We start from the raw sequence: 57,462 nt of genomic DNA on the forward strand, positions 1-57,462 counted from the left end.
TTTACGATTGCATAAATAGAGAAAAGTATTGTTTCGCAAAGCAATTGTAGGTTTAAGATACAACAAAAATAGAAAATAAAAGAGGGAAAATGAAAATAAAGTAAATTTCAAGATTGTTCTATAAAATTATGAAAGTAGAAATACTAATAATCATAAGTTTTGAAAAGATAAAAACAATATATTATAATGAACAGAAATTGGAAGGTACACAGTAAATTCTAAGTCATAAAAATCCTAGAGCTGAAAGATAAAATCTATATAATGTTTATATAAAGATATTATTTATTAACAGAAATGAATGAAACTGAAGATAGAAAAATTCTCGACGGACATAACAAAACGAGTGTTTTACAAAAATTATAAAGAGAGTGAAAAGAGTAATAAACAGTTTATAATATACAAGGTAATTGAAGTCAAAATAAGATAGAAATAAAAATCTGATAGAAGTTTTGGTATTTTTAATGAAATGTCATGTGACATATACATATTCATTACCTATCAGTTTTTCCTTTAGTTTCTTATTTTGAAATAATGGATATTTTATTTTAACATCTGCCGCTTTTATAGATCGTTCTCAATTTCTGCTTGCTGCGTTTAATCGCGCTTTTATAAAAACTTGTCATATAATGAAAATTCAAGCAAGCAACTAATATGTAATGACAGAAAAAATAAATCTGAAACAATTACAGAACTGGAAGTATGCAGGTAAATAAAGTTTTCCTAATGTTGCACAATAATAAATGAAAAATTTTAATTTAATAAAATACGAATAATTTACTAGTTATTGCAGCTGTATGCGGCAAATTATGGCAACAAGACACTTTTGAAGACAAGTATGTAAAATATATTACGACATAGCGCATCACAAATATTTCATAAAGAAATAAAATATATAGTTTAAACTCTTTAATTTAAATAATTTATCTAAATAGTTATAATTACAATTTGTAAATATTTGATTTTTAAATTCAAAATTATATTTAAAAAAGTACTTTAATTAAAAGTACTTTAATTAAAAAGTACTTAAATGAAGAATTAATTGTTCCTATTAAAATTTTTTTTTAAATTGTTTCTTTCTACAAACAGCATTATTTTTCTATTAGAAGAAACATTTCTCTTTCTATTTCTATAAATATTTATATCAATTAATGTTTCATAAAACCAAAACATCAAAAACTAATAATTAATCTAGTTTTATTTTAACGCTATGCTTTATATTCTTTTTGCCATGTCTACATATTATTTTTATGGTTACGCTTATTTGCTATTTTTTCTGTGTATTATACATACTATTTGTTTTATAAATTGTTATATTGTTGAAAGTATTACACACATTTTTCTTGGAATAGATTGAAGCAGTATTCAGACAAAACATGTGTCCTGAACTTTGTTAAGGAATTAGAGATATTTTAGTTTTTTATTTCAATTTTTATTTTTGTGACTAATTTGCATCGAAATATATCATGCATTTATTTTTATGCATATATAAAGAATCTATATAAATTATTTATGTTTGATTGCAGGTATCAGTCTGAAAGTAACTCGCCAAATTTAACTGTATCGGACAAATCATTAATTTTACAACAAAGTAATTATAACAATGAAGAAATAGGAAAACTGTTTGCTAGATTGTAGTAGTATTAATGATACTTCTTTTATAATGGATGAATTGATGCCTTTCAATAATACATATACATTAGAAAATTTTCCTGAAATTGAAGATATTACCCAAAGTTAGTTAATAAGTAAAATTTTGTCATAAAATTATATATAAGTTTTATTAAAATTTTATTTACACGTATTTACATCTTTACATATTTAATAAAGTGTTGTGCCCCCTTTTTGCGAGGGGTCACTTGGATTCTTTTGGTCCACGGAGGGTACGGGGTCGATGGAATTAACTAGCACTTTTTGAATAAAGGATAACGTTTAATAGTCACTCTGCGTTACAATCGTTATTCGCGTTTGATGCCCGTTACTGGTCTGCTCCCTGACTCACATTGCCCTCTCGTCTCCTTTGTCGCTTCCTTTTGTATCCTCGTCCTGTCCTTCGTTATCGCTGAGTTGCTCGATCGTATGTGGGCCGATCGCGCAACTCATCTCGTTCTGATTCGGCTTGCGTAATTCTGTCGGACTTTCGCGGTCGCGTTCCTTATTGTTATTCTCGGTCTTTCTTCTTTATTATTAAATTCTTTTCTTTAAACAGTATTCTTAATCTATTTCGTAATACTAATTGGGGCCGCAACATCCCTCCCCCTTTGAGAGAAGGAAACTACGGTCTGTAGTTTTCGTGACAATGTTTGTTGCTTATATCCTACTCCTCTTTCTATTAGGGTGGTTTATCTTCTTTATGGTTTACATTTTTCTTATTTTCTAGTATAATATCGCTGGGTCGCCCTGTATGTGCGGTTGGGCCCTTGCTCGTTTCTTGTTTCTTTTTATTATATAGATACTTATTCCTATTACGCTTAGTATTATTATTATCGTGAGTGTCGAGCCTACGGGGTATATGATGTAGGGATTTTTTATTAGGGTGTCTTGGGGTTTTTCCAACTCTTTATTTATGTCGCTTATGTCTAGGCTTAATTCCATTAATTCGTTCGGATTTCTGATTACAGGTTCTAATCTAATTTCTTTTTTCGCTTGTCCGTTAGTATTTTTATTTTCGTTTGTTAGTGTTAGGTTAAAATCTGCTAAGTGCATTTCTATTTGTTTCATAGTTTGTCTTTTTGTTTTTATAATAATGTCGGGTGTGGTTAGTTTACAATTTTCGTTTATAATTAGTTTTCCTGTTCGTTCGATTTCTACTTTCTGTTCCGCCTGATCGTTACATTGAATCGTTAGCTTTTGCTTTTTTGGCGTTGAGAATAGCCACGTTTGTGGTTCGCTTAATGTTATCCATAGGGTTACATTGGATAGTATCTGACGTTTCTCGCAGGTATTTACATATCCTGGCGTTTTTACATAAACTTGCACCTCGCATGGTGCGTCGGCTTTTATGAAGTATACCGGGTAGTTTCGGTTACATACATATTTCATTCCGTTTCGTTTACAATCATTTAACTCGCGTTCCCCTAGCGTTATATAATTATGATTCTCTCTATCTATCGCTAATATGTTATGAGTAATTCTTAGAAATGTAAAATATTCGCGTGGTTGTGGATAGGTAGTGGTGTCGTTTTTATTATTTCGTACACGGGGTATGCTACCACGGGAAATTTGATTATCGTATAAATGTTCGGGTTATCGTAATACGCGTTAATTTCTACGTAGTTTTGTATGTCGTTCCAATTCTCCAGTCTAACTTTAAATGGGAAATGAGATCCTCGCGTCAATTGTGACGTCGCCTCTTTTAATTCCGTTATTATTTTTTCTATCGGTAACAAGCGAGTGAGTATGATTCCTTCTCGCGAATATGTGAGGTAATCTATCGTGTCTTTCACGTCTTCTATTAGGTCTTCAGTAATTGTGGTTAGTACTAATAACTGTTCGTCTACTTTTTCTCTTTTGGCGTACAGTGCTGTGTCCACCTGTATCCGTGTCGTGACGTTCGTCAGCAGTTGCTCGTTATGATATAACGATTTTTCTAAGGCCTCCATGTGGCCTATTGTGGCATTTATCACCTTTAATTGATTTTTTGCGGTGTGCCGTAGAGTCTGTTGCTGATTTTGTATCAGTTCAAGCTGCTCCTGTATGTGCTTTGCGTCGTCGGCATCCATAGTGCCGAACAGCGTTTTGCTGATCGTGCCGATCGCATCTATTAAACCACGTTTATTATCGGTTGTTCTATATATTGACTGTAATCGCGTTAGTAATTGCGTTAATTTTTCATTATCTTTCTCTATCGTATGGAGAATATTTTTGCACCTCTGCTGCGTGTCCATTGCGAGTATCGTTTCGCACAATGCTTCGGTTTGCTGTAGGAACGCTTGTAGTTGGTGATATCTGTTTCCTAGGGCTGATATGTCTATTTTGATCGCTAATTTCCAGGTGGCTTCTACCTGTTGTAATTGTCCGGTTCTCTCGAAGTATATTCCCGGCTCGCTGCTGAATTGTCGTATCTCGTACGATGGTGCTGTCTCGGGTTTCGCTTTTTTCGCGAAGTGCTGGACGACGATCAGCGTCCTGTAAGATAAGGACTCATGTTACTTTTCTCTGAATTTTTCTCTTGGCTTTATTCTACTGTCTCCTTGCATTCTTTTTGTTGCGCGTTTAGTCGCTCTTGACGCTTAGATCTGAGCACATTATTCGTTGCGCTGATTTGTGGTACCATCTAAAATGAGGTGCATACGGTGTGACCTCTATTTTGCTCCATCAACGTGTGATGCGTGTTGGCGCACGTATTGGCTACGCGCCGCTCGTGCGGGCGCCGTGAGCGTGAGTGCCGCGCCTCGTGCGCCTAGTGCGCGGGTGGCTGCGAATTTAGGTTCGGGGCCGACGTCGCCCCCTCCCTCCTACGCGGAAGTGTTATTAACACCTCCGGGCACATGGGTGCCCATCATGCCCTTGGAAGTCTCGGTGGATGTGGCCACCGGTCGACGGGTGGTGCGGATGGTTCGCCGTGCTTGATGTTCGGTAAGTACTTATTATCTTATTTATCTTATTTTTTAATATCTTCTACTTTCTATCGCCTACTTTCTATTGCTTGCTCTTTTGCGCTTTTTACTGTTCTATAAAGGGCTTTAGTCGGTTTACGTGTACTCGCGTGGTTTTCCGTCCCTTTTTGATCGTGTAATTGACGTCTGAGTGTTTTTCAATTACTTCGTACGGTCCTATCCACGGGGATTCTAATTTTTTCGATCTCCCTCTACGCACCGTTTCGTCGTGCAAAGAACTTTGTCTCCCACTCGGAAATTGATTTCTTTTGTCTTCTTATCATACGTCTCCTTGGCCTTAGATTTTTCGTTCCGCAAATGTTCCTTTGCAACTCTTTGTGTCGCTCTTAATTTTTCTTTCAGCTCTTGCGCGTAATCGTCATAAGTGTACGTTGGTTTTGGTGGTTGCGACAGTGCCGTCGGTAGTGTCGCTCGGTGCCCGTATACCAATTCAAAGGGTGTAAACCCGGTCGCCGTGTGTGGCGTTGTGTTGTACGCGAACATTGCGTATGGCGTCCATTCGTCCCAGTCTGTCTGGTCCGCGTTAATATAATGTCTCAAGTATTCTGCTAACGTCCTATGAGATCGTTCTAATGCTCCTTTGCTCTCAGGATGGTACGCCGTTGTTTGAATTTTTTCGATCTTCAGTAATTTACACGTGCTTTTAAATATCTCGCTAAGGAAATTCGTTCCTCGGTCTGTCAGTACTTTGTCGGGGATACCGTATTCAAAGATGATCTTTGTGACAAATTCTTTCGCGATTGTATTCGCTTCTTGATTAGGTACGGGTATCGCTTTACTGAATTTTGATAAATTATCCTGAAACGTGAGGATATATTTATTTCCGTTTTCGGTCACCGTCAGTGGTCCTACTATATCTAGAGCACATTTTTCGAATGGTCTGTCTGCGGTGTCTGTGATTACTAAGGGTGCTTTATTTTTCCGCGATAATTTGTTCTTCTGACACAATTCGCATTTATTAATGTACTCTTCGACGTCTCGAGTTAATCCTCTCCAATTATGCGTCAACCTTATTCGGTTTATGGTGCGTTCCACACCTTGATGTCCTCCTACAGGTGCATCATGGTATTCGTATAATATACGTTGCTTCTCTTCTTCTGTGTATTTTCTTTCGCTCTCCTCTTCGTTGTTCTCTTCCTTCTCTATCTTGTTGATATCTGTCGGCACATGTCGACTCAGCGCATCGGCGTTTCTATTCTCTTGACCGGCCTTGTGTACGATAGTGTAGTCGTATTCCTCTAATTTTAACCTCCATCGGATTAATCGGGATCCGGGGTCTTTTACGTTAAATAGCCAAACCAATGATTTATGGTCTGTCACTATAGTAAATTTTGTTCCATAAACGTATGGTCGGAAGTGTTTCACCGCCCATACTATCGCTAATAATTCTTTCTCAGTAGTGTTGTAATTTTGCTCGGCCTTTGACAGTACTCTGCTCGCATACGCCACGGGTTGATCTTGACCTATCTTTCCCTGTGACAGTATGGCTCCGATTGCGTAGTCTGACGCGTCGGTCGTCACTACAAATTCTTGGGAGAAGTCCGGGTATTTTAATACCGGTGCTGTAGTTAATTTTTCTTTAAGTATTTTAAATGCGTTTTGTTGTTCTGCGTTCCACTCGAATTTGATATTCTTTCTGGTCATTTTTGTGAGTGGCTTGGCGATTGCTGAGAAATCTTTAATAAATCTTCGGTAATATCCGGCTAATCCTACGAAAGCCTGGATGTCTTTTACCTTTGTTGGTGTCGGGAAGCTTTTTACTGCTTCTAGTTTTGAAGGATCTGGCGAGATTCCGTTTTCTGTTATTACATGTCCGAGATACGTCACTTCTTTCCGAAGGAATTCGCATTTATCGGGCTGTAATTTCAAATTGTACTTTCTCAGTCTTTTTAGTACTTCTACTAACCTTTTATTGTGCTCTTGTAAACTTGCTCCGTATACTATTATATCGTCTAGATATACTAAGCATTGTAATCCTACTAGTCCTGCTAGAACGGCTATTATTGCTCGTTGAAATGTCGCTGGGGCATTTTTCAGTCCAAAAGGCATTCGATTATGCTCGTAATGTCCGTATTGTGTAGAGAACGCTGTTTTTTCTTTATCTTCTTCTTCCATCGGGATTTGATGATATCCCGAGGCGAGGTCTAGCGTGGTAAAATATTTTGCTTTTCCCAGTTGGTCAAGGATATCGGTTATGTTTGGCAACGGGAAGGAATCTCCCTCCGTTAGATCGTTTACAAACCGAAAATCTATTACCACTCTCAGTTTTAATTTTCCTGATGCGTCTCTTTTCTTCGGTACTACTAGCAACGGCGCATTCCACGGGCTCGTGCTAGGTCTAATTATTCCGTTTTTTAACATCTCTTTCACTTGTCTATTTACTTCTTCCTTGTGCTTTTCTGGCAAGCGGTACGGTCGGACGTTGACCGGTACGCTGCCCGCCTTCGTGGTAATCTTATGCGCGACGATATCAGTGCATGTCAGTGGCTCTCCTTCCACATGCAATACATCGCTGTAATCTCTGCAAATTTCCATAATGGCTTTCTTTTCTTCTTCATTTAAGTGTTGCGTGCGTATCAATTTTTCGACTCTTTCGCTACGCGGCACTGTTTCTTCTGCCTTGTTTACTTGGTTTACTTCTATCTCTTCTGCTTCTTCTTGCTCTAACTCCTCTAATGTCACTTGCGGCATTAGCATTTCGACTGTCTTCTCAGTCGTATTCAATATGCTTGCTGGACATAGAAAGTTTTCTGGCATCACTAGGCAATTTCCTATGAACACTCCTGGCATTGTCTCTTCTGCCTGTATTATTCCTAGTGAATTTTTATCGGTCGCGACTTGTACTATTGTCTCGCTTCGCGGTTTTAAAACCATTTTCTTATACGGATATAATTTTAATATGCTTTTCCCTATGCGTATTGAGCTTGACTCGTAACTATATGACGCTTGATGCTTCTTTATAAAATCTACGCCTAGTATCCCGTCGTATTCAATCGGAAAATCATCCTTGACGACATATATCGTGTGCTTGATCTTTCTATCTTTCAAATCTATGGTCGCTGTAAATTTTCCAATCGTATGGGCTTTGTGACCTGTTACTCCGGTAAGGGCCATTTTATCCTCTTCTATCATTGTTTCGCCTTTCAAATGTTTTACTTTTATTATTGATACGGCCGCTCCGGTATCAAACAGTAAATTTATTTTTTCGCGCTTCGCTTCTCGCATGGGCAGAGTGATTAAGTCCAGTCCTGCATGCTTCCGCGGCTTGTTCGTCATGTGTGACACCTGATACTCTAATGCCGGTCGGCGGTGCTTTGTGTCCTCTTTGTCTTCTTCATCGCTATTCGCGGCTGAATTGCTGTCTTTTTTTCTCGGTCCGTTCGTTTTCGGATGAAAGTTTTTGTTTTGTCCTCTCGGATTATTAGGTTTGTGGTGGTTTGTTCTTTCTTTATTTGGTCGACCATTTAACAGCCAACATTCTTCGCGCATGTGTCCTGCTTTCTTACAATAATTGCAGACTTTATCTATCGCGTTTACGCGGGGTGTCCTATCGGGTTTCGGTAAGGGGAAACGGTTCGCGTATCTACTGGTACGACATTCCCTTCCGTGATGCCCGTATTTTCCGCATTTTTGGCATTGTACTATCGCTCGGTTATCGCGCGGTTGCGGCGAGTACGCATAATTATTTTTGGGACGCGGCGGAATTCCGCTTGGCCCGTTTACTTTTTCTTCGGCGCTTGCTCCGGCAATCGCTTCTTGCAAGGTTGCGAAATGTTGAGCTCGGACAAGTAACTTGATCTCGTCTCTCAATCCTAATTGGAAATTCTGTAATGCCTGTTGTTGAATCGTTTCTAATATAGTTCGCTTGCTTTCTATCGTGTGATTTCTTCCCTCTATCATGGAGTCGTATAGCTCCATTGCTAGTTTATCTGCTCTTAATCCGAATGCTCTTGCATTTTCTCCGGGTTTTTGCTTGAGTGTATTGAACTCTAGTTGTAAGTGTGTTGTGCTTTTGCGGCTCAGATAGCAAACTTCTAATTCTTTCTTTAGTTGTGCGAAATCTCTTATTTCTCGCGTTTGAAAATCTATCATCGCTCTTCCTTTTAGCTTTGTGCATAATACTGCTTCTAATAGCGTTCCTTCTTCCATAGGATTTATGTTTTTTATTGCATATGACGCGGCGCTTAAGAATTCTTGTAACTTACTCGAGGATCCGTCGAACTCGGGTATCATATCTCGTGCCTCTTTTAAGCGTAGATATCCGATAGCGCGTTCCGCTTGGTTCCGGATATCGTATGACGTTCGTCCGTACGTTACTTCGAACGGGAGGTTACTTGGCTCGCGTCTCGCGACAAATTCGCGGCGTTCAGGATTCGCCGTTTCTAGTTGATTTACGCGGTCTTGTAAGTTGCGGATTCCATTTAATATCTCGTCGAGAATGGCATCTCTATCGTCCGGTTGTAATCCGGGAATTCGGTTACGATTATTCGCCGGTGTTCTCCTCTGAGATAACACTCTATTAAGGCGGTTGATTTCTGCGTCTACGTCTTCTGGAGTTATCGGCGCGTTGTCATTTACGTTATTCGCGTCGTGGTTGCTATTAGTTGCTTCCGCCATCTCGAGTACGTTCACGTTTCTCGAGGCAGAATAATACTCGTGCGGATTAAATACGCTGCTATCATACGAGGTTAATGAAAACTCTCGTCTGTGTGTTAGCCTACTGGTCGTACTGTCCGCGTCTTCGGATTGTGTGTGCGCGTGTGAGGGGTGGAGTCTATCTTCGTCGGGGCAGTTATTTTGTCCTATTACTCTCGCGTCTAAAATTACAACGGAATCGTCGAATTGTTCGCGTTCGATCACGCTGTTCGGGTGTAATTCCGGTTCCGATTCGCTTTCGCTTGAGTAGTACGCGTCTAAATTTCTACGCACGGTTTCGCGATTATCGCTTACGACTTCTTCGGTCGTTTGCACGGGGCTTAACGGTCTATTTCTACGCGCTCGTCGTGACGTCCCGCTATGGAGCCACGATTGGTTTAGTTCCGCAGGTGGATTTTCGTTTTCCGACATCTACGGTAATTGCGTTTTACATAATTTGCTTAATCGACTTACATTACGGTCGCTAGTCGCATGTTGCTGGTCGGTGCTCGTGCCGCTTTATCAGTCGGTGAGCCCTCGTTGAGGTAGGTCGGTGCCGTCTCGGGTTACGCTGCTTGCTTGTCCCTCGTCGGCCGCTACCGTGTTGTCCGCTGCTTTTGAATCTGGCTGCCGTGTCTCCGTTGAGGATGTTGCACTGCCTCACTGATTCACTTGTTTTTCTTTTTCAGCTGTCGTTCCCGTCTTCCTGCCAATGGATCCCACCGCTGCCACCATTTGTTGTGCCCCCTTTTTGCGAGGGGTCACTTGGATTCTTTTGGTCCACGGAGGGTACGGGGTCGATGGAATTAACTAGCACTTTTTGAATAAAGGATAACGTTTAATAGTCACTCTGCGTTACAATCGTTATTCGCGTTTGATGCCCGTTACTGGTCTGCTCCCTGACTCACATTGCCCTCTCGTCTCCTTTTGTCGCTTCCTTTTGTATCCTCGTCCTGTCCTTCGTTATCGCTGAGTTGCTCGATCGTATGTGGGCCGATCGCGCAACTCATCTCGTTCTGATTCGGCTTGCGTAATTCTGTCGGACTTTCGCGGTCGCGTTCCTTATTGTTATTCTCGGTCTTTCTTCTTTATTATTAAATTCTTTTCTTTAAACAGTATTTCTTAATCTATTTCGTAATACTAATTGGGGCCGCAACAAAAGTTATATATACAGTAATGTTTTATGTTTAGTGGAATTAGGAAATACTATAATAGAAGAACAAGTGGAGAATAATCTGGAGAAAAATAGTGAAAATATCGAAGGTGAGAACTACTTTGAAAATTTTCCTGAAATTGAAGATATTACCCAAAGTTAGTTAATAATAAGTAAAATTTTGTTATAAAAATTATATATAAGTTTTATTAAAATTTTATTTACACGTATTTACATCTTTACATATTTAATAAAGTTATATATACAGTAATGTTTTATGTTTAGTGGAATTAGGAAATACTATAATAGAAGAACAAGTGGAGAATAATCCGGAGAAAAATAGTGAAAATATCGAAGATGAGAACTACTTTGACAAAGATTATGAACCATCAGAAGATTCAGCTAGCTACACAGATTATGAAAGCAATGATGAACTTATAAACGAAAATGAAGCAAGTGCATGTAACAATAGCTTAAACGAATCGACTACTTTTAATTTATCAACAACCGCAAATGCATCGGGTGTATCAGGATGTGATGATGCACAACTTACAATTGATAATTCTCGTAGTGGCACAAAAAAATATTACTGTTTTTATTGTAAGTTACCAAAAGCAAAAATTGCAAGACATTTAGAAAGTGTACATCGTAATGAAGAAGATGTTAAGAAATTCGCTGCATTACCGAAAGGATGTCTTGAACGTAAAAAAATAATTGAAACAATACGTCGAAAAGGAGAATTTCAATTTAACACGAACAAAATGTTAAATGATGGCAAGTTACATGTTGTTAGAAGACCGAATATAAAGTTTGACAAAACAGCTAATGAATATGGAGTGTGTATCAAATGTCATGGATTTTTTTCTAAAAATACTTTACGAAATCATGTTCGAAAGTGTGTAAATGTAAAACATTCTAAAAATCGAATAATAACAGTCCTTGGACGAGCAATCCTCGGTAGAATTAATGAAATAGCTTCTCAAACTCTAAAAAAAGTGATCTTTCCAGTGTTAAGAGAAGATTCTATTACGCGTCTTATAAGATATGACGAATTAATTATTCGATATGGTAACAAACTTTGTATGAAATACAAACCGCAGCATCAACACGATATGGTGCGAAATCGATTACGAACACTTGGACGATTTTTAAAAGCATTAAAAGAAATAAACAATGAAATTACAGATTTTGCCTCACTATATGAACCAAAATATTACGATGACTGTATTAAAGCAGTATATCAAGTAGCTCGATATAATACAGAAACTCAGAAATTTGAGGCTGCTTATACAGCATTTCAGTTAGGTACATTATTAAAAGAAGTTGGAGAATTATGGCGCTCACAGTGTATTAAAAATCATGATCCTGTTAAAAAGGCTCTAGTTGAAGATTTTCTTTCTCTTCGTAAAGAAGATTTTAGCCATTCAGTTAACAAAACAGTAATGGAAACGAGAGCACATATGATACGACAAAAAAAAGAAGTAGCTCCAAGTATAAGCGATATAAAAAAGCTTTACAATTATGTAAACAGTAAGAGACATGAAGCATACAATATTTTGAAGGAAGAATTTTCATATAATGTATGGTTAACTCTGGGTCAATGTACATTAATTTCTATGCAAATATATAACAGAAAACGCGCTGGTGAAATGCAAAGAATACTATTAGAAGATTTTTATAACCATGAAAGTTTAAATGAACAAAGTGATCCAGATCTTTTTAAGTCTCTCTCAAATTCAGCAAAAGCAATTGCACGCAAATATGTACGATTTCAAATTAGAGGAAAATTAGGTCGTCCTGTTCCTGTCTTATTACATTTTGATCTATTAAATTGTATACAATTATTTATACAATGCCGAGATAAAGCTAATGTACATCCAAAAAACCCATACGTTTTTGGTGTAAAAGGTTTCCATAAACAGAGATTTAAATACTTAAGAGCATGCGATCATATGCGACAATTTGCTCATGAATGTGGAGCTGACCATCCTGAAAGATTGCGAGGTACTCTTCTTAGGAAACATATCGCAACCAATTGTCACAAATTAAAGTTAACAGAAGTAGAAGTATCCGAATTAGCAGATTTTATGGGACATAAAGAAAATATACATAAGCAATTCTATAGATTACCTCAAAAAGAGGCTGATATTCTCAATATCACCAAATATCTGGAAGCTGCACTAGGGACAGATATTAACACTCAAAGTGACAGCGATAATGATAGCAATAGTGATGAAAATGATGATTACGATAATGGTACCATTAGTTTAAACAATACTACTGATGATGATAACTTTACTAATAATAATACTAATAGTACTAATGTGCAAGGTACGAAATGATATTATCACTATTATATTTTCAAAACTCCATTTTATGTAAAGAGAAAAAAAGTTTATATTTTAATACAGATATATATTTGAAAAGATTATTTTATTTACAGAATCTGATGACAGTTTGATTTCAAAAAGGAAAAGTAAAATTACGAAAAATCCAAAGAAATTACACAACAGTAAGTTCGATGTTTTCATACATGATCAAACTCGAAATCATTAATTTCATTGTACAAGTTACTTTAATTTCAAATATACATTTCTATTGTATATACGTACCATACGTAATAATGTACCATAAATTTTGTTTTGTTTAAAAAAATTGCTTATTTAACAACCTTCATCTTTTTAATTATAGATAATAAAGCAAAAATGAAGTGCAAACGTATACGTTGGCCTGATGAACAGAAAAATATAGTGCTAAAAGCATTTAATAGATACTTATATACTAATAAATGTCCCACTCCTAAGGAAATTGCAGCTCTAATAGCAGCTAATCCTTGTTTACAAACACGAACGATAAGTCAAGTCAAAACCTGGTTTAACAATCAACAGAAAGATTTACGTTCTAAAAACACGAACGATAAGTCAAGTAAAAACCTGGTTTAACAATCAACAGAAAGATTTACGTTCTAAATTTTGAGATTATCTTGTTTTTATTGTCTCTAGAGAGATATTTATAAAATGTTTAAAAATTTTCAGGCACTTAAACACTATATTCAAAAATGTTTCTTGAATTTACATGAAAGATAAAAAATATTTTGTTATTTTTATTTTTTTTTTCATATTGACAGTAAAAATATAATAGTATTTATTTATAACATATATTCTAACAACAAGAAATTATATATTTCACTTAATTTAAAAAACAATTACAAATATATAAGGCGTATATAGAAAATGTAATGAGTAAAATATGAATAAATTGCGTTAATTGATGTCAGATTGTGATGTACTTTTCTGTCCTAAATTTATATGTCTGTTATTACATGCATGCATTCGTTATTACTTATATTGACAAAGTTGCTTGTTAATCAATTTATTAAATAGAGAAGTTAGCGCATTGACACTTGCCTAAATATTATCTTATTAAATATAAACCAATTTATTAGTAGCTTATCAATAGTTCTTATGATTAAATAACTTGTAATAATTATTTTTTAATTCTACATGTAATGTTTGTTTTAAGACTGTCGTTTGGAATAAACAATATGTCTTACATTTCTTTATAATAAAACTATGAGATTGTTAAGATACTGCAAAATTAAAAACATTGAAACCAACCAGGGTAACATTAAGATTAAGAAACTAAGACTAAAAAATAACTACGTATTTTCTATTACTGTTAATATTTTCCACGTGTTTACGTAGATTATATACATATATTTATAGATTATCTTGTTTATATATATATACACGTATAAATACACGTATATATACAAATTTTATGCATAACGATTATTTTGAGGACAATTTGTAGACGCATTGATTACTTTGGGAACCTTATATTTAGTCCTTACAGTAATCGCTATGCATTTAAAGTTCCCAAAGTAATCAATGCGTCTACAAATTGTCCTCAAAATAATCGTTATGCATAAAATTTGTATATATACGTGTATTTATACGTGTATATATATATAAACAAGATAATCTATAAATATATGTATATAATCTACGTAAACACGTGGAAAATATTAACAGTAATAGAAAATACGTAGTTATTTTTTAGTCTTAGTTTCTTAATCTTAATGTTACCCTGGTTGGTTTCAATGTTTTTAATTTTGCAGTATCTTAACAATCTCATAGTTTTATTATAAAGAAATGTAAGACATATTGTTTATTCCAAACGACAGTCTTAAAACAAACATTACATGTAGAATTAAAAAATAATTATTACAAGTTATTTAATCATAAGAACTATTGATAAGCTACTAATAAATTGGTTTATATTTAATAAGATAATATTTAGGCAAGTGTCAATGCGCTAACTTCTCTATTTAATAAATTGATTAACAAGCAACTTTGTCAATATAAGTAATAACGAATGCATGCATGTAATAACAGACATATAAATTTAGGACAGAAAAGTACATCACAATCTGACATCAATTAACGCAATTTATTCATATTTTACTCATTACATTTTCTATATACGCCTTATATATTTGTAATTGTTTTTTAAATTAAGTGAAATATATAATTTCTTGTTGTTAGAATATATGTTATAAATAAATACTATTATATTTTTACTGTCAATATGAAAAAAAAAATAAAAATAACAAAATATTTTTTATCTTTCATGTAAATTCAAGAAACATTTTTGAATATAGTGTTTAAGTGCCTGAAAATTTTTAAACATTTTATAAATATCTCTCTAGAGACAATAAAAACAAGATAATCTCAAAATTTAGAACGTAAATCTTTCTGTTGATTGTTAAACCAGGTTTTTACTTGACTTATCGTTCGTGTTTTTAGAACGTAAATCTTTCTGTTGATTGTTAAACCAGGTTTTGACTTGACTTATCGTTCGTGTTTGTAAACAAGGATTAGCTGCTATTAGAGCTGCAATTTCCTTAGGAGTGGGACATTTATTAGTATATAAGTATCTATTAAATGCTTTTAGCACTATATTTTTCTGTTCATCAGGCCAACGTATACGTTTGCACTTCATTTTTGCTTTATTATCTATAATTAAAAAGATGAAGGTTGTTAAATAAGCAATTTTTTTAAACAAAACAAAATTTATGGTACATTATTACGTATGGTACGTATATACAATAGAAATGTATATTTGAAATTAAAGTAACTTGTACAATGAAATTAATGATTTCGAGTTTGATCATGTATGAAAACATCGAACTTACTGTTGTGTAATTTCTTTGGATTTTTCGTAATTTTACTTTTCCTTTTTGAAATCAAACTGTCATCAGATTCTGTAAATAAAATAATCTTTTCAAATATATATCTGTATTAAAATATAAACTTTTTTTCTCTTTACATAAAATGGAGTTTTGAAAATATAATAGTGATAATATCATTTCGTACCTTGCACATTAGTACTATTAGTATTATTATTAGTAAAGTTATCATCATCAGTAGTATTGTTTAAACTAATGGTACCATTATCGTAATCATCATTTTCATCACTATTGCTATCATTATCGCTGTCACTTTGAGTGTTAATATCTGTCCCTAGTGCAGCTTCCAGATATTTGGTGATATTGAGAATATCAGCCTCTTTTTGAGGTAATCTATAGAATTGCTTATGTATATTTTCTTTATGTCCCATAAAATCTGCTAATTCGGATACTTCTACTTCTGTTAACTTTAATTTGTGACAATTGGTTGCGATATGTTTCCTAAGAAGAGTACCTCGCAATCTTTCAGGATGGTCAGCTCCACATTCATGAGCAAATTGTCGCATATGATCGCATGCTCTTAAGTATTTAAATCTCTGTTTATGGAAACCTTTTACACCAAAAACGTATGGGTTTTTTGGATGTACATTAGCTTTATCTCGGCATTGTATAAATAATTGTATACAATTTAATAGATCAAAATGTAATAAGACAGGAACAGGACGACCTAATTTTCCTCTAATTTGAAATCGTACATATTTGCGTGCAATTGCTTTTGCTGAATTTGAGAGAGACTTAAAAAGATCTGGATCACTTTGTTCATTTAAACTTTCATGGTTATAAAAATCTTCTAATAGTATTCTTTGCATTTCACCAGCGCGTTTTCTGTTATATATTTGCATAGAAATTAATGTACATTGACCCAGAGTTAACCATACATTATATGAAAATTCTTCCTTCAAAATATTGTATGCTTCATGTCTCTTACTGTTTACATAATTGTAAAGCTTTTTTATATCGCTTATACTTGGAGCTACTTCTTTTTTTTGTCGTATCATATGTGCTCTCGTTTCCATTACTGTTTTGTTAACTGAATGGCTAAAATCTTCTTTACGAAGAGAAAGAAAATCTTCAACTAGAGCCTTTTTAACAGGATCATGATTTTTAATACACTGTGAGCGCCATAATTCTCCAACTTCTTTTAATAATGTACCTAACTGAAATGCTGTATAAGCAGCCTCAAATTTCTGAGTTTCTGTATTATATCGAGCTACTTGATATACTGCTTTAATACAGTCATCGTAATATTTTGGTTCATATAGTGAGGCAAAATCTGTAATTTCATTGTTTATTTCTTTTAATGCTTTTAAAAATCGTCCAAGTGTTCGTAATCGATTTCGCACCATATCGTGTTGATGCTGCGGTTTGTATTTCATACAAAGTTTGTTACCATATCGAATAATTAATTCGTCATATCTTATAAGACGCGTAATAGAATCTTCTCTTAACACTGGAAAGATCACTTTTTTTAGAGTTTGAGAAGCTATTTCATTAATTCTACCGAGGATTGCTCGTCCAAGGACTGTTATTATTCGATTTTTAGAATGTTTTACATTTACACACTTTCGAACATGATTTCGTAAAGTATTTTTAGAAAAAAATCCATGACATTTGATACACACTCCATATTCATTAGCTGTTTTGTCAAACTTTATATTCGGTCTTCTAACAACATGTAACTTGCCATCATTTAACATTTTGTTCGTGTTAAATTGAAATTCTCCTTTTCGACGTATTGTTTCAATTATTTTTTTACGTTCAAGACATCCTTTCGGTAATGCAGCGAATTTCTTAACATCTTCTTCATTACGATGTACACTTTCTAAATGTCTTGCAATTTTTGCTTTTGGTAACTTACAATAAAAACAGTAATATTTTTTTGTGCCACTACGAGAATTATCAATTGTAAGTTGTGCATCATCACATCCTGATACACCCGATGCATTTGCGGTTGTTGATAAATTAAAAGTAGTCGATTCGTTTAAGCTATTGTTACATGCACTTGCTTCATTTTCGTTTATAAGTTCATCATTGCTTTCATAATCTGTGTAGCTAGCTGAATCTTCTGATGGTTCATAATCTTTGTCAAAGTAGTTCTCATCTTCGATATTTTCACTATTTTTCTCCGGATTATTCTCCACTTGTTCTTCTATTATAGTATTTCCTAATTCCACTAAACATAAAACATTACTGTATATATAACTTTATTAAATATGTAAAGATGTAAATACGTGTAAATAAAATTTTAATAAAACTTATATATAATTTTTATGACAAAATTTTACTTATTAACTAACTTTGGGTAATATCTTCAATTTCAGGAAAATTTTCTAATGTATATGTATTATTGAAAGGCATCAATTCATCCATTATAAAAGAAGTATCATTAATACTACTACAATCTAGCAAACAGTTTCCTATTTCTTCATTGTTATAATTACTTTGTTGTAAAATTAATGATTTGTCCGATACAGTTAAATTTGGCGAGTTACTTTCAGACTGATACCTGCAATCAAACATAAATAATTTATATAGATTCTTTATATATGCATAAAAATAAATGCATGATATATTTCGATGCAAATTAGTCACAAAAATAAAAATTGAAATAAAAAACTAAAATATCTCTAATTCCTTAACAAGTTCAGGAACATGTTTTGTCTGAATACTGCTTCAATCTATTCCAAGAAAAATGTGTGTAATACTTTCAACAATATAACAATTTATAAAACAAATAGTATGTATAATACACAGAAAAAATAGCAAATAAAGCGTAACCATAAAATAATATGTAAGACATGGCAAAAAGAATATAAAGCATAGCGTTAAAATAAAACTAGATTAATTATTAGTTTTTGATGTTTTGGTTTTATGAAACATTAATTGATATAAATATTTATAGAAATAGTAAAGAGAAATGTTTTCTTCTAATAGAAAAATAATGCTGTTTGTAGAAAGAAACAATTTAAAAAAAATTTTAATATGAACAATTAATTCTTCATTTAAGTACTTTTTTAATTAAAGTACTTTTAATTAAAGTACTTTTTTTAAATATAATTTTGAATTTAAAAATCAAATATTTACAAAATTGTAATTATAACTATTTTAGATAAAATTATTTAAATTAAAGAGTTTTAACTATATATTTTATTTCTTTATGAAATATTTGTGATGCGCTATGTCGTACATATATTTTACATACTTGTCTTCAAAAGTGTCTTGTTGCCATAATTTGCCGCATACATCTGAAATAACTAGTAAATTATTCGTATTTTATTAAATTAAAATTTTTCATTTTATTATTGTGCAACATTAGGAAAACTTTATTTACCTGCATACTTCCAGTTCTGTAATTGTTTCAGATTTATTTTTTCTGTCATTACATATTAGTTGCTTGCTTGAATTTTCATTATATGACAAGTTTTTATAAAATGCGCGATTAAACGCAGCAAGCAGAAATTGAGAACGATCTATAAAAGCGGCAGATGTTAAAATAAAATATCAATTATTTCAAAATAAGAAACTAAAGGAAAAACTGATAGGTAAATGAATATGTATATGTCACATGACATTTCAATTAAAAATACCAAAACTTCTATCAGATTTTTATTTCTATCTTATTTTGACTTCAAATTACCTTGTATATTATTAAACTGTTTATTACTCTTTTCACTCTCTTTATAATTTTGTAAAACACGCGTTTTGTTATGTCCGTCGAGAATTTTTCTATCTTCAGTTTCATTCATTTCTGTTAATAAATAATATCTTTATATAAACATTATATAGATATTTTATCTTTCAGCTCTAGGATTTTTATGACTTAGAAATTTACTGTGTACCTTCCAATTTCTGTTCATTATATAATATTAATTTATTATCTTTTCAAAACTTATGATTATTAGTATTTCTACTTTCATAATTTTATAGAACAATCTTGAAATTTACTTTATTTTCATTTTCCATCTTTATTTCTATTTTTGTTGTATCTTATAATCTCTACAATTGCTTTGCGAAACATACTTTTCTCTATTTATGCAATCGATAAATGTACAAACTTAGAAGTCGAAAATGTTTTAAAAATATTTTGAATACAATAATTGAACATCATACCTGAGTTATCTTGTAGATTATTATATAACTTAATTTCATTTGTTTTATTTTTATTTTTATAATTATTTGTTATTCCAGTATCATCATTGTGTAGAATAACGCCTAAATTAATTTCACTTTCTTGTACGTTTTTCACTCTTATGTTCATCTTACTTATGTTCTTTTTGTTATTAAGTTCTTGAATTTGATTTTCCTTTTTTTCGTTTTTCGTTTGAATAAAGTTCTTTTTTTACAACTGTAATTAATAATTTAAAAAATTTCAATAGTATACCCTAATAATCAAATCAGCAATCAGCAAAGAATTTTAATGTTTAATAAACAATAGATAATAAAATGAAAATCCAATATCAAATTTAAGCATTTGGAATTATATCTAGTGATTAACTCATTTTTTCTAAAACAAATTAGAAAAAAGTAAAGTAAAAAAATAAAAAATTATTAAGTTTTACATTATAATAATATTTAATCAATAGACAATATAGTTTATTTCTCTAATTATTTTTAACTTATTAAATTAAACAATTTATTAATGATAACCCAATAACTATCTCTAAATTAATAAAATAGTATGTAAAAAAAAATACAAAACAGTATTATAATAAGTATGTAAAATTTATAGAATTAAAAATTAATATGTAGATACCTTTTATATAAAAGTTCGATAATATTTTATTTTCTATTATGGTTGGAATCTGACGTTCTCTGAAGTGCGTTACTTGATCTAATTTTGAGAAAATATTACATAGTTAGTAGTTTTACAAATATTAGACACATTTAAAAATATACATTAAAGTTAAGACTTATTCGTAATAGTACTCTAATAGTTTTATAATAGATTTATTACTCTGTATTATTCATTTTCTTACTCGTTTTTCTGATAACTTTCGTCAAATAAATGTAAGGAATATTCATATTTAAATTATTCGCAATATTTTTAAGTACACCATAGTTTCCTGAAAAAGAATGAAAATATTGATAACATTTATATGTTTAAAAAATTAAATTACATTTTTGCACTTATAAAAAATTACTGGTTACAATAAAAGATACATTCCACTCAACACTACAAATGCTTCGAAGCACTTCTTTTCTCCTTTCTCTCAATAAAGAAAGAAGCAGAAGAAGGATGCTTCAAAGTGTTTGTAGCATCAAATGAACCGCAGCTGTGACAATTGTGTTTAAGTTAGAATATACGTACCATGCTTAGCTATTATAACGTCATGTTTCTTTTTTCTGTTTGTGCACACATAGTGCTTTCGATTTCTTTTTATTAAGAAATAATGTATTTTTGCCATGTTTTCTATAAAAAAAAACAGTGAATTTGCTTAAGGTAAATGTACCAATGCCGGGACGCTTAAGACCGATGTCTGGACACCTTTATTATTTCAGTTTTTAAGTAAGTATAACGCGAATTAAAATTAAAGACAAAACTATAATACGAAAAAAATACTTTTATTTATGATTCTTCGATTCGAATTTGCATTATAACTTATTTAAGAACTAAAATGATAAAAATGTCCAGACACAGGTACGTGTCCGGGCATTGGTACATTTACCTTAAATACAACAAACTTTGTATGCACATTGAAGACTATCATTACCTAACCTAAATTAAACTTTCTTACCTCAGCTTATCTAAATACAAAAAACGCAGAGAAACTTGATTCAATATTCAATATTTGGGTGCATTTGTTTACGCAAGGCTGCGTGCAGAAACATCACCCAAGTGCTAAAAATCCTACAGCATATGTTACGTGCACTATAAATTTTCAGCGCTCGGGTGATGTTTCTGCACGCAGCCCTGTGTAAACGAATGCACCCTTTATTCCGTCAAACAACGAAACGTTACGTTTACATACTAATAACGTCTACCTAATCTTTGATTTCCACGTATACGTTGCCGCGCTTTACAGTCATCAAATACAAAATGACATAGATGCATATGCATAGCATGAGAATGTTCAGACCAATGAGCATGCATTGTAAATTAAGGTCGGTATTCATAGTCGATTCGTATATTTAAGATCGTTTTAAGTATGGTCAGAGGCAGACTTGAGACATCGTCCAACCAATAAAATGTCAGTATTAGCATCTTAAACGTGAAATTTCATGGGCAGTGAAAAGCAGCAGCAGATCGTACTGATTTGCTACAAAATAGAGAAGTTCTCGAGTTTCTAGAACTTCTCTATTTTATAGCCAATCAGTACGATCTGCTGCTGCTTTTCACTGCTCATGAAATTTCACCTTAAGACATTACTTAAAACAATCTTGAAATAAGAATCTTGAAATAAGAATCTTGAATTAAGATCCGACTATGAATAACGGCTTAAGTGGTTCATATTGAACGTTCATTAGTTTAAACAGTCTTATGCTATACATATGCAGCTATTACATATACATTATTATTTGCTATTATATTATACACACGTTCAAACGCACACACACACGCACACACACGCGCACACACACTAGATATTAATATAACTAAAAATGGTGTGAAACATTGTAGTTAAAATCGTATTACAGTTATGTTTTTGCAATCTCATCAACAATGTATCCTGTCTAGCGAGGTGGTTATGAAACGACATCATCAAAAATCAGCTGACAGTAAAAATACCAAAATATTTGCAAGGTGCCGTGTACGTCGTCATTCCTGCACTTGGCGTAATAATCTGAGTACAGTAAAACTGGTGATAGAAATAACCTGCCGCAAAGTCAAACTGTGTTTCTTGGAGCTGAAATATCTTTTTTAGTGTTTATTGCAAATATTTCGACAACCGTTGAAGATATATAGATAATTTAAAACAGACTGTTTACATTGCAATCTGCTGTATTAAAATTGCCCGATTTTATTAATGCCAATTATGTATGTCAGTTTATTATAACAATATAGCGCATGGAAACATAAGGAAACGGGCGCCAGGCAACGTTTCAATGTCATAAAACGCTCATATCTTTGCAACCATAAATAACAAAAATATAATTCAAAAATATTTTTAGTTCGTATTTTGTTGTAATTGAACAACTCGATTTTGTTCATACCAATTACATATTTCCGTATATTAAGACGAAAAACTGCACGAGAATCTGGTGGAACGTCACGACCTTAGCTGTCGGTTTCTTCTCTCTTTATCGTTTCAAATAACAGAAATGTAGGTATAACTAGCATTAATAAAATCAGATAATTCCAATAGAGCAAAGTATAAACTAACAAGTGCTCTTTAAATCATCAAGAATAGACACTTTTCTTGCACAACAATATGATCTCAAGCAATCGATTCAGTCTACTAAGAAGTCGATCGATCCAGTTATTATTTTGATCTGATAAATGTGTATCTGCTCAATTCGACGGCACGCGTAAAGATACACGACGTGATTTCATGCTCATACGCTGATGTTTGGATTTAGCGCGCACACTATCGTGTTTCTTGAGGTTTTCTCTTTGTAGCTGAACTAATATAAGTTAAAAAAGCAAAAGTGTCGAGAAGATTTAAAATTACAAAAGAAAGGATTTTTCCAAGCATGTATGTATATAAGACACCTTTTTATCATTGAATATTTTTTAAACCGTTAAATGCCTGAGTAAATAGTAAAATACACAAACACGTGTATTATATATTTTTTCTGTTGCCCAATCCCTTAACAAATGTTTTGTGAAATTGGAAATTATTATATGTAGTTTTGTTATCATACTTAACAAAGTCACTGTCCCTAAAATAATAGTATATATAATTAAATAAGACAGGATTTCTTTGGTAACCTGTTAATTGATAGGTTTCCAAAATCCTTTCTTATATATGATTGAAGACAGTCCCCAAAGTAATCTTTTCTCATATACGATTACTTTGGGAACAGTCCTCAAAGTAATCTATTTGTGTATAAAATAATGAGGACGGGTCTCAAAGTAATCGTTTGTCCCCAAAGTAATCACTTTATATCAAATTTTGTCCTCATAATAATCGACTTGTATACATATAGATATACACACATATATTATTATAATAGAATTCTGCAAATCATTATTTTCAAAATTTAGAAATCATTGTTTACAGCTTTTTCCCATTGCCAATTTACAGCACCTTCTTTCATAAAATAATTAGTGAATCTCTCTCTATAGACGCGTGATAAATTGCTGGAAGACACATTGTTTGCTTGGTTTATTATACTTTGAATAGCAAGCGATGGTTGTTGTTTATCGGTTTCTGTACAATTTAAATATCTTCTATCTCTAGAATGCTTGACAAGTTCTTTAGTAATAATGAAATTATGTAAACATAGAGTGGCTAACACCATTATTTCAGCTTTCTTCACATATGTATTAATAGGTCTTCGGAAAATTCTTCAGCGTGCCACAAGGATGCCAAAAGCACTTTCAACAACTCTTCTTGCTCTGCTTTGACGGTAATTGTAAACCTTTTTTTTTAGGTCTAATTGTGAACGTCTTGGATAAGGACGCATCAGGTAAGGTGATAATGGATACGCTTCATCACCTATCAAAACGAATGGCAATTCATACTGGCCAACTTTAGAAGGTGGAGGTACACTTAAAGTATTTCCTTCAAGTCTTGCTTTTAATTCACTGTTAGCGAATACTCCTGCATCACTACATCGACCTTCCGCTCCTACATCAACCAAAATAAATCTGTAGCGTGCATCAGAAACAGCAGTAAGATTTATACTGTGAGTTTTTTTTGTAATTAAAGTATGTGGAACCGCTGTGAGGTGGAGCCTATAATTGCAATTTTCAATTATGTTATTGATATATATATATATAAACTCACTGAAATAAAGCATACAAGTAAAGCTTCATTAAACATTTACCTCTATCTGAATATGTTTCCCATCTATAGCTCCAATGCAATGGAGGAAATTCCACTTTGTTTGAAATTCTTCAGCAATTTTCGTCCATCCATCTTCGTCCGGTACAGGTATAACTGAATCTTTCAATTTTAACCATATTTCTTTGCAAGTTTCGGTAACAATTTTTGAGACAGTATTTGGTGCGACTCGAAAAGCATATTCAATAGACTTTATGCTATCTCCACTTGCTAAATATCTTATGCATATTTGCAGCCTTGTATGTGAAGCAATTGGTTCTCTAATATTGAATTGTTTTTCAATCCCAGGACCTACTATTAATAGTAGATCTTCAAAGATGCTACTATCCATTCTTAAATAATTAAAATATAGTGAGGGATCTGTCACTCGTAACACATCAACTAAATTGTCACTATCTCCTTGAAGGAAACGCTGCTGAATTGAATAAATAGGCCTGACCCACATTCTTCTTTTGGATTTCTCTTTTGACAATGTTGTATACAGTAATAATCATTTCGCTAAAGCTAATCTTATTTTTTCCTTTCGATAACGGAGCATTGGAGTTCTCTCTCTCTCTCATGTATACTCTCATTAAAACTTTAATAGACTTCAACCATCATTATTTTGGTTTCCATATTCACACAAAAAAAACGTCTTAAAGTTTTAGCAAAAAACGTCAACAATACTGTATGGCATGTATGATCGAGACCAACAGTACTGTGCCGAGGCTGCATCACGCATTCCGCATTCCGCAAGTCTTTGACCGGCCTGTTCCCATGGTGCAGAAAAATGACCAAAAATGCGTCAATGCAGTTCAAAAATTTAAAAATATTGTTTTCAACTTTTTCATTTTCAATATAAAATTTCATTTAATGTTATATTAATAATTATTATTGCTATTACAAAGATTATTTTTTATAAAAACGTTTGAATTATTTTAATAAAATGTTTATTATATCAATTATTTTCATTCCGGATGCGTCATTGCTTGTCTATGACGCACCATGTGCACAGGGCGGGAGACATTTGCAGAATGCGTTGATGCGGCATAGCTCTGATTGGCGTGTCTATGACGCATTCTCTATTCCGCACTTCCATTCCGCACCATGGGATTTCAGCCTAAAAGAAAAAATAATCCCGTTGTTAGAGAGTGTGAAAGGCCTGCTTTAGCACTTAAAAGTTTTTTCAAACGCATAATGAATAATTGGTTCTAATAGTGAATATATACTTAAAACTGTTTGAAAATTTGTAAGAAGTCTAGGTAGTAAAATTAGGATTTCACACACTCTCACTATTAATGTACTCTGGTAAAATGAGCCTAATGAAAACTTATTTCATCTAAAATGCTATTCAGCTTTTATTGAGACGCACCACAAAAAAGAAAAAAGAAACTGATAAATAAATGGTCACGCTATTTAAGCATCTACATCAATTTTCTTATTAAAACAAAAATAAAAGGTAAATATTTTTTAGCGACAATAGACAAATAATTTTTATATGTTTAAAGGTAATATTTTTTTGTATTTTTTAATGGAAAATATGTGTTTATAAATTGATATATTTATAAAAATTTATAAAAACAACTGGATTAATGAAATTAATCCTTAAAGTATAGTACTTTTTTCTATTAATAATTAATATTTTTTTCTTTACTTTATACACAGTTAAAGAACTCTTTAACAGTAAAAAAATAGTTAAAAAATTAATTTGTAATATAGTTGCGTTTACATGTTGTCACGACTTTTTCACTCCCGGAGCGGTCCGGGACGTGTGCCGGATCAAAAGGGGAAAGGAGAGCAGGATGGTAGGCCTCCCCGGTGATTCTCTCGCACCTCCGACACTCCACGAAAAGATTCTAATGTTGGGCGCCAGACGCGTAAATTCGCGTCCGCGAAATCGCGAGAAACCAAAAACGAGACGCAAAACGAAATGAGTCGGTGTGCGAGGGAATGGCTAGCTCGACCTAATAGCAGGGCGGGGTTGATGAAGGGCAGCGCGGTATTCGGCGGGGTGACGCAAAATAATCAAGATCACGAACTCAAGCGGTTAACAGATAAAAGATAACATTTATTCGGTAGAAATTTCTGGATGGAACAGTAAGTGCCAATGTGGCTTTCAAAACAAAAGCAAATAGCAGGTGGTAGATAACGCGGGCGTCAAATTTCGAATACAAAATATGATAACGCGGACGCCAGAAATAAACGGAAAATTACGTTAACTCAGTAAACGCGCGGAAGGCGCAGCAAGAGAACGTGTGAGGAAAACTAAACTTACAAAATCATCGAGATCATATAATTTCACAGCTAATAATAGTAGAAAAGTTCGCGGACAAATAACATAGAATATCGGTACAAATTACGACGGACTACGACATAACGGAAATAAACGCGAAATAATAGCGCGAAATACCGCGAAATGATAATGCGCCACGCTTGGAGCGCGTGAACGCAAGTTACCAAACCCGTGCCGGGATTCTGTCGCCATAAGAATCTTACTCTAACGCAAGTAATAATCTCAATCTAACGCAGGGAATAATCTTAAACTAACGCAAAGAGTAATCTTAAACTAACGCAAAGAATAATCTTAAACTAACGCACCGAACGCGACGCGAGTAATGTCCCAACGCAAGAAGGAACGAACGCAACATGTGATATCGCCAGGGATATCCTCACGCGAAGAATAAGGCGCCGGGGCGCTTGACGTAACGCGAAATACTAAACTGACGCGAGAAAATAGACGGAATTACCGCGACCAATGCTATAACTAACGCGAAATGACCGATTTATCCTAACGCACGAAACGGAGAATACGCAAGTGATTCTGATCGAACGCAACACCCGCGATCGTCAGCAATCGTCCAACGCGAAAAATGATGCGCCGAGACACTCGGCATAACGCGAAATACTCGAATTAACGCGAGAAAGATTACGGAATTACCGCGAGTAATAACGAGACGCAACCTTAGGTCGACGCGGATGGTATCTTAAGGCGGACCACATCCTACCGCGAATAATACGAACGCGAATCGTAAGTAACGCAATTAAACCAACGCGAATATCCCTCTGACGCCGTTAATATCGCGTGCAGAATCTAAGATTCGACCGGGCGCAATACTACGCATAACGAGACACGCGGTCGTGAACGTGAAGGGCGCGAGAAATGGCGTATTCGCGATATCGAACGTCGTCATCGACGCGCCTACCGCGATCTCCAGAGGTTCGTAGATTTCGATCGCGATCCCACGGCCACGAGACCATTCCGGTGCCCCTCGCTCTCGCTATCGATCGCTAAATACGCCTTGTCGGCGAATACGCTAATTATCGCGAATTTTCCCGAGCGAGAGCGCGACCCGGGGAGCGGTGTCGTGGCTTTACATAAAACGTTACCGAGGCAACCTCACCGTAGGCAGATTCTCTCCCGAGGGTCCTCGCCGTCGTCCCAAGGGTCGAAAGAGAGCCGCCGGACGTCGTACTCAGCTTCTAGGTGCGACTTAACGCGAACAGAATATCGCGACTTGATTGTGACGTGCGTCGGTTTGCGAGGACGATCCACGAATGCTCCCGAAATTTCGCTCGATGGCGGAATCGATAGCGCACCCCACCCCGGGCGTACGCGGCCCGCGACGTTGGAGCGCGGACCAATGAGGGGTGAGCTCGCAGGCTCGCGGCGGATTCGTGCGTAGGGCCGTGAATTACGGCTTTCCGCAGGGCGCTCAACGGCCCTTCGCTCGCGCGGCAATTTTTCCGGGATTCTTCCCGGCGGCGGACGGGACGTGTCTGCCTCCGTATTCCTCCTTTTCGGTTCGGGAATGGTGGCCACCTATCCCGGAATCCGGTCAGCAGTGTGAGGAGGGCAGATTAGCGGATTTAGCCCCGGCGTCCCGGGGCCCTGCCATTATGGGTCCGCCCGCCGCTGTGTCACGCGCCGCGCGCGTGTTTTCCTGCGCTCCGTCGCTCTCGGCGGCCCGCGAGTCGCTTCGATCCGCTTGCCGTCGTCCGATCTCTCGCCGTTATCTTTCTCGTCGACTCCGTTTTCCGCGATCCTCTGCATCCTCTCAGGAAACTCCGGTCTTCGGCTCAGTGAGGCGCCACGCAAATGATACAAAATAAAACAAAAAGGATCAGAATATGCAACGCGATTATAATATGCCCCTGGAGATCTCGCATCGATTCGTTGAACCGTCCTCGGGCGTGAAAAAGGTCGCGAAACCCGCGCCTTGTGACGGCGGCGGGGCGCTGCAACTATGCAGCGAAACTGCAACGTCACAATGTAAAATATAAGACATTGAATTAAATAATAAATTTTAAACATTTCTTAGCATGGATAATTATAAAAAATAATAAACATTTTAAATTAACATTCCAGATCTTAACATTCTAGATTTTTTAAAACAAAGTCTTTCAACAAATAAACATAAAAAATTAGAAAACAATATATTCTAAAAGTCACTATTTAAAAATTAAAAACACGTTAATAATAATAATGTTAAAAATGTTTTGCAGAAGAAGAAGAAAATCAAAGAAAACTTTAATGTACATCGCCCAATTCATCAGCCTCTTCACATAGTCGTTCTTCACAAAGCAGTAATTCAAATTCCAATGAATCATCAGATAGTGATTAAGTTTAGTGATTAAGTTTAGTGTTACCAATGTTAAAATGAGTGTAACCCTCGGTTGTCACACCGGGTCAAAATGACCCCAACCAATTTTCAAACAGCTACATGCTGTTCAAAAACTAACAGTTTAAGTGAATTGCAAAAAAATCTAGAATTAAGTTTAAACATTGTAGAATGTATCCATATTATAAAGAATTAACTTTTTGAGTGGCATTATGCTCAAAAAATTCTTTTAAAAAATGTTTAAAGAAGAGATGTGACAACCAAGAATTAATGTTATCATAACGTATATCTAAGTTGTTTACGTTATATGCTATTTATTTTATTATATTAGTTGCTTTCCATTTACACTCAAGTGATCTGAGTCACTCTGTTATGTGAGTATTTTACACTCAGGTAAGATATGTCATTTTGTATTTACCTGCTTATTTTGATGACAAAGCTATTGCATAATAATACAGGTTTATAGCCTCATTTTTAATGTGAGTCTATTAGATTCATCAAAGCACATGGTCTCGATTGTGGATAAATACTCAGTTGAATCTCACTTGTCAGTATGCAAAAAGAACGTGCATTCAACTGAGTTATGACGTCACAAGTGAGAATTATTTGAGTTGATGTAAATGGAAAGCAACTATTATTATATGTTTGCCAGTTTGGTCGAACAAAACTCCTGTGCTAATTGTTAATTATTTGCTGGCGACTCAACTTCTCAGTTTTATTATTATATGTGATATACTCATTTATATACTTAAAAAGTTGGACTTTCGGTCAAGGTAGGTAAGCTGGTAGTTAAACCGAAGCAAAGTGTAGAGGTATTAAGTGTTTTTTCTGCCGTGGAACCTCCCCCTCGGGGGAAATATCTGTTTCAGATCAGAGTGAGAAAAGAACTGAGCATAACATATAGCAGTTCAACCGAAATATAGACACCAGACGGTTCTGGAGCTGAATTACACATCCCAATCTCAAAGTAACCTTAAAGTGCCAGGTGGTTGGTATGTTCGAAGTCAGGCCGACATTCATTAAGATATACGCGAGAAGGAAATGACGTAGAAGTGTATGCGCAAAGGAGATGACCGTGAGAGAGCCAACTGCGAGCGAGATTTAGCACGTGAGCAATCCGAAAGATCAAACTTCCGAAGTGAGTTCGTAATCTTGCATGGAGAGTGGAAGAAGCGGTGAGAGGGGAGAGGAAAGACAAGAGCGGAGCGTGGAGGAACAAACCGAAGAAGTTTCGGCGGAGCAGCGAACTGAGTGGTGGCTGCTAAAACACGCGTCAGTAAGCGGCATCAAAAGTGGAAAGAGAGAAACTGACACAACCAAAGGAAACAGGCGAGGAAGAAAGACGAACGCAGAGAGGCTGGGAAGGGAGAGGAAAAGTAGTACTAGCAGTACGATTTCGATAGCGTCGTTGTGGAAGAGGGGTAGAAAGAGTGAGTCGGACGAGAGTGAAGAGGAAGGAGAGAGGACGCAGCAGAAACTAAAAAGGAAAAGAGAGATAGAAGTTAAGGGAAAAGATACAAGCATAAAAGAAATTAAAAAAGAGGATAAAGCTAACAAAGAAGATAGTGAAAAAGATCATAAAATGGAAGAAATTAAGATACTACTTGAACAGCACAGGAAATCGATAATAGACGAAATGATCGAGGAGCTAAACAGAAATAAGGAGGATGCAGAGAAGATGTTTGAGGAGTTCAAGAAGGAATGCAGAGAAAGAGAAGAGAGAATGACAAACGAAAATAATGAATTAAAACGGAAAGTTGATGTTCTAGAAAGAAGATGTGAAGCTGCCGAGAAGAAGGAAAAAAAGAAGAATGTTATAATAAAAGGTGCGAGCGGTAGAAAAGAGAACGTAAGAAAGGTAGTAAAAGATGTGTTTAAAGAAATGGGGTGCGTAGGTTACGAAAAAGGAATAGAGGACGTGTTCGAGATAGGAAAAGGGAAGGAAAAAGCAATTTTAGTAAAAATGGAAAGGTATGATGACAAGAGGAAACTAATGGAGAAGAGGTTGAATCTGAAAGGATCAGGGATTTTTGTTGGTGATGATCTAACTTTAAAAGAAAGAATGAGACAGAAGGAAATAAGAGCATGGGCGAAGAATGAGAGGGAGAGAGGCGCGACGGTTAAAATAGGATACAATAGAGCATTTAAGGACGGAACAGAGTATGTATGGAATGATGAATGCGGTGAGATGAAAGTAGGGAGATTTCGGGGGGGACAAGTGGATAGAAGCTAAGAAGAGAATGAAGGATGGTGGTCTGGATGAGAGAGGGATAAGAATGATTGTGTGGAATGTTGCTGGAGTAAAGAGTAAGGATGAGGAATTTTGGAAATATTTAAACAATTTTGACATAATAGGCTTAACCGAAACCTGGTTAGAGGAGAAAGATTGGGAGAACTGGCGTGAGAGAATGCCGAGCGGATGGAGATGGATAAGTCAGTGTGCGAGGAGGGAAAACAAGAGGGGAAGAGCGATGGGGGGTATAATCACCGGGGTGAGAGAGAAGTTAGAGGAGGAGGAATATGTGGATACAGCAGAAGGCATGCAAGAAAGAAGAATTATAGTAGGAGGGGAGCGATGGAGAATAATGACAATCTATAACAGAGGAGGCGGCGAAGAACTAATTGAGAATTTAAAGAAAACAGTGAAAGAAAAAGAAGAAGAAATACTATTAATATGCGGTGACTTCAACGCGAGAATAGGAAGTGAAGGAGAAACACTATGGACAGAGCATGATAAAGATGGAAATAAGAGAAGCTCCAAAGATAGAATGATAAACAAGCAGGTAGAGACCTATTGAAGACGGTCGAAGACAGAGGATGGATGGTGTTGAATGGAGAAAAATACGGTGACGAAGATGGCGAGTGGACCTATGAAAAAAATGGAAATAGATCGGTAATAGATCTAGGAATCGCGAACATAGAAGCATGGGACAGAATAGAGAAATTTAAGGTGCAATGTAGGACAGATTCCGACCACCAACCAATAACAATAAGAATAAGAGGGGAAAAAGAAGAAAGGAGAACGGGAAGTGAAGAAAAAGAAGAGTTGCAGGACTGGTCTGACGAGGGTAAGAAAGCATTTAAAGCAAGCATAGAAAGGGCAGAATGGACGGTTACGAGCAATGTGGAAGAAAAATGGAGGGAAATGAAGGTCAATATAGGAAATGCAACAAAAAAGAAAAAGAAAGGAACAGGAAGAAAGATAGGATGGAGTCCGTGGTGGGACAACGAGTGTAAGAAGATAAAAAAAGAGCTAAACAAACAAAGAAAGAAAATAAATGGAGGAGAAGAGGAGAAGAAAAGATGGAAAGAAATGAAACACTGCTATAAGTCGTTATGCTTAAAGAAGAAAGAAGAGTGGAAGAGGATGGAGGAGAGAGAAATCGAAGAGATAAAAACAGAAAAACAAGCATGGGACTTTATAAATAGGGGAAGGAGGAAAAGAGAAAAAGTATGCAAGCAAATTGAGTTGAAGGAGTGGAAAGAATATTTCATGAAAAACCTAGAAGGAAGTGAAGTAAATCATGGCGGAATGGAAGCAAGAAATAAAGAAGAAAGAGATGCAATTAAACTGACGATCAAAGAGATATTAAACGAAGTAAAGAAGTTAAAGAATGGTAAGGCAGCAGGAGAAGACGGAATAAGAAACGAAGTATGGAAAAGTGGAGATGTCAACCTATTTAAAAATGCCACTGAACTGATCAAGATGATATGGGAAGGAAAAGGTTTTCCAGAAGATTGGAGAATGGGGGTGATAATTCCGATACGAAAGAAAGGAGACAGAAAAAAGGTAGAAAATTACAGAGGGGTAGTACTTACGAGCACGTTATACAAGATATATGCGAACTGCCTAAATACAAAGATTGTAAAGGAGCTGGATGAAAAGGATGGATGGAGTAGAACACAGGCAGGTTTTAGGAAAGGAAGAGGAACAATAGAGAATATAAAAATATTAAAACATGTAATAGGAAAGAGGATCAAAAGAAAAGGAGGAAAATTGTTTGCTTTATTCGCTGATCTGAAAGCAGCTTTCGACAGATTAAATAGAGAAGAAATATGGGAGATGATGGAAAAGAGAGGAATAAGTAAAGGGCTAATCGATAGAGTGAAAGAAATTTATAGCGAAACTAGATACAGAGTGAAGATAGGCAATAAAGAAACGGAGGAATTTTGGGCTGTAAAATAAATGAGGCAGGGATGTCCAATTAGCGCGACATTATTCAACATATATATTTCAGACATAGAAGAAAAGATGAAGAAAAATCCTGGTGGAGTGAAGATCGGAAAGGAAAGGATATGGTCGCTAGAATATGCAGATGACATAGTACTTGTTGCAGAAAATGAAGATATGATGAATATCATGATGAAGGTGTTCTACAGGTACATAAAAAGGAAGAAACTAGAGCTAAGTACAGAAAAATCAAAAATAATCGTATTCAGGAAGGGAAGCGGCAAAGAGAGGAAGAGAGAATGGTGGTGGGGAGATATGAGAATTGAGGAGACAAAAGAAATTAATTACTTAGGGTATAAAATATGCAGAAACAATAATGACGAGATGCACATAAAAGATAGAATAAGGAAAGGAAAAATTGCGATGGCATGGATATGGAGCTATGGAGAAAGGAAGTTTAACGCGGATATAATATGGAGAATGAAACTGTTCGATAGAATAATAAAACCAATAATGTTATATGGAGTAGAGATATGGGGATACAGAGAAAGGAAGGAGGTAGAGGTAGTTCAAGAAAGGTACATAAGGTGGATTTTAGGCTTACAAAGATCTACCCCGGGGTATGTGGTGAGAGAAGAAATGAAAAGAGAGAAGATAAGAATCGTAGCGGGAAGAAGAGCGGCAAAATATGAAGAGAAAATGAGAAATGATAACGGAAATGTAATTCTAAGAAAATGCTGGAAGGAGAGAAAGGAGGAAGAAAGCAGGGAAGATATACAAAATTGGTCGACAGAAAGTAAAGAGAGAAGAGAGTACATACAGAGATGCGGCATGAGCGAGGAAGAACTGATAAGGATAGGAGATGAAGGTATTGATTGTATGGTGACAAGAGACAGAGAAGTAGATATGCAGGAGAGAGCCGAAAAAATTGAAAACTCAAAAGCGTGTAAGAATTATAAAGATGTCAAAATAGAATGGTTGCCTAGATATATCAAAGATGGGGTCAGAAAAGGGAAGGAAAATATAAGCCTATTAGCGAGAATGAGGTGTGGAAATGAGACAAAAGGGAATATGTATTGGATGGATGAGGAATGGAGAAAATGTAGATTATGCGGGAAAGAAAACGAAGATATGCGACATGTAAGTACGAGATGTGAAAAAGTGGAGAGTTGGAAAGGAAGAATGGCTGATATGTTGAGCGACGATGGAGCAGGGTATGGATGGATGAAAAGTTTGAAAGAGAAAAGATTAGAAGTGGAGAAGGAAAAGAGTATAGTTCAAATGTAAAATTTAATATATGTATTGTTTGATTAGTTTATACTATCAGGATCGCAGGATCGTAACAACAAAATGTAAAAACCGGAAACAAGATTTTGACAAATGTATAGTCGTGTAAAGTCTGGCAGTCTAAACTGCTATGTAAGCACCAGAAGGTGAAGCATTAATCTATATATATAAAGGAAGATGTCCTGACTCATTCACTCACTCATCAACGCCCAGCCCAAACCCCTGAACCGAATTTTCACCGAAAGTATATAAAATAGAGGTAGAATTTTCCGGGAAGTGCCACTATGTGTATAGTTTTTTGTTACCGATTTCCTGGAAACCGGTTTTTTTAATTTTTCTAATTTTTCGGGAAATAATTCACCGAATCTCAAAGAATTATAGATCAAATTTCTACCAAAAGTATATAAAATAGGGGTAGAATTTTCCGGGGAGTGCCAATATGTGTATAGTTTTTTGTTACCGATTTTCTGGAAACCGGTTTTTCTAATTTTTCGGAAAATAATTGACCGAATCTTAAAAAATTATAGGTCAAACAGGGGTAGAATTTTCCGGGAAGTGCTATAAAGTGTATAATTTTTCGTTACCGATCTTTTTGGAAACCGGTTTTTTTAATTTTTCCAATTTTTCGGGAAATAATCGAGAGAGGGAGAGAGGGAGAGAGGGAGGGAGGAAGGGAGGGAGGAAGAGAGAGAGAGAGAGAGGGAGAGGGAGAGGGAGAGGGAGAGGGAGAGGGAGAGGGAGAGGGAGAGGGAGAGGGAGAGGGAGAGGGAGAGGGAGAGGAGAGGGAGAGGGAGAGGGAGAGGGAGAGGGAAGGGAGAGGGAGAGGGAGAGGGAGGGAGAGGGAGAGGGAGAGGGAGAGGGAGGGAGAGGGAGAGGGAGAGGGAGAGGGAGAGGGAGAGGGAGAGGGAGAGGGAGAGGGAGGGAGAGGGAGAGGGAGAGGGAGAGGGAGAGGGAGAGGGAGAGGGAGAGGGAGAGGGAGAGGGAGAGGAGAGGGGAGAGAGGAGAGGGAGAGGGAGAGGGAGAGGGAGAGGGAGAGGGAGAGGGAGAGGAGGAGAGGAGAGGGAGAGGAGAGAGAGAGAGAGAGAGAGAGAGAGAGAGAGAGAGAGAGAGAGAGAGAGAGAGAGAGAGAGAGAGAGAGAGAGAGAGAGAGAGAGAGAGAGAGAGAGATTATTTGTGTGTCTTATTACATATGTCCTCCGGGGCGAAGCCCTTATTACATATGTTCTCCGGGGCGAAGCCCTTATTACATATGTTCTCCGGGGCGAAGCCCGGGTAACTAGCTAGTAAATATATATACTTAAAAAGTTGACTCAAATAAAATTATAGACAATATAATAAAATTATAGACAATATAAAAATAAAATTATAGACAATATAATTTATTACAGTATTGATTTTTTATTTAGAACCACTTATTTTGCTTAAATCATGTTTTACATGCATAAGTTACGACAAAGAAGCAATTAAACAAACTTTGTAGTTCCTATATAACTTTATCCAGATTTCAGAAAAAAATGTGTTTCTCAGCATTACGTAATTTTTTAAATTACGTGATTTTTAAAATCACGTACCGATTTGGAACAATCCGTTACGTGATTAATTATGTCATTAATTACGTAATTTCGTTACGTGATTTCGTGATGTAATTTCATGACGTGATTTCGTGACGTGATTTTTTTCAGTAGGGTTATTTTATTTGTGAGAGATACCACATTATTTGGTTCTGTACATGTCAATATAGTTTCTTTAATTTAATCTTTTTGACAGGAGTTCGTCCACATGGTTCAGAAAGGCGTTTTCAATATTATGACAGTCCGTGGTAACGTCACTTTGTTTGACTGCATAAAGCGATTCATGCTGCCGTCGGCAGAATTATGCGAGTGGTCGATTTCCACTTCGAAGTACTTTTTTATTTTTCCTAATAGACTCTCAAATGGAAAGGCTGTATAATTACTTAAGGAACACTTCATGTTTTTGACATCATCAGCTAGGTGAGTAAGACTATGAATATTTAAAACTATACTTTGAGTATTATAATATTGTTTTGTAAGCATAACAAAATGGCTCAAATAAACTTTTGCTTGAGAATTATATTTTAAACATAGGTTATCTGAGCTCAGGATCCTACATGCAGCATGAAGAAGGAGAAAATGATTATAATATCTCTTTTCCAATATTGGCTGCAAAACAACAGGACCAACATAAAGCAAATACAATCTGTACTCCGTTGCTTTTCGCTTGGCAATATCTGATATTGATCTTGTTGTTCGTTGAAAATCTACTGGTATTTGTGATTGTAATCTAACTAAACTTTGTGTGACAACTGACGTTTTTTACTTTGACTCAGTTTTGTAGCTAGATTTCCTTCCAACCAAAAATCAAGCATCATTTTTTTCATGACACCTAAGCAACCTTGGTGCATGAAATCAAGAACAAATTGTTTTATCATATCGATCGGAGGTTCTAAACGAAGAAGTGGAGAGATGCTGACGTGATGCTCAGTCTTCTTGTGCTCTAAATGATTTATCGGTTCGTTTATCACAGGTTATAGAGGGATAAACAGTTCGATTTTGACAACGTTGTCCAGGAACTAAGCATCGTTCACATGCGTTATATCCTCCATGACCTTTTATGCATTTAAGAAATGAACGTGCAGGTCTGTCGCAAACAAAGCACATAATACGCACCTTAAAGATTCGTTCTTCGATTATAACACCTTCACGTGTCAATTTGTTCATTTCCTTTATGAAGTCATTTAAGTAACTGTTTATGTTTTTTATGAATCTCTGTGTTATAAAAGACGCCTGTTTCGAGTCGTCAATTCCCTTCGTTAATAATTGCAGGAAAAGGAATAAAAGAGTTCGGTATAGAGTTCGCTTACGTTTAATTGTCCAGTGGTTTCGCAGTCTCAAAATGTGTCACAAAGCCTTCGGCGCAATAGAATCAGCAGTAATATCGCAGTGGAATTTATGCTTACGCTCTTTATAATTATTCAGAGAACTTTAGCGTAACGTGAGTAGGAGCCTCGTGCTTTCACCGTGCTTGCTCGGAGCAGACTCCCCTACTCTACTCCCGAATTCGGAGTTTAGATAGCTACCGTAATCGGCGCTTTCGGTATCGCCCGATCACTGCTGTCCTCGTGCGCCTATTTTCGCAATTATCTTAGACTTACTCCCGAACAGCTTATATTATTGGGTTTTTCATTACCGGAAAATATAGCCACAGTAAAAGGTTTGTATATGTCTGGAGTGTTGTGAACTTTACACAAAATCGGCCAAAATTGTTTCGCGCTAGACTTATACAAAGGAAGACCATCATAATTTATTTGCAGATCGAGTGTATCTGTTAGATACACTTCTTAGATGTACTTCTTTATTCACACATCTTTGAAGACCTGCCGTTATTCCAAAATATACGAATTCACCTATAACGCACTGTTACGTCAAACTCCGGAATTTGTAGATGGCAAGGAAAAGGCTATCTAGAGGAGGGGAGATAGGAAGACGTAACGAGATCTTATCGTATCTCGGGTGCACGCTGGAAAAGGCGCGTGCCTCGAGACGAGTGCACGTTTCGGGAAACTCCAGTCATGGGTCAAAGTCCAGAAGGGACGCTATTACGCCTACTGAGAGTTTCGTGCACTCGTGGTCCTGTTTTCGTCAAGGATATTATCCCTTTTACCGGGGATCGGACCTTGTGCGATCTTTGAGAGAGCGAGGGAGCTGAGGACGAGGTCTTATTCTAAGAAATGACTGGTATTCATTTTACAATTAATATACGTTTATTCATAACAAAATCATTTAAACATTTATTAATAAGGAAAAGATCTAGTAAAATTTAAGCGGAATATAATTATAACAGAGAAATAGGCAAATCATTATATACACATATATACGAGTGTGAGGTGTATGTGTGTGTGTGTGGGAAGGGCGCGGGTGTTACAAAGGTGCGGAGGTTATCGAACAGGATTTAGAGGGAAAAGAATCTAAATTAACTTGACAGCCTGCTCGGATTATTACAGAATCATTATTAATAATAAATTTATATGTAAAAGAAGGAGAAGAGAAATTAAATGGTGTAATGTATGTGCATATCGAGAATCATGCAAATTAAACGGGGAATTGAAAACATTTATAATAAATTAAATGTGGGCTGTATGTCGGACCGCAATAAAAATAAATAAGCAAATATGTCGTGGTTAAATGTACATAATTATTTAATTATATATATATATATTACAAATCTGCGGTAGAGTTGAGACGAAATTTGAGAAATGAAATCCGAGGATTCGATAGACCTTTTGTAGGGAAAAAGGGTAAAGGTGAGAGAAAACTTGAGGAACTTAATACTTGCTGGCACTTAGAGCCTTCTCCTCCCGACGGAGCTTCAAGATCTCGTGGGTCCGCAGATCGGCGGTGGTTTTCATCGCCATGGCGACCTCGTGCTGAGACTCAACGCGCACAGAATTTAGTTATAATAAATATAAAGACAACGGCACGGGGCGAGACCGTAAGCGATAGTATTATGAATGCCGTTCTGCGCGGACTAGACTGTCTATAATTTCGGAATGGCTCGGTGTCCCGCTGTCGCGGTTTATATATGATTTTCAGGGATGGGTTATCAAGGAATATGTCTCAACCTTTTGGTGGGTGACATGTTTTCCGATGATGACTCTAGTTAGTCATCGATTGAAAAACATGTTTTTCTCACGGATCGAGACGCTAGATCTCGAAATTTCTATTGTCTCGTCCTTATCTGGTTTCGTCTAGCGTGAAGTGTTTTTCCCGAATTTTCCCCGGGAATGACGGACTGACCGGCTATTGACCGGCCGTTGACCGGCGGCGCAGGTTTCACAATTAATATACTCATTGTTTGATTTTGCTGTTAGAAAGAATGGTGATTCATTATTATCAGTAACCAGCCCGCCAATCGACAAATATTATTCGGTTTTCGTCATCCCAAAAACAATTCTGTAGGAAAAACATTTTGCGAAAGGTTTTTATGAAAGAATGAAATCGCGAAGTCCACAGGACCTAACAGCACCATGGTTTGATCTGAAATCTTTAATTTGATAATAACACAGGACCACAAAAAATTTTTTTTGAAAAGCAACTGGGATCAGAGTAGGTGTTTCTTATAGATTTTGGGTCACTGAATCCGAATTCGTAAACCGTTTTGCTTCATCACGTCTAGATTTTTAGATAATCGAGAAAAATAGCGGAAAATCTGTGAAAATTGAAATAAACATTTAAAGAAAGAGCAAAAGTATAACATCAAAGAAAGAGAAAAAGTATAACATCAAAATGCGGTCGCAGAACTGATTTAAATATATTTTGGTAAGTTAAATAAAGTGCAAAAAAGGAGGATGTTAAAAAAGGGACGAATTTCGCACAAAAAGGTGTAAGTAAAAGAAATAGTGTTTTTTGTAGATCTTGATCTTCTGAATACGATAAAGCTAATAAAAAGTTCGTGGTGCTTGGGGAACACCTTGAAAATTGAGCATAAACGTGGTGTATTTACAGAAATTCGGATAATATATGCTATATCATAAAATGTACTGGTGAAAGATTTGTTGGGAAGAGAAAAGGGGGAAGAAAGAATGTTGTGTGTGTGTGTGTGTGCGCGTGCGCGCGCGCGCTGGTGCGGGTGTGCGCGTGTGTGCGCGGGTGCGTGTGTGTGTATGTGCGCGGGTGCGTGCGTGTGTGTGTGTGCGTGTGTGCGTGCGCGGGTGCGGGTGCGTGTACGTGTGTGTGTGTGTGTATGTGCGCGGATGCGAGTGCGGGTGTGCGCGTGTGTGCGCGGGTGCGGGTGTATGTGTCCGCGTGTGTGTGCGTGTGTGCGTGCGCGGGTGCGTGTGCGTGTGTGTGTGTGTATGTGCGCGGGTGCGGGTGCGGGTGTGCGCGTGTGTGCGCGGGTGCGGGTGTATGTGTGCGTGTGTGTGTGTGCGCGGGTGCGTGTGTGTGTGTGTGCGTGCGTGTGTGTGTGCGTGTGTGCGTGCGCGGGTGCGTGCGCGGGTGCGGGTGCGGGTGCGGGTGCGTGCGCGGGTGCGGGTGCGGGTGCGGGTGCGGGTGCGGGTGTGCGGGTGCGGGTGCGGGTGCGGGTGCGGGTGCGGGTGCGGGTGCGGGTGCGGGTGCGGGTGCGGGTGCGGGTGCGGGTGCGGGTGCGGGTGCGGGTGCGGGTGCGGGTGCGGGTGCGGGTGCGGGTGCGGGTGCGGGTGCGGGTACGGGTGCGGGTGCGGGTGCGGGTGCGGGTGCGGGTGCGGGTGCGGGTGCGGGTGCGGGTGCGGGTGCGGGTGCGGGTGCGGGTACGGGTGCGTGTGCGGGTACTGGTGTGTGCGCGCGTGCGCGTGTGTGCGAGTGTGCACACACCCGCACACACGCGCAGACACACGCGCACACCCGCACACACCCGTACCCGCACACGCACCCGCACTCGCGCACGCACACATGCACACACACACGCACACAAAACACTTTTTCTTCCCCCTTTTCCCTCTCCTCAACAAATTTTTCACCAGTACATTTTATGATATAGCATATATCTCATCCGAATTTCTGTAAATACACCACGTTTATGCTCAATTTTCAAGGTGTTCCCCAAGCACCACGAACTTTTTATTAGCTTTATCGTATTCAGGAGATCAAGATCTACAAAAAACACTATTTCTTTTACTTACACCTTTTTGTGCAAAATTCGTCCTTTTTTTAACATCCTCCTTTTTTGCACTTTATTTAACTTACCAAAATATATTTAAATCAGTTCTGCGACCGCATTTTGATGTTATACTTTTTCTCTTTCTTTGATGTTATACTTTTGCTCTTTCTTTAAATGTTTATTTCAATTTTCACAGATTTTCCGCTATTTTTCTCGATTATCTAAAAATCTAGACGTGATGGAGCAAAACGGTTTACGAATTCGGATTCAGTGACCCAAAATCTATAAGAAACACCTACTCTGATCCCAGTTGCTTTTCAAAAAAAATTTTTTGTGGTCCTGTGTAATTAGCCGATGTTGTTTTCAAAAATGTTTTGGATGTTGTTGGCAAATTTGGAATTAATCGTCTTCTTAAAATTCGAAGCAGTGTATCTAAATGACAATGTTGAATACGAGACTGAATTGCCCATTGTCGAATCTGTGCTACATCATCCCATGCTTCATCGCTTTCATCATCATTTGTTTCCTCACTATTGTCGTTGTTGTCTTCGCTATCAGTAACATCTCTCGTTACTACTTCTCTGGTTTCGTTTTCAATATCCTCATTAATGCTTTGATTGTCTTCAAAAACATTTTCACTTTCCACATCACTATTTTCACATTCTGTATTATTTACGTGATTTTCGATACTATGAGAGCTTATGTGATTTTGTATAATATTCACATTTTGTTCATTAATATCGAGTTCACTACTTGATGAATTATCGTCGGATTTAAAATTAGGCACAATTAAATTATGGTCGTTGGATGTTGACGCCACTCCATAAACATCTGAATTTGGATGGTTATTATCTGGAAATAATAGTTAATTATTTTAGTTCTTAGAATTTTATACATGATTTAATGTATTTGACGTTAAACAATATATTTACTAGATTTTATTAGATTTTACTAGATTTTTACCGACATTCTAATAAAATGATTCCTCTTTCTTAAATGCAAGTCCCCAAATTCGAGTTCAAACTAAATGATGTATTTTGATAGTTTTTAGTTCTGTGCAAAAATAAATTCACGAACTTGATAATTCCTGGAAGTTATGTGTATCAAAATGTACTAATTATACTAATATATGGCACCTTGAAATATTATCAGAAACTTGTGTCTCCTCCAGTGCAATTCTGTGCACGCATAATTAATTATAGTTAATCGCTACCACATACAGATTCTTTTTTATATTGTATGAAAATTCATATTTTTTATTACCTACAATATTACTGTGTATTTATTAATTTATTAATAATTTATCTAATAATAACATTATTATTACATAAATTTATGTGATTTATAAAATAATATAAAATAAAATTATTTGAACTATAAAATTGCATTTTATTTGATATACATATACTATATACGTACCGTGCGATTCAGTTCTTGAATAAATTGTTGATGTACGAACTGATCGAAATCTTCTCACGCGAATTCGTGTCAAAAAACGCTTTTTATCACAATTTCTATTTATAATAAACACTAATTAATATTCACTTTATTTACTAGATGTTTAATATACTTTGCCACCACTTTGATAACAGATGCAAATTTACGAAATTGCAGGTTAACATATATTCAGGCTAACATTTATCACCCTATGAGGGAAATGATGGGGACAAGAAAATCAGGCCCGTATAACAATAACCTGAAAAATGTTTGAAAAGAGCGTCCCGTTGCGCACTGGATCAGGCACATGTCAGGAATTTCTTATTAGGGCATACCTTACTGCTTCCCGATCAGGCGCTAACCATACATCGGGCGTGCCTAATCTAATTTCTGCTCGGGAATCGGAAACCTCTTTATTATTAGCAATTTTCCTAATTTTATTACATTCTTTAGTTCTTTTTCTACCCCTATTTCATATATAATTCTTTAAGATTCGGTCAATTAATTCCCGAAAAATTGGAAAAATTACGCAACCGGTTTAAAAAAAATAGGTAACGAAAAATTAACCCCACCACCGTCATTCCCGGAAAATTCTACCCTTGTTTCATATATAATTTTTTAAAATTTGGTCTATTAACGAATGAGTAGTTCGCGGTCAGACAGACAGACAGACATACAGACAGACGTCAGGTTCTTATAATAATTGCCATATCAAGAAAATCGGTTATAAGATAAAGATATATACTTTATTTACCCCGAGGGGGCCTTAAAGGGCGTTTTTGAAGGGTCGTACCCAACCCTATCATTTCATCCACTACAGTAGATAGGCTATAGGGATTCTAAAACATGGTGTGTCTGTCGGGGCGCGGGGGAGGAAGCGGAACGCGCGGGGAATGCCGTAAGCGGTGGGCGAGGGGATGGCGTCGGCAGAGGGGCACCGCCTCACTTTCCGCCCTAGGGAGGAAAGCAGTCGTGACGAAGTATGATCACGCGTCTCGCGCGTGTCATCCAACCTCATAGGTGTCCCTCTGCCGACGCCATCCCCTCGCCATACCGCTTACGGCATTCCCCGCGCGTTCCACTTCCTCCCCCGCGCCCCGACAGACACTTTACGAATTTTTCCACAATTAGATTGTCAGTTTGAAGTTTGAATTTTTTACGAAAGCGTGAGAACGTCGATAGCCGTTGCTCGCGCGGTACGTTTATATTGAGAGATAAAGAGTGCCATGGACAGTCAACTCAAGGACAGTCAACTCAAAGATACGGAGGTTTTGATTTCGTTGTCCGACGAGCCGTTGCAGGATCAGGTCGTAGAAGTCGAACTCACATCGACGGATATCGAGTTGGTCACTTTCACTTTGCTCGATCTGTTGCGCGAAGTTTGGAATTCTGAATGTCCGGTGTCGCGGAATTTGAGACTGTTGCTCGCAAGCGTCTCGAAGTACTTGGCGACTACGAATCCGAAGCGAACCGATTGCAACGTACGTCGTATGCGCGAGGGTAGCAACATAAAGAGCGTGCTGACAGAGCTCCATATAATTTGGCTGAAGGAAGGTCCTAAGAATCCTACCTGTACAGAGAATGAAATGTACAATTTCATTCGCGATCAACTTCCGCCGAAGTTGTATTCGTCATTAGTGAGTGACCTAATGACACAAGATACCTATTACGAATGGATTAACTATCACGACAGATACGTCAATAGCTTATCCGTTGGTGCGGGAGGGGATATCCTCGCCGCGATTTCGACGGATCATTCGTACAGCATGGAGAAGCGGGTCGAGGAGGAGGAGGCAGGAAGCGGCGGGCTCGACGCGTTGTTCGACCTGACGGAGTCGGGTCGCGACCTCGAACGTATGCCGCAGCATATATCGAGGATGAAGGATCGACGGATGCTTACCGTGAGGTCGCCTGGCGAGATCGGATCGCAGTTGATCCGTTTGGACATCTTTGACGTGAAGGATATCGTGAATAAGGATAGGCGCGAATGGTGGAGATACGCGAAATTGCGATCTCAAATTTTGACCACTTTGTCGCGTACGGATCGCAAGCGACAATTACTGTGCCAGTTTTTGGATCAAGCCGCGGATGATTTGAGGAAGATTCCCGGGGTTGTGAAGGAGACGAAGAACGTCGTCTTTGAAAGCGGTCGGAGCGACGTTTGAAAAAAGATATATGTATATATATATCACAAATATTTTTTTGTTACATATATAAATAAATACGCGTATGTGTATCTTAAGATGAATATATGTACATGTACCATATATCTGCATTCCCTACTCTACGCTGTTATGCGGTGATCGCGATAGCGATAAAGGGTGTCGATCAAAAGAAACACACATATAGAGAATATTGGTGGGGAAGAGGATAGGAAGTACAGTAACGGACGAAGTTTTGTCGGTTATTTTTTTATTTTTTTATTTTAAAACGATACGAGGGTTACAACAATTTTTCTGTACTTTCAAAACACAGAGCGGTTAACTCGCAATCGACGATATCATTGCGATCGAAAAATTCGCTCTCGCGTATCGTTCTCGGGACGTTCGCGGGTTCCGTCGCGGTGACCGCGATAGCGATGAAGCGCGTCAGCTTTGCGTCGATCATGCCGGTAATCGCGCGCAACGAGGTCACGAGGCGGGTGACGCAAAGGTCGAGGTCGAACATACGGAGCACGGCGTTCATCGAGACGATCAGACAAGTTGTGGGCGTTTCTAGGCGTAGGGTCGACAGATTATTAATCTTTCCAAATCGTAATTTTAGGTTTTCGTTTTCGAAGCACATTGGTGGTGGAGCGCGCTCGTTCTTGCCGCGCTGCAGGTGGGACAACACCGCGCGGCTTTGATCGACGAGTTTCTTCCACGTTTCAGGCGAGAGCGCGATCTTTTTGCCATGGCAACCCCCTATGATGATGTGCACGTAGCAGGGGAGTACGGCTGTGATACCGACGTCTATGAATTTATATCCCGTTTTTGTTAATAGGTATCTTCTTTCCAGAATTCATACCGGATGACGTTCGGCGTCGCGTTTCGAAGTACTGTCGTCGTCGTGACTGGAGAGAGAGAACAAAAAATTATTGTTATATATATCGTAGGCGAGCGATACGGGATCGTCGCAAACTTACCACATTTTTTGTTTTTTCCGTGAGTCGACGTTGCCTCGAATTGAAAACGGAGTCTCTAATTCCGTCGATTGCTCGTTGGCTCTTCTTCTCTTTTTCACGCTACCGACGCCGTTCTCGAGATCATCGCCGGATTGACGCTGTTCGAAATATGGGGCGTGTAACGTCGAGCACATCTCTCTCTTTTTCTTTTTTTCTTCGTTGTCGCGGTGCGGATGACGGATCACGCAAGAATGAGTCGTTCGAGGGAAGTCAAGGCGGAATATAGTTTGAAAAAAATTATGAATCCCCACCTTTCATTAATATTCTCAGGAGCGGACCGTAAAAAAGGGTGGTTACGTCGAATCGTTCTGTTCTTCTTCCTCTTCTCTATTCGACGTCTCCTTCACGAACGCGTCAATTCGAACGAATCGACTCAATAGATCTCGCAGTTGCGTCATTAGTCCGTCTCTCGGGCAGGTAATACCGAGGATCCTCAGATCGAATTTGCCGGAAGCCGTTATGGTTTTCGTGAATTCGTTGAATCTGTAGAATCGGTTTTTACTGATGAAGTATAGATTACCGTCGATGTATCGAAAGGCCGACAATACGCTGTGAGGTATTCCCGGAAATATCGTGTCAATGTGGTAGAACTTAACGATATTCATCGAACAATCGTCTATCTCACTTACAAAATTATTGTTGTATATGACGAAGGTTCGTCCTTCGTTCGTGTTCAGCACGGCGTTGATCTTCGCGTTCGCATCGGGAAGTCCGAGATCTGTGTAGGATCTCGGCCAAGTTGACATTAACTTTACACGCGGATAAGTGATCATGTAGCTCATATTGCCCGCGAACAGCACGATATTGCCCGAGGGCGTCTGATACGCGGCTGTTAGACGCGTAAAATTCTTAGGAAGAAATTTCATGTAGTTTGTCAATAGTAAGGGCTTCTTGTATGTTTTTCCGTCTATATCGATCGACCACATGTACCGATCGCGCGAGATGTACACTCGACCGTTCATTATCAGTACGGTATCCACGTTTCGCAAGGTGCACAGATTCGTCTCGACGTCTTTTGTAGTCGTCGCTATCGTTGTAGTCGTCGTTGTCGTTGTGGTAGTCGTCGGTGTCGTCGTCGTCGTTGCTAGTTTTGGAATTTTAGCGTTTTCTTTAGCGCCGTACAGGTGTTGAATGGAAAGAACGTCCTCTAGACTGAGTTGAACGGGGAACATATCATCAGGCACGTACCCGTACATCACCGAATCTTTGCGGAAGCTGTGCGCCAAGCCTAAAAAGTGACCGATCTCGTGCGTCAGCGTCTGAAGTAAATTGTACGTTCCCGGGGGATTCTTATTCAGCTGTATGTGCCACGTCTCCGCTTTGTCCACGTGCACCTCCGAGACGTAATTGGGTTCTCCGGTGGGAAAGAACGCGTGAGCGACATCTCCATGGGGACCCTTAAATGAAGCTGAACACAGTTCGTTTCGTAGGAAGTGTAGCATCGTGTGACGCCCTTCACGAAACGATATCAGAATATCGGGATTCAGCGAATTGCGCTCGAACGTCAATGACGAATTCGCTGCCCACAGATCGAACGCAGCTCGGGCCGTTTTCAAGATCCACTCGTTGGCCAGATGAAAGTTCCATTTGAGATGTTTCTTTGGCCATTTGTTCGAAAGCGGAGCGAACGTGCGTTCCGAAATGTCTTCGACGCCGCATCGCGGTTGACGCATTCGATTCAGCGTCTCTTCGTTTAATTCACCGTCGCCGGGTAGTTGATAGACTTCTTGAAACAGCGAGATGGCTCGATGTAACTCCTGCGTAGTGTTGTCGGATGATGATGATGAAGAAAATCGTTGCACGCCGTCGTTACAGATAGCCATATTTTTGCAGATAACGGATCACACTTTCATTCTCATCTTGAATCGAATTACAATTTACCGCAACGACGGTAATAATCGCGCACACAATTACGCGCGCGAATGACATTGCTGAGAGAGAAAGGGGCGGAAAAAAATGACCGGTGCGTTTTTCCCTCGGCCCTTCGAGAAACGATAAGCGTCACCGCCCGACTGAGACTGACGTATCGAACAATGCGTTCCTATTTTTTAGCCATCGCCGCCGATCGCGACGCGGGTGGGAGGTCTTATAGCCGAAATATGAAGGCCTATAAATACGGTTATTATTGTTAATAAATGTGTCAATTCATGAGACGTTAAAAAAAATATGCGTCAACCAACGTTAGTCTAGACGCTGACGGTCGCGACTTCCTCGCTAACGGCCGCGACTTCCAGAGATGACGACGAGTCGCGACTTCCTCGCTAGCGGCCGCGACTTCCAGTATATTATAACTAGATATGAGTAATCAATCATATACGCTGATCGGTGAATTTATACCGAGGAAATTATCGTCGATTGAATTGCCATATGCAATCATCGCTAAATCGTCGTTATTTGTTCCCATTATAATCAAACATATTCAAATTTCATGTGATAATGTCTGAAAAGAATAAGTCACCGTATAATGATTTTTCTTTAATGAGTACCTATATAAGGGGCTCTATTTTTTTACATGCTACCATTCTTTAAGCAAAGTTCTTAACTATTCTTTAAACAAAGTTTTTCGAGATGGAGGATATAAAAGATTTGATAATAGGTTGCGATCTGATAAAAACAGAAATGGAGGACCTGTTTACAATCAAACATTAATAATGACGGCAAGCGCCAAGCGATTGCAAACGGAGGTTGAAAAGATAAAACGCAATACCCCGAATTGCCTTGAAGTGGAGTACTGTATGGAGGAGAAGATGAAATTGTTCGATCAGATGTAAGTGTAATAATTTTTTTATTTCTATTCGTTACATCATCATCACAATCAATCAGACGCGATGAAGCGATTAATGTTTCTTTAATTTTTTTCTATTAGAAATCAATGTGTATCATCAATATTGGACTTGCGTATTCATTTGATAGATAGAACATTAATGGATATAAGAAAACAAGAATTCGAAGCACAAAGAATAAGCGAGAAATTTGACGAAATGTCAAAAAACACTCGTGTTATTATATCTGAAAATGATGATGATACCGTCGCCTCCGGCAGCAGCGACAACGTCGATTGAATTGCCATATGCAATCATCGCTGAATCGTCGTTATTTGTTCCCAGTATAATCAAACACATTCAAATTTCATTGCTTTAAGATACAGGTTTCTATGTATAATATAAGGAAAGTAATAAAGACAAAAACAATGGGGAAAAAATATTATTGCGACTTCCTCGCTAGCGGCCGCGACTTCCAGAGGTGACGACGAGCGTCTACGTGAATCAGCGAAAAAAAGATATCGTAATGATGAGAAGTTTCATTGTCAGTATGTCTGTAAGTTAATTATATATATTATAACTAGATATGAACAATCAATTCTATTCACTGATCGGTGAATTTATATCGAGGACATTATCGTCGATTGAATTGCCATATGCAATCATCGCTGAATCGTCGTCGTCGTTATTCGTTCCCAGTATAATCAAACACATTCAAATTTCATGTGATAATGTTTGAAAAGAATAAGTCACAGTATTATGATTTTTCTCTTTAATGCGAGATACGGATAAAAAAAAAATTTCTCGACAGCGCTACAGAGTGTCGAGACGCGCGCTACGTTCCGCCCACCAATCGTGTAACTTGCATACGTTCTCCATGGCACAATTCTTCGCGTGGCGTCCGCAGAGGAAAGATCGTATTGCACCGAGGGTCTCCAGTCGACCGATGTCCGCGTATTCAATGTCCATCGACTCGATTTTAACGTTAAATTCACCAACGGCATCGCCGACAATCTTCTCCAGCCATCCTTTCTTTTCAGTGCCCTTTGCAGCCGACGGCTGCGCCTCCGAAGACACCCGCGATGAGGAAGCAGGGACCGACGATCGTGGGCGACCGAATCCTGCCAAAACCCCTCATCACGCCTCGACAGAAGAAGGAGAGGGGGCAAATCGAGGCCTTGCCGGAGGTAACGACCGGCAAATCCGGGCCTATCGACCTGCGCCAACAGCGGATGATATATGCCGCAATACAAGACGCCACGAGAGCGTCAGACAATGTAGTAAATAAAAATATTTAGTTACGGATAGGAAATAGGTTCATTAGTGATAAGTGTGGTTAGATTATAAGGTGCGTGCGAGTACTAATCCATTTTGTGTTCCTGCGAAAACTCGACGATAAATAAGTTCCTTGTTTTTTTTGTTTGGTTTGTTAATAATCCAATTTGTGTTCCTGCGAAAACTCGACGATAAATAAGTTCCTTGTTTTTTTTTCGTTTGGTTTGTTAATAATCCATTTTGTGTTTTTGCGAAAATTCGACGATGAATTAAGTCCCTTGTTTCTTTTCTCTTTTGGTTTCGTGGTATCAATTAGTCGGGTAAAATGGCCCAATTGATAATTCATATGTGGGGTTATGGTTCAACGACATAAGTCGTGGTAGGATAAAAAAGTCTTTTGTTTGGTTAAAAAATTTCCTTTTGGTTATTCGTCAGCGAAATTCAGACTAAGAATCTAGATTAATAGCACAATCTATCATGGTACTTGTAAATTCGCCTTAAAGACGAACGGACGGAAAATTTGTACCGAAAGCGGTATGAAACGGGCATTAGGATCGTGCCATGCTGAGGCACGAGGGAAAGCTAAGATGGCGTACGAGGTCGCGAAAATAGATGACGGCGGTCAACGAGTTGGGCAAACCGACCGACGTCAAAACAGTAAAACGATGATAAGAGAACGTCGAGATCGTAAAAGGGCGGGAAATAAGAAAAAAACGCGAACAATAACGCGTCAGTATCAAAATCGCGAACCACGCGACCCGCGGATTGCGAAAATGAGAACCGCTGCGGATACATGACTGGTCCAAGAGCGACGGGGTAAGACGCGGCGCGAAAGGATATACTGGGTAATTCAAAAGGGAATAAGGCGCGCGGATCACGAAAAGAACGAACCACGAGGGGTAAGCGCGAACTGAGGCACCGGCCACATAGAAAAAGCCCAGAATAAGATATACCGGGCGGCACGGGATTGGATTGGCCGCGCGATACATAAACACGCCAACCACGGTCCATCCGCAGGCGTATACCGGGTGAACACATACGCGGGGGTGCGCGCGGATCGCGAATTCGTGAACGAGACAAGATATGCGAGAAAGGATAAGTGCGACAGAGTCACGTAGAGGCGAAAACCCCTACCGGGTGGCCCAAAAGGAGACCGAGGCGCGTGGATCGCGAACTCGGAAACCATTAGGAATAGGGAGATTTTGCGAACACCGAATATAAGTTGCGAGCCTCAGAAGGAATTACCGGTGGACCGATGAGCAATCGACCCATAGGATAGCGAGAACCGCGAGCCATGGGCCGAGAATGAACTAGCGCGATCGACCCACGGTGCGAGCGAGGTCATAGAAAAACGCGTAACGGAAAGGTCGAGGCAATCCAAAGATGTGAGCATGTCGTTCCGTTTCCGGCATTTAACTGGAGTTCCATTAAATTGACAAAAGTCATTATTCTAAACGATGGTGAAAATATAGGAAACGAAACCACATGTACGGAAGCGAATCGACAATCCGTGGAAATATTTGCGAAGAAGCATCTGGCGTACATAGGTTATCTCGAGAATGCGGATATACGTGATGGTAGCCGGCCCCAAGAGTCGAAAACACCAAAAAAATGTTCCCGCGGAATGTATTGTTCGGGAACAGGTGCGAATAATTGTAATGGAACGCGGAAGCGTCAAGAGAAAGCGAGCAAGCGGACAATGGGTATGTCATGCGGCAGGTGCGTGAAGGGGCGTGCCAAACGAAGAGTAGGGAGCCAGCCCGAGCGACCGGGAGGCTCAGCGAGACGGATGGATAGAGGAGTCCGCTGGGAGATCTCGACGAGTGCGGTCGTACGGTCTTCTGACATACGCCGAGAGTCTCATAACCGAACCAAGGGACATACCCGCGTACGGCGCGTGAGTCCGTAGCTACGTCTGTAACAACGCGTGATTATCCTTATAAGACGCGAGGCGTCGTATCCACCATACGAATAGTGGCCGTGAAACAAATAATTGTAACAAATCCGGGAAATCTCGTTGTACCGGAAATGTAAAGGGAATTAAATAAATACCTTTCATTGAAATAAAGTCACGATTATTCTTACAATTAAGTCCGATAACGCTTGAACGGCTTACCGGTTTCCTAAAATACTTACCTATCGGCGATCCATACTCTCACACTGCTACGGGGAGATCCAGAGGCGGTCCAGCGAAGGGCCAGCGGCGATCCACGATCCGGCGGCGAGGAGGATCCGGCAACAGGAAGCATAGGGGAATTAGCGGGGGCGAAAGAAGGTCAGAATCGGCAAAATCCATATCTTTCTCGATTGGTATAGACTAAAATCGAGTGGCGACCGTGAAAATTAAACGTAAAGTTGAACTCAACTGCGTGGAAAAGCGTATGATTGATGATCTCTAGTGTACTGTTCGGTCACACCCTTCACGTAGACGAGCCTGAGCGTCTCGCAGTTCAGCCCGTCGCACACGGCGCGTCGAATGATTGTTCTCGCCCGAACGTAATTCACGTCTCCATCGTTCCATTTTAAACCATGATGATTCGCCGTCAACCAGCACGCCCGCGATTTTTCTGCTCTCGTTAGAAGATCCCACGTCATTGGCGCGCAAAACACTTGGTGAATCAGTTCCTTTCCGTTTCTGAGCACGGCCACTTCTTTAACTGTGAACTTATCGCGGATAACGAATCCCTGCAGATCCACGAATATCGGTACGTCGCGGTCGACGGGCATCGTCTCTCTCTCTCCACGGACAGTCGTTACCCCTCTGTTACGTCGCGACCGATGGACATCGTCTTTGTCTATGGGCAGTCGCTATTCCCTCTCTTTGAACTTATCGTTTATCGCGATTTCGTCAGACAAATAGATACGTTCTTCTTCTGTTTTTCTTTACACAATTTTACGGACTATGTTAGTCAGCGGATTGTACTCGATCACGCGATCGTGGATGATGAGACAGTAGGCTGTCGAATTGGAATCTATATTACGTTTGCAATCGAACTCTATGCGAACGTCCACGGTGGCACTTTTGACCGATTCGTTCTGACGAGAACAGTCGATCACTACGAACGAGCCCCATTTGTCGAATTCTTCTATCGTTAGGAGCGCGCTCTCGCGCTCGCATCCGTAATACGACTTTCGAAATTTCACGTACATCTCGTACAGTATGGTTGTTCTACGCTTCTCAAAATCCAAGTTCATATCATCGTAGGGATAAAAATCTGAATTAAGGTACAGTTTTACATTGGTGAGATTACCGTCATCGAACTCGGAGGCGTGTTTCAATAAATTGTTAGACCTCCCGGTTTGCAGCGCGAAAATGACGTATCGCGGTTTCTCAAGTTGCGTCGCTGCTTTCACGGCCCACGAATGCCTGTTCGTGGTCTGCAGCAAAGGGTACTCGTACAGATCCCACGAGCGGAAGCCCATACTTAGGTATCGTCCGCTCTCCAACGTTTGTAAAAGGGACAATTTATTTATTGATGTCGTTCAGCACCACGTGCGGCATTCGCCATTGCACTTTCAACAGAGTAATCATAGGATTCTTGTGGCGTTCCGGTTTCGTGATGATGCAATTGGTGTCGTTTCGGGAACGTATCAGAATGAGTTCGTGTCGCGCGTTTATCACCACGCGTTTGTAATCTTCGCAAAAACCTAGGAGTACGTTAAGGGGTACGCAGAAATTGAAATCGCCGATTTTGGATCTCGAACGAGGTCCCACGTTTTCCTCGATCACAGTCCATCCCGCGTTTTGCAGCTTCTTGCTTCTCTCGGCGGTTAGCGACACGAAATTCTTGATCGAACTGGTTATTCCGACGTTTCTGTTCCTGTCGATCTCCACGCCGTTGAGTTCGTATCAAATCTCGTCGAACATAAACGCCACGCAATTGTTGCCCATCGTCGTATCCGAATCCTTTTCCGTATCCCCTCGATGTACAGAAAACTTTCGCAGGGTAGAGTGTACAGATCCTGTTGCTGTATCGGAATTCGTATTTCGTCGCTGTGCCCGAACGTGGTATTTGCATATGGATTATAAGTGTGAGTCTCGATCTTGACGATTCGATCGTCGAAGATCGGCTCACCTCCAATACTCAGGATGTCAGCCATGATCGTTCCTCACGACGAATTTCAGAGATCGTAGAAAAGCGACGTTCGCAGCACTCAGTCCGTTTTTCTTCTTCTTCTTCTCTCTCACAATCAGTCTACGCGTTTTTTTCGTCGTCGTCGTCGGAGCGTCGAACGATAACGTTCGCGGTGCAATGGTAGATGTGGCTCTCGCGAACGACTCGTTCAAAACGAGCATCTTTCACGCACGCACATATCCGTCCCCGAATTTTTTATTTATTTTATCTTCTGCGCCGCACGTGTAGTCGAACCGTTATCTCTTCCCCGCGGAAGTCGATCAATCGTCCAATTTGATCCACGACGCGCAACGTTATATCGGTGATACTCCGCGCGATGACCGGAAGGTAAATGATCTGCGTCGGAGTCTCCGACAGTTTATATCCCGGTGGAACGTTTGGCGCGAATTCGTGTATCGTGTGTGCCGGCTTGCCGTTGCTATAGGCTCCCGCGGTGACGTTACATTCCACGCGAATGATATTCACGCGCATAATATTTACCAGTTCGTCGGACGCGTTCCATTTATTCGGCTCGAGTACGCGACGTGTCGAGAAACCTAACAAAGAGCCAATGTTGTTCGGTTTGGTGAAGTCAACACTATAGGCGCACTTGATCTCGCTTCTCATGGTATTCTCGTTAGCGCGCAAAATTATCGAGCGTTCGCTTTTTTCGTGGTCGTCATCGTTATCGTCCACGTATATGTAATCGTCTTTCTTCTTCTCGCTACCGTGCGAAGAAATTGTACGTTTCTTGCGTAGGATAGCCGTTCTCAGGTATCTACCTATAGCGTCCAGTTCGTACGATCCTTCTGGAATAGCGATCACGTCGTCGATGTCGAAGTAAAATCTATTGTTCGTGGAGTCAATGTTCGGTATCGTGTTGTACGTCTCGAAATTCGCGAGACCTTGGAACCGGTAGCTAAAGCCTCCGTTCCATAGTCGAACCCTTCTCGCAGCGGCGGTGCTTTCCGAGACACGGACATGTCCACAGCGTCAGCTGGGGATCCTGGTGCTACAGAGCTGACGGGGGGAGCCGACCAATCGGCCAGCCAGGCCATCGAGGAGCTAGAAATATTCGAGGACAAGGGCCTATCGCAGAGTGAGCTGTTCGAGGAGGTGTGTGGCTACAGCCGCATAAACACGACCAACCAGCGACCGGCATAGAACAGCCTATCAGAATGCAGCATTGAGAAGCGTTCACAAAGGATTCTGTGTGATCTCTCGCAGTAGCGAGACTAGCGAGCTTCCTTTCTCAGGAGCGTAGTAACTCTTCCCTTCGTCAGATATACCTATTGTAACTCGTATCATACAAAAATATATTCGGTTAGTTATAGTAGAAACACGGGCATATCTAATTTCAATCGTACCCTTAAAATTAACCAAAGTGGTGACCCCGACGTGATTGTAGCGGGCACGAGTAATGCCGCTCGCGCGCTCTCCGACTCGACCTTCTACAAGCCAACGAGGCGAACACCAATTCTGTTTCAGATACAGCCACAACGCAGGAACCTGTCGAGAAGAAGATGAGCATAGTTCCAGAAACACCGGAAAACATGATTAACGCGGCCAACGTGGTCAAGGTTTACAGGTGCAAATGGTTCACGGTTGCAGAAGCCGCTTTCGCATTAGCAAATCAAACAGACCAATGATCAGGAAAACTAGACGGCCCGACACGCATGGAGACGGCGAGAGTCGGCGTAGATACTCAAAAACGTCTCATCGTTACGGACAGACGCTCAGGACTGCGGTTCCTATGCGACACCGGTTTAGACATCTCGGCATTGCCAAGAGCCATGGTAAGAAAATCGACTAAAATAGCTAATTTCAAAGTCTATGCCGTTAACAGGTCTGAGATACCCACGTACGGAGCAAAGTACATGCCCCGGTCACGGGGCACGTTGTCACAAGCGACCTGTCGTTATTTATTGTTATGTAACAACTGTAGAGTAACAATCACACAAAATTCGATACTGTCCAATTGAAGCTGAGGGTTCACTCGAAATTTTGGCATATCACAGTACTCTCAAATATTGAATGTAAAAAATACAAAAAATATTGAAAAAAATGTGTGACAACGTGCCCCGGTCTACCCTACACCATATCTCGAACTACTGAAAGAATTCGTCGACATCACACGTCCAATGAAAAGAATAACACCAAAACACCATGTGAAGCACTACATTCCCACAAGAGGACCACCAGTCGCACAACGCGCCCGAAGGTTATCACCAGGTCGTTACAAGTTTGCAAAAGCCGAGATCGAATCATGGATAGCTCAAGGACTTTGTAGGCCTTCCAAGAGTTAATACGCGAGCCCAATCCACCTCCAGCGAAAAAAAAACAGGCGAGTGGCGCATATGTGGCGACTACAGAGGAGTGAACAAAATCACTGACCCAGATATGTACCCTGTCCCACATATCCAAGATTTTTCGCACAGAATAAACGGATGCAAGATTTTTAGTGTCTTAGATCTCACGCGCGCATACTATCAAATACCGATGGCGGAAGAAGATCGCGAGAAGACTGCTATTATCACACCATTCGGACTTTTCGAGATGAATGTTATGCCATTCGGACTGAGCAACGCAGCTCAGACGTTTCAGCGATTTATGGACACAGTGTTGAAAGGCCTAGATTTTTGTCACAACTATTTGGACGACGTAGTGATCGCCTCCAAGACACCAGAAGAACACGAACGGCACTTAAGGATAGTATTTGAACGATTTCGCCAATACGGACTATCCATCAACCTCGGCAAATGTACGCTAAGCGCGACGCAAGTAACCTACCTCGGATATGAGATCAGCGAGAAAGGAATTAAGCCCACAGATGCCAAAGTAGAAGCAGTAAAAAACTTCAAGAAACCCAGCACTATTAAGGAACTCCGCAGATTCCTTGGTATGATCAATTTTTACAGACGATGTATACCCAAAGCAGCCGAAGCACAAGCATCGTTGCATGCCTACCTAGTTGGCGCTAAGAAGAATGATAACAGGCCAATAGCATGGAACCCGGACACCGAAGCAGCATTCGAACGCTGTAAGAAACAATTAGCAGAAGCAGCTTTACTCGCACACCCACTCGAAGGAGCACTTAGTGGTCACAACGGATGCGTCAGATGTAGCCATCGGCGCAGTACTCGAACAAATCAACCATGAAAACAGGCAACCACTGGGGTTTTTTCAAGGAAGTTGTCACCAACGCAAGCTAAATACAGTGCCTATGACCGCAAACTTCTCGCGATATACGAAGCCATAAAATTTTTCCGGCACATGATAGAGGGACGTACAGTCACAATACGTACAGACCATAAACCGCTGACGTATGCACTTTTTCAAAAATCCGCAAAAGCATCGCCAAGACAATTCCGCCAGCTCGACTACATTGGCTAATTTA

At 38.7% G+C, this 57,462-nt stretch overlaps 4 protein-coding genes and 1 long non-coding RNA gene across 5 annotated transcripts; 1 reads left to right on the forward strand and 4 right to left on the reverse strand.

Annotated features, from left to right (window-relative positions):
* Nucleotides 1-10,434: 10,434 nt before the first annotated feature.
* LOC139784584 (uncharacterized) lies at nt 10,435-13,428 on the forward strand. Its single transcript, XM_071723772.1, has 4 exons — nt 10,435-10,474; nt 10,690-12,735; nt 12,848-12,916; nt 13,096-13,428. The coding sequence occupies exons 1-4, from the start codon at nt 10,435-10,437 to the stop codon at nt 13,344-13,346; spliced, it is 2,406 nt and encodes an 801-aa protein (XP_071579873.1). The 3' UTR covers nt 13,347-13,428.
* A 1,661-nt stretch (nt 13,429-15,089) lies between these two features.
* LOC139784585 (uncharacterized) lies at nt 15,090-18,992 on the reverse strand. Its single transcript, XM_071723773.1, has 5 exons — nt 18,987-18,992; nt 18,858-18,909; nt 15,783-17,828; nt 15,602-15,670; nt 15,090-15,422 (listed from the first exon to the last, which is right to left on the reverse strand). Exons 1-5 carry the CDS (start codon nt 18,990-18,992, stop codon nt 15,172-15,174), a joined length of 2,424 nt encoding a protein of 807 aa, XP_071579874.1. The 3' UTR covers nt 15,090-15,171.
* Nucleotides 18,993-20,409: 1,417 nt separating this feature from the next.
* Nucleotides 20,410-21,646, reverse strand: LOC139784583 (uncharacterized). The gene is made up of 4 exons (XR_011721608.1): nt 21,391-21,646; nt 20,964-21,065; nt 20,632-20,718; nt 20,410-20,486 (listed from the first exon to the last, which is right to left on the reverse strand). It is a non-coding gene; the product is annotated as an uncharacterized lncRNA (long non-coding RNA).
* A 24,560-nt stretch (nt 21,647-46,206) lies between these two features.
* LOC139784586 (collagenase 3-like) lies at nt 46,207-47,736 on the reverse strand. Its single transcript, XM_071723774.1, has one exon. The coding sequence runs from the start codon at nt 47,734-47,736 to the stop codon at nt 46,207-46,209; it is 1,530 nt and encodes a 509-aa protein (XP_071579875.1).
* A 5,097-nt stretch (nt 47,737-52,833) lies between these two features.
* On the reverse strand, nt 52,834-53,373 carry LOC139784587 (uncharacterized). The gene has a single exon (XM_071723776.1). The coding sequence runs from the start codon at nt 53,371-53,373 to the stop codon at nt 52,834-52,836; it is 540 nt and encodes a 179-aa protein (XP_071579877.1).
* Nucleotides 53,374-57,462: the final 4,089 nt, after the last annotated feature.

The sequence above is a fragment of the Temnothorax nylanderi genome, unplaced genomic scaffold (assembly GCF_030848795.1).
Source record: "Temnothorax nylanderi isolate EJ_2023f unplaced genomic scaffold, tnyl_v1.0 TNYL_tig0647_pilon, whole genome shotgun sequence".
Classification (NCBI taxonomy): domain Eukaryota; kingdom Metazoa; phylum Arthropoda; class Insecta; order Hymenoptera; family Formicidae; genus Temnothorax; species Temnothorax nylanderi.

Coding starts and splice junctions, on each gene's coding strand:
- LOC139784585 (XM_071723773.1), bottom strand. Junction 15,671..15,782: donor TAATAGTACTAATGTGCAAG/GTACGAAATGAT, acceptor TTTTATTTACAG/AATCTGATGACAGTTTGATT. Junction 15,423..15,601: donor TCCAAAGAAATTACACAACA/GTAAGTTCGATG, acceptor TTTTAATTATAG/ATAATAAAGCAAAAATGAAG.
- LOC139784584 (XM_071723772.1), top strand. CDS start 10,435: ATGTTTAGTGGAATTAGGAAATACTATAATAGAAGAACAA. Junction 10,475..10,689: donor ATACTATAATAGAAGAACAA/GTGGAGAATAAT, acceptor TTTTATGTTTAG/TGGAATTAGGAAATACTATA. Junction 12,736..12,847: donor TAATAGTACTAATGTGCAAG/GTACGAAATGAT, acceptor TTTTATTTACAG/AATCTGATGACAGTTTGATT.
- LOC139784586 (XM_071723774.1), bottom strand. CDS start 47,736: ATGGCTATCTGTAACGACGGCGTGCAACGATTTTCTTCATCATCATCA.
- LOC139784587 (XM_071723776.1), bottom strand. CDS start 53,373: ATGGGCTTCCGCTCGTGGGATCTGTACGAGTACCCTTTGCTGCAGACC.